Raw genomic sequence first — 72,089 nt, 5'->3', positions numbered from 1 at the left:
GCGCTACCATTACACCAAAACCCGCAGGTGTTAGTGAATGCGCAACTTTATTTCCTTAAACTAGCGCAGGGGCCCATAGCGCCACGAGTCGACTCCGACCAAGCCTCGCCCAACTCCGGACTCCGACAGGGCCTCGCCAGTGGGTTTAGGGACCCCCTAGTGGTATAACCCACCCTACTCCTCCAGCGCATCCACGTTGGCAGGCGGCGGGACTGCTCGGCCCTCCAGGCCTCTGCCAACGTTGACTCGGCCCCTCAAGCCTCCGCCAACAAGATATCAAAATGTTATTATCGCAAATATGAAGGCTTTAGGGATGGCATGTTCTTGTTGCTAATTGGTTATTGATTTTGGTAATGATGCTAGAATCGTTGCCATAGGTATGTTTTTGTATGAAAAAAAAAATCTAACATTTTTTATTGATGAATTAGTTTCACTACAAATGTTTTTTTTGTAATATTACATGATAAAAACCATTTTCATAGTAATCAGATTTTAATTTTGGCAAATTAATTTTTCATCCTCTAAAAGACCCTCGTATAACAAAAAGTTTCCATTGACTGGTCTTAAAATCTTCAATCCAATAACTTCACCGAGTTCAATTCTCGATCCGTGATTGCCCCTTTTATTTTTAAAAAAATGCCAAAAATGCCCCCGCCTCTTTGATCTCCCATTCCTCGAAGAAGAAGAACAAGAAAAAGGCCAAACCGGGCCGCCGCCGACCACGGCTTGCCCCCGCCCGAGCTCCCTTCCGCGGCCGTCGCAGGCCCCGGCCCGTCCTCTCCCGCGGCCGCGCCCTCGGAAACGTCCCTACCCCCACGGTGGGGACGTGCCGAAGAAGAGGAAGAAGGGCACCCTCCCGTGTCCTACGACCGTCGCCGGCCATGGCCCACCCTCCTCCCGTGTCCGCCGCAGTCCGGACCCTTTTCAGCACCGCCAGCCTCGCGGGAGGGCACCCTTCTCTGCTGGCCTGCCGGCGGCGGTGGCCCGGCTCCCTCCCGCGGCCCCCTCCTACGGACACCACAGCCCGGTCCCCTTCCGGCGCCGGTGGCCTCGCGAGAGGAGAAGAAAGAAGAAGGGAAGAAGAGAAAAAGAAAAAAAAAAGAAGAAAAGGGAAGAAAATTAAATAAATAAATAAATGCATAAATATATATATGAATAAATGAATAAATAAATAAATAATATATCGTAATGAAACAAAATAATTATAAATAAATAAATAAAGCCGCTACGGCCGTCGCTAGCCGCGGCCGGGCTCGCTCCCACGGCCGCCATGGCCTGCCCCTTTCCGGTGCCACTGGCCTCAAGGGAGGAGAAAATAGAAGAAAAGAAAAAAAAGAAGAAAAGAAAAGAAAAAAGAAGAAAAAAGGAAAGAAAAAGAAGAAAATAAAAAAAAGAAAGAACAAATAAATAAATAAATAAATAAATACATATATATATATGAATGAACGAATAAATAAATAAGATAATAAATAAATATATTAAAACTAAATAAAATAATAAATAAATAAATAATATATTGTAATGAAATAAAATAATTATAAAAAAATAAATAAAGCCGCCGTGGCCGTCCTTTGCCACAGTCGGGCCCCCTTCCACTGCCGCCACGGCCCGGCCCCCTTCTAGTGCCACCAGCCTCACTAGAGAAGAAAATAGAAGGAAAGAAAAAGAAGAAAGGAAAAGAAAATAAAAAAGAAAAGAAGAAAAAAGAATATATATATATATATGAATGAAAGAATAAATAAACAGATTAATTAATAAGATAATAAATAAATATATTGTAATGAAATAAAATATTAAATAAATAAAGTCGCGGCTGCCATTGGGCCCTCTCCTGCGGACGCCATGGCCCGACCCCTCTTTTGGCACCGCCGGCCTCACTAGAGAGGAAAATATAAGAAAAAAAAAGAAAAAATAATAATGAATGAGCGGCAAATATTCTGATCTTTATGATATTGATAGGTACAGTGGATTTGTCACCATTGCAATTAGTTAAGTAAGCTTGGAACTCAATTCATATAGCCTCGAATACAGTTAACTCGCCTTTGCAATTAAGTTAGTAAGCTTGGTACACAGGTAATATAGCATAGCACACATTAAAGTAAGCTTGGCATGCAGTTAATCAATATTTGAACACTTAATCTAATCTGGCACACAGTTAAATAAACTTGAAACACACTTAATCTAGCATGGCATACAGTTAAATCATTTTGGAATACAGTTAAATATTTTCTGCAGACAAATGTCTAATATTTGTATTGATGAATTTGTTTCACTACAAATGTTTTTTTATAATATTACATGATAAAAACCATTTTCATAGTAAACAGATTTTAAATTTTGGCTGGAATAGTATATTGCTACTAAATATTCTTTCTATCGGTAATTTTTTAAGTTTTTTCACAAAATATACGCTATTTAATGATGCACATGGCTTAGTTGCACCTTTTATTTATTTTGTAAATTTATGATGAAATAGTTTTCCTTGCTAATTATTTATAATTTTTATTGACAGCAAAAAAATTTTGTTTCTAATTTTATTTTAAGATAAAATAATTTTCACTGCAACTTGGATATAATATCTACTTTTAGGATAAAAGAATTTTATCTATTAATTACTTATGGGTTTTTTTTGGGAGCGCGTGAACCTATGATGATGGGAGCACATATATCTATGTGTGAGCATTTGCCTCTCCAACGAAGTCTTCTTCTTATGATAATCTATTTTGATATTTAACCATATTGCTTGATACCTTTTTTTCTTCTAAGAAAATGCAAAATGTTGGGCTCAAAAGTATTAGTAGCGCATGAAATAAATAATGTGATGGGATCCAAAACTTAAAAGCTTTAGCCCCATTTAGAAGAGCTGTTAGCAATAACTTTTTTGGAAGTAGAGTTTTTTAAAGTAGAACTTTTATAAAAAGCTATTTGCTATTTGATAACTATATTTTTAAAGTAGTGTGCCACTTTAACATGTGTTTGGTAAACCAACTAAAAAAGTACATGACAAAATAACCATAAAGGACATTGCATAGTATTATACAATATAGCACAATAAAATATAATATATATTAATATATAAATATATGATATGGTATAATATTATTGTAATATAATATTATATTATTATATTATAGTAATATAACATAATAATTTGATAATATTATATACTATAACATAATAATTTGATATAATATTAAATTATTTAACATAACATATCAATGTATTATGATATAAATTATAATATAATATAATATTATATTTATAGTATAATATAATAATAAATGTATAAAATATTATAATTATTAGCGTAAATTAATTTCTAATAAAATAACAAATTTTCTAGCTAGATGATAAAATTGGTTAAATAATTATTAAAAGGACATTTTGTGTAATTGTAATATTTTATCATGGGTATTTTGGTCAAGAAAATAGCTTTTCGATCGGGCCTAAAAGTGATTTTTCGAAAAGCTCCAAAATGGAACTTCTCCCTAAAAGCTGTTTTTAGCTTTCTGAAAAAACTAAAATAGTTTTCTGAAATTTTTATCGAACATCTATATTTCATCTAAAAATACTTTTAGAAGGTCAGAAAGTACTTTTTGCCCTCCAAAAGCTCTTTCAAATGGGGCCTTAAGTTCGAAACCAATATGTACATCGTAGCCTCCTATACTCTCCATATTCTATGAAATACATTTGATAGTTTGCGCTTGCACCTTAGCCAATATGAGGTGCTTTCTGAGTGCAGATGCTGGGTAAAATATTTCACATAAGCTTTTGTTGCTGGTGGTCCAAACCGAGAACGATTGACACGACGGTGTGAACGGGGTTCCGCCTGAGTTGTCTTGGTTGGTGCTGGTTGCGCTCCACCTTCCGCCAAGGAACCTGCAAACAAGCCTTGCACCACCACCAGGGTGGTGATGGCCCTCCGACGGTCAAGTCAGAGGAGATTGGAGGAGGAGAGATGATAATCACTAGTGGGAGAGAGTGCTCTGGGAGGTATTGCTTACCCCCCCTTCTCCCCCCAGCCGCATATATACCTGGCTGGGAGGTCTCTCAGGGGGGTTTGTCGTCGTGGGGCACGATAGAATGGCCACTGACAAGGCCGTTACGGGGCGTCGTGGAGCAGCGCCGGGTACGGTCATGGCAGGGCGTAGTGGAGCTCCGCTTTGTACGGTTGATACAGGAGATCGTGGGCAGCATCGGGTACAGCCGTTGCAGGGAGTAGTGGAGCAGGAGGCCGCGGCGTGCCTCTGGAGAATAGCCTGTCGTTATCAAAAGATCTCCGACTCGGGGTCGGAATGCTGGATCATAGGGCAGCCGACCCGGGGTCGGGCTGCGAAGCCGGGGAGGTCCGACTCGGGGTCGGAGTGCTGGATCATAGGGCAGCCGACCCGGGGTCGGGCTGCGGAGCCGAGGAGGTCCGACTCGGGGTCGGAGTGCTGGATCATAGGGCAGCCGACCCGGGGTCGGGCTGCGGAGCCGAGGAGGTCCGACTCGGGGTCGGAGTGCTGGATCATAGGGCAGCTGTAGCTTTCCTGGATACGCGTGCCGATCACGTGGGGCATGGCGGCTCAATTCCCCCATAACAGTAGCCCCCCGCTTCCGAGCCTGGAACCAGAAGGGGAACAGGTGAAGGGAGTGATGTTTCGAGATTGCCGCCATCCTTCGGAGAGGCGCGCGCGCTTCAAGCTTCCCGCCTTCTTTATGGCGTATGGCGGTTGCTGCTGACCTGGCAACCTGAGGATTTCGGCGGACATCCTTCCTTAATGGTGTCGATTCGCCTTTGGGGTGCGAGCGACCCTTCGGCGGCCAGGCGTCTTCTGGCGTCATCGAGGTGTCACTTGCCCTTTCGCCTATTTAATCGGGGGCCCTCCCCCGTCCGTCTTCTTCTTTACGGACATTTTCGAGTTTCTCCTTTGCGCTACCATTGTTGCCGCCGAAACGTTCGCTTGCTTTTCCTTTGACGCTCTCGGAGCCGTTCTTCCTCCTCTTCAAGTGAGTTTCCCACTCTTCTACTTTGAGCTCTTCATACTTTTTCTTTTTGTACTAGTGCACCCCAGTCGTTCCGGCCTTTCCCTCCTTCTTGACCCCGTCCTGACCGTAGATTGGCCATTAGGGATGGGCGAAGTGGGAGCAGATAGCATCAAGTCAAAACTGGTCGCCGAGGACTTAGACGGATTTGTGGCTCGGTACCACCTTCCCGAGGCCTGCAATGTCACGCTCCCAGGGCCTGAGGAGAGGATGTCTCATCCTCCTCGAGGGAAGATCGCCATCAATGAGGGCATCCTCCAGGCCGGGTTCCGCTTTCCCCCTTCAGACCTAGTCTTACAGGTGCTCCGGGGTTTAGGAATGGCACCGACACAACTGGTGCCGAACTCGTGGCGTGCTCTGACGGTCTTCCAGGTTCTCTGTCGCTTGCATGCGATTCCCGCCACCTTGAACGTTTTCTGGGAGCTCTACGGCCTGAGCGGCCACCCCCAGGACAAAGGGTGGTGGTGCTTCGCAGCGCGGCGAGGGTGCGGCCTTGTCAAGGAGGGTCCTACCTCCATTCACCACTGGAAGGAGCGCTTCTTTTTCGTTGATGCAGACCCCTCCTGAGAAATCAGGGCAATCTGGGGGACGCCGGTGAAGTCCCCAATTGGCCTGTCGAAGTTGTCGAGGGAGGAATCCGAGGGCGTCGCCGCCTTGAAGGAGTTGGTCGCCGAGGGCCAGCTTCCCCCGGTGGGCCGCCTTATTTCTGAGGATACCTTGGTGAACGTCGGTTTGAGCTCGGTGCCCACCGACCGTGAGTCCGCCATCGTTTCTTTAGCTCTTTTCTTCTCTTTCGTTCCTTCTTCCTTTCGGTTTCTCAGTCCCTGACCATCCCGTCCTTCTTGCAGAGGTCGACGACGTCATGCGGTCGGTGAAGTCGAAGGCTGTTGGTAGGGCGTCCCTGCTGGAAGCAGTCCGGAGGAGGAAACGAGCTCCTCCGAGCGGGGCCCCACCGGCGAAGAAGTCCCGTAAGGAGATACCTCCGATGCCGACCGACGAGTCCGGGCCCACCGGTCAGGGAGATGTCGTGGGCACCGACCGGCAGCTGACGCTGTATCAGCCCTCCGGTGGTAAGGTTGCCGCTACTCCGGAGGTGCCATCTGAGCCTGCTCAAGACGGACGGGTCGGACGTGATCGGTCCCCAACCCGGCCTTCGACTCGGTCGGCTCCTGATGACTCGAGGAGGGACGCGCCGAGGCCCCGGCCGAGCGGGACCCTATCAATTCCTGGGGCGACCCCCGCCCCGAGCGCGATCAGCCGGACTCTTCCCCAGGCGATGGATAAGGGTAAGGCTGCAGAACCACCATCCGGCTTCGGGGAGAAATCGGGGTCTGCCTTCACTACCGATGGCGCCCGAAATCTCATCGAAACAGTGTTGCTGGAGAAGGACCGTCGGCGGGTCCGGGAGTTGGATGTCTCTGACGTTGGGGCCGCCAGCTGCGTCTGTCTCATGTCGGTGAGTGTTCTTCTGGCCGTCTTTCACCATTTATTGGCTCTGTTGTTCTCCGCCTGACTCCCTTATTTTTCCTATTTCTTAGCTCGCCCAGTACATGATCCGTCTGGAGGAGTGCTACAAGGAACAGGCGGGGCTTTTGGCGAAGGCCGAGGACCGGCTGAAAGCAATGGAAGAGGGAGGCCGGGCTGCGGCAGGCAGGACGACTGGGGACCTCGAGGCGAGGCTCCGGGAGGCCGAAGAGCGGGCACTCGGCTTCGCCGCCCTGGAGGAGCAACTGTCAGAGGCTCGGGAGCAACTCAAAGCCGCCTCGGGCCTCGAAAGCAGGGTCAAGAAGGCGGAGGAACGGGCTGAAAAGCAGTCCCGGAAGATCGCGGACTATCGAGAGCGGTGGGAGAAGGCCCAGCGGTCTGCCGACAACGCCTGCGACCGAATCCGCTCTTTTGAAGCCAAACTAGGCGAACTGGAGTCGGCCCTGGAGAAGTCATGCACGGACGTCCAAGAGCTCCGTTCGCGCCTGAAGGAAGCCGAGGCCGCTCGGGTTGCTACCGAGGCGAAGCATAAAGAGGCTCAGGCTGATCTGCTGAGGGTCTCCTCTGAGGCCGAAGGCCGGATTGTGGCGAAGGTCTTGGAGGCCAAGGCTCAGATTATGGAGCGAGCTGAGGCGGAGCTGGCCGAGAAGAGGGCGGAAATCGGGCGTCAGGCGGTAGAGGCTTATCGCCAGTCCGCCGAGTTCGCCCATGATATGTCGGAGGCAGTGCGGACCTATCGCCAGTCTGACGAGTTTGTCCATGACGCGTCGGACGCGGGGGCCGAAGCCTTCACCTTGGGCTTCGAGGAGGGCCTGGCAAGGGTGTCGGCTAAGTATCCCGAAGTTGACCTGAGCGAGATCTCCCTCCTGGACTCCTCTCCGGCGCCATCGCCTGCTGGTTCTCCTGCTGCTTCCCTACCTCCCGCGGACGAGCCCGGCGTTCCCGACCCGGGAGTTCCTCCAAGCTGACCTCTTGTACCTTTCATTGTCTTTTTTATTTTTGTATGTCGGCGTTTTGCCCAATTGTATGGGCCTCGGCCCTGAAAATTAATGCACGTTGAATATTTCTTCATCTCGCCCTCGTCCTCTTTTTTTTTTTTTTTTAGCTCTTGGTTGCTTCTTGTGACTTTTGATTCCCGAAGTTCTTCCGGCGCTAGGCCAGGCATCCGAGGGTTAAACCTCAGGAAACTCTTCCGGCGCTAAGCCAGGCATCCGAGGGTTAGGCCTCAGGAAATTCTTCCGGCGCTAAGCCAGGCATCCGAGGGTTAGGCCTCAGGAAATTCTTCCGGCGCTAAGCCAGGCATCCGAGGGTTAGGCCTCAGGAAATTCTTCCGGCGCTAAGCCAGGCATCCGAGGGTTAGGCCTCAGGAAACTCTTCCGGCGCTGAGCCAGGCATCCGAGGGTTAGGCCTCAGGAAACTCTTCCGGCGCTAGGCCAGGCATCCGAGGGTTAGGCCTCAGGAAACTCTTCCGGCGCTAAGCCAGGCATCCGAGGGTTAGGCCTCAGGAAATTCTTCCGGCGCTAAGCCAGGCATCCGAGGGTTAGGCCTCAGGAAATTCTTCCGGCGCTAAGCCAGGCATCCGAGGGTTAGGCCTCAGGAAACTCTTCCGGCGCTGAGCCAGGCATCCGAGGGTTAGGCCTCAGGCAACTCTTCCGGCGCTAGGCCAGGCATCCGAGGGTTAGTCCTCAGGAAATTCTTCCGGCGCTAAGCCAGGCATCCGAGGGTTAGGCCTCAGGAAACTCTTCCGCTCGCTGGTCGGCCAAGGCTGGCGCAAGCCGAAGCGACCGGTCGGGGCTTCCGGCTAGTCTGCTCCCGGGATGATCATCGGGTTAGCCAGGCATCTGAGGGCCGAGCCTCGGGAGATTCCATTCGTTGGTCGGCCTAGGCTGGCGCAAGCCGAGGCGACCGGTCGGGGCTTCCGGCTAGTCTGTTCCCGGGATGATCATCGGGTTAGCCAGGCATCTGAGGGTTGTCAAGCCTCAGGAAAATTCCACTCGTTGGTCGGCCTAGGCTGGCGCAAGCCGAGGTGACCGGTCGGGGCTTCCGGCTAGTCTGCTCCCGGGATGATCATCGGGTTAGCCAGGCATCTGAGGGTTGTCAAGCCTCAGGGAAATTCCGCTCGTTGGTCGGCCAAGGCTGGCGCAAGCCGAGGCGACCGGTCGGGGCTTCCGGCTAGTCTGCTCCCGGGATGATCATCGGGTTAGCCAGGCATCTGAGGGTTGTCAAGCCTCAGGGAAATTCCGCTCGTTGGTCGGCCAAGGCTGGCGCAAGCCGAGGCGACCGGTCGGGGCTTCCGGCTAGTCTGCTCCCGGGATGATCATCGGGTTAGCCAGGCATCTGAGGGTTGTCAAGCCTCAGGGAAATTCCGCTCGTTGGTCGGCCAAGGCTGGCGCAAGCCGAGGCGACCGGTCGGGGCTTCCGGCTAGTCTGCTCCCGGGATGATCATCGGGTTAGCCAGGCATCCGAGGGCCGAGCCTCAGGGAAATTCCGCTCGTTGGTCGGCCAAGGCTGGCGCAAGCCGAGGCGACCGGTCGGGGCTTCCGGCTAGTCTGCTCCCGGGATGATCATCGGGTTAGCCAGGCATCTGAGGGTTGTCAAGCCTCAGGGAAATTCCGCTCGTTGGTCGGCCAAGGCTGGCGCAAGCCGAGGCGACCGGTCGGGGCTTCCGGCTAGTCTGCTCCCGGGATGATCATCGGGTTAGCCAGGCATCTGAGGGTTGTCAAGCCTCAGGGAAATTCCGCTCGTTGGTCGGCCAAGGCTGGCGCAAGCCGAGGCGACCGGTCGGGGCTTCCGGCTAGTCTGCTCCCGGGATGATCATCGGGTTAGCCAGGCATCCGAGGGCCGAGCCTCGGGACATTCCACTCGTTGGTCGGCCACTTGTCGCTCGCCGCCCATCGGGGTTTCTCTGTGCCCAGCCGCGACCGTGTTTCTCCTCTCCTCCAAGCGTTGCCTGGGGGGAACACGAGAAGGGTATTAAACGCTAATTAATGCGTTACCTGGGAAATCGGATCGCCAGTTGCTGCTGGTGAGGAGTGTTAGTTGAGCGGCCGCGATACGCGGGTTCTTCGAGGAGGATGCGGCCTGGGCGCGAGCGGAGACACGTGGACCTAGGGGTATACGTCACCCGGATCGTCCTGCACAAAGAATGCGATTTAAGGAGAATGACGCTTAGGAAATCGCGGGGAGATACGCCTCGGGAGCCGGAACGGCTCCGGATTCAGTGCGCCTGCATTTATTGGAGCCACCCGTATCGGAACTACCAGGGGGCCGCAGCTTGGCTATAAATACAGGTGCAGGTACGATGGAATTTGCCAAGCCGGAGCTGCAGGTTGCCATGGATCGCGGACCTCCTCCTTGGCATATGACTGAGAGACTCCTGTCGAAGGAAAGGGGAGGCGCTCCCCTTACAACTTCAGCCAACTAGCCGTTTCATCTGGGATCAACAAGGAGGGTCTCCCCGGCGGAACTCCGCTCTAGGCGTTTCATCCGGGATCACATCTCCCCTCCTTGAAGTTCAGCCTCTGGGTTGAGTTCTGCGCCGGACGCTCAATCCGGGACCGCGCCTCCATATACTCTTCCCCCTCGAATCCCTTCTCTTCCCTACCACTGGGGAAGATGGGAATATCCTTTGGAGGCGGCGTTCCCCTGGGGGCAGCGGGAGCTTCTTCTGCGGCGGCTCCTCCTCTTTTTGGTGAGGTGCTGGATGGCGCCTCCGGTTAGAAGCACCCACTTCTGGTGGGACTGCAGCCGCCCTGGGTTGAGGGTTTGGGTCCCCACCTCTTCTTTACTTTCTTTACTCCCTAATTCCCCTCTGGGAATTCCTTGTAATCACACGAGCACGCCACTGTAACCAGAAATTATTGAAATGAAAAGTATTGCACCTTTTTAAATTGTCTTTCTGGCCTTGTTGTTCTACTGGTAATACATCCGCAGGTTAGCGGAATTCCAGCCCCTTGGAATTTCTCGGCCATCTAGGGCTTCCAACTGGTAGGAGCCAGGTCGGTTTACCCAACGAACTTTATACGGGCCTTCCCAATTTGGCGCTAGCTTCCCACCTTCCGTAGGTTGAGATGCCTTAGCTCGCCTCAGCACCAGATCTCCAATTCTGAAAAGCTTCGGTCGGACTTTGGAGTTGTAATATCGGGCCACCCTCTGCTGATACATTGCCATCCGTACCTGAGCCATTTCCCTTGCCTCTTCCAAGAGATCCAAGTTCCCTCGGAGTTGCTCTGAATTGGCCTCGGGTCGGTGCGCGGCCACCCGAGGCGAGGGGAGTCCGAGCTCCACGGGGGCAACGGCTTCCGTGCCATAGGTTAGGCTGAAAGGCGTCTCACCAGTAGGAGTCCGTTGTGTGGTCCGATACGCCCAAAGGACATTCTCGAGTTCCTCGACCCAAGCTTGCCCCGTCCGGCCGATCCGCGCTTTGATACCTTGGAGGATTGTCCGATTTGTGACCTCGGCCTCGCCGTTGGTTTGGGGATGCGACACGGATGTGAACCGATGCTCGATCCCGAATTCCTCGCAGAAGTCCCGGAAGTGCTTGTTATCAAACTGTCGACCGTTATCCGAGATGAGGACCCGAGGTACTCCAAATCGGACAATGATGTTCTTCTTCACGAACTTCCGGACTTGTGCCTCCGTGATGGTGGCCAGTGGCTCTGCCTCCACCCACTTGGTGAAGTTGTCGATGGCGATAATCAAAAATTTCCGCTGGGCCGAAGCGACGGGGAATGGTCCGAGGATATCCATTCCCCATTGTGCGAAGGGCCAGGGCGCGGTGATTGGCGCCAAGGGGACAGAGGGGACTCTCTGGACGTTGGCGTGGCGCTGGCAGGCGTCGCATTTCCGCACGTGGTCCTTCGAGTCCTCCATCAAGGTCGGCCAATAGTAGCCTTGCCTCATGATCTTATGCGCCAAGGACCTAGCCCCCAAGTGCGATCCGCAGATGCCTTCGTGGACTTCGCCGAGGGCGTAGGCCGCTTCCGCGGGGCGGAGGCACCTTAAGAGGGGGGCGGTAAACGAGGTCCGATACAGCCTCCCTTCATAAAGTACGTAGTGGGCGGACTTCTTTACAAGCCGCCGGGCCTGATCTTCGTCTTCAGGGAGGATTCCTTCGGCGAGGTAGGCGACGAGCGGGTCCATCCAAGACGGCTCCGGATCAATTGCCATCACCGCTCCAGCCCCGTCAATGCTCGGGGCATCCAGGGTCTCCAGGTAGATTGCCCTCGACAAGTTGTGCGTGTCTGCGTCCACTAGGCGGGACAACCTGTCGGCCCTGGCATTTTCGCTCCTCGGGACCTGCTGAATGTCAACACTGCCGAGGTCGGGAATGAGTGTTTGCACCTTCCGGACGTAGCTCTGCATGGTCGGGCTCCGCGCCTCGAACTCCCCTCGAACCTGCCCGACCACCAGCTGGGAGTCGGTGAAGACTTTCAGACGCCGGATGCCGAGCTCCTTGGCGAGTTTGAGTCCCGCGACTAGGGCCTCGTACTCCGCCTCATTGTTGGTCACTGGAAATCCGAACCTCAAGGCATACTCGGCTATCACTCCATCGGGATTGGTGAGGACCAACCCAGCCCCTCCACCTTCAGGGTTCGACGACCCGTCAATGTGGAGCGTCCAGATCGGGAGATCGAGGCTGGGTGTCTCCGGCGGCTTAGGTTCCGCCTCCTGCACAGTGCACTCAGCGAGAAAGTCCGCGAGTACCTGGGCCTTGATGGCTGGTCGGGGCTGGTAGCGGATGTCGAACTCACCAAGTTCTACTGCCCACTTCACCAGCCGTCCCGCATTCTCTGGATTGCTGAGAATCTGCCGCAGTGGTTGATCGGTCAAAAGGGTGACAGAATGAGCCTGGAAATAGGGGCGAAGCCTCCTGGTCGCAGTCAGCAGCGCGAAGGCGATCTTCTCAGCCTTCGTGTACCGCGTCTCGGCATCCCGGAGGACTCGGCTGATGTAGTATACAGGCTTCTGAAGTCTTGCCTCTTCCCGAACCAGTACTGCGCTGACTGCGGTTGGGGAGACCGCCAGGTAAAGGTAGAGCATCTCCCCCTCTTGCGGCTTGGACAGCAGGGGAGGAGACGCCATGTACTCCTTGAGCTGGTCGAACGCCGCATGGCATTCGGCCGTCCAGAGGAAGTCTTTTGGGCGCTTCAACACCTTGAAGAATGGTTGGCAGCGTTCGGCCGACTTTGCCACAAATCGTCCGAGCGCGGCGACCCTTCCAGCGAGCTCCTGAACCTCCTTCACTTTGGTCGGAGGGGACATATCTTGGATGGCTTTGATCTTGTCCGGGTTGGCCTCGATCCCGCGCTGGTTGACAATGAAACCGAGGAACCTCCCGGCCGAAGCACCAAAAGCGCACTTCGCTGGGTTTAGCTTCATGCGAAACTTTCGCAAGGTGGTGAAAGTCTCCTCCAGATCTGCAATGTGCTGGTCTGCATGGCGGCTTTTTACCAGCATATCGTCCACGTACACCTCCATATTCCGGTCGATCTGCTCCTTGAAGATTTTATTGACGAGGCGCTGGTAAGTGGCGCCAGCGTTCTTCAGACCGAAGGGCATTACCTTGTAACAGTACAGCCCCCGGTCTGTTATGAAGGCAGTTTTCTCCTCGTCCTGTGGAGCCATCATTATTTGGTTGTAGCCGGAGAAGGCGTCCATAAAAGACAGTAGCTGATATCCGGAAGTCGCGTCGACCAGTTGGTCTATCCGTGGAAGCGGAAAGCTATCCTTGGGGCACGCCTTGTTCAGGTCGGTGTAGTCGACGCACATCCTCCACTTCCCGCTCGCCTTCCGGACAAGTACGACGTTTGCCAGCCACTCGGGGTAGCTCACCTCTCTTATGAAACCTGCCTCCAAGAGTTTGTCTACCTCCTGGTCGACCACCCGGATCCGATCCGGGGCACAGTGTCTCTTCTTTTGCTTTACTGGTCGGTGGGTCGGGTCGACGTTGAGGGCGTGAGACACGACCTCCGGGTCGATCCCAGGTACATCGGCCGCCGACCAGGCAAACACATCTGCATTGGCTCGGAGGAATTCCACTAACCGGAGCCGAGCTTCCAAGTCGAGGTTGGCACCGACCCGGACCGTGCGGTCCGGGCGGCCTTCTTCGAGGGGAACTTCGATTACGCCCTCGGCCGGCTCCCCGTGCCGCAAGGCCACTTCGTCTCTGGCGTCAAGTGACTCGACGCTTAGGGCCTCCATGGGCTTCTTCCCTTTGAGAGTTGCTAGGAAACACTGCCGTGCGGTCGGCTGGTCACCTCGGACCTCTCCAATCCCGGCCGCTGTGGGGAACCGCATGAGCAAATGGTAGGTAGAAACCACCGCGCGAAGGGCGTTCAGTCCGGGTCGTCCGAGGATAGCGTTGTAGGCCGAGGGGACACGGACGACCAAGAACCCGAGCCGCACCGTGGCTTCTGCGGGTGCAATGCCCGCGGTCACAGGCAGCTCGATGACACCTTCGGCCGAGATAGCGTCTCCAGTGAATCCTATGAGGGGGGTGGATGTTTTGTGCAACAATTGTCGGGAAAAGCCCATCTTTTGGAAGGCCTCGTAATACAAAATATCAGCTGAGCTTCCACTATCCACAAGAACACGCCTTACATCATAGTCCGCCATAGTGAGAGAAATCACCATGGCGTCATCGTGGGGAGTCTGAACCCCCTTTACATCTTCATCACAAAAAGTGATTACATTTCCGACCCGCTGCCTCTTCGCGACGGCCACTCCTGATACTTCCGCCGAGCCCCCTGCGTTCCTCACGGTCCGAGAGCAGCCCCCAGTGATGGTGTGGATCACTCCCGCAACGGGTCGATTCTGCTCCCGAGGCTCCTGAGGGGTCGGGTCGGCTGGACGCGGGTCTGCGGGGGGACGTCGGTCGTTTACATATCGACCGAGACGCCCTCGGCGAATGAGAGCCTCGATCTCGTCCCGAAGCTGGAAGCAGTCTTCGGTATCGTGGCCGTGGTCTCGGTGGTACTCACAGTACGCCCGAGAAGGCTTCCTCCCAGGGATCTTCTTCATCTGCCTCGGGACCGGGAGGTCCTCCCGCCCCTTGACCTCCATGAGGATCTGGGCCCGGGGGGCCAGGAGTGGGGTGTACCGGTTGAAGCGTCGGTGCGGAGAACGAGGGCGTGTGGCGCCGTGGTTCCTTGCTGGTGACGGGCTTCTGCGCCGGCGTTGAGGCGTCGGGCTCCTCCTCTGGGGTGCCTCTTTTCGCCTTTTCTTCCCGGGCTTTAGAGGGGCTTCGGCGGCCTCCTTGTTCCGGTGGGAGGCTGCCTCCTCGGCGTCTGCATACTGGTTTGCCCGAGACAACAGCTCCGGGAAGCTCCGCGGCAGACGTTTGTCCAGGGAGAAGGTGAGTCTGCCCTTCCGGAAGCCTCGCTTCAGGGCTGAGAGAGCCACCTCCTGGCTCAAATTCCGGACCTCCAGTGTTGCCTTGTTGAAGCGGGTGAGATAATCCCGCAGGCTCTCTCCCTCGTTCTGCCGGACATCGAAGAGGGAGTCGGAGACCAGTCTTCGCCGGCTACTGACGGCGAAATGGCTGATGAAGAGACGGGTGAACTGGTGGAAGGACTGGATGGAATTAGCCTCCAGACCGGCGAACCACGCCCTTGCCGGGCCGCGGAGGGTCGCCGGGAAGGCCTTGCAGAGGAGAGGATCCGATGCTCCATGGAGGAGCATAAGAGTCCTGAAACTCTCCACGTGGTCCCGTGGGTCCGCCGCCCCGTCGTAGGGTTCGATCGCCGGCATTTTGAACCCCGGCGGGTTTAGGGTTCGCAGGATCCTTGAGGCAAGCGCCGGCTGGGAGGAGATTTCCAAGTCGGCGAAGGGATCTTTGGAGTGGCCCTTCAGGACCTGGAGCTGTCTGTGGAGATCGTCCACCCGCCGGTCCAGGGAGCGCGACCGGTGGGTGGGAGACAAGGAGCGGCGCGAGGGGGACCGACTGGAGTGCGGGCCCCTCGAGGACTGGGGTGTCTGAGAACGCGCCCGGGTCCGCCTCTCGTACCCCGCGCAGCTCCGATGAGAAGGTCCTGGCAGAATGGACCGCACTCGAGAATCCTCCCCGCGCCGGCGCTCCTCTCCATGGGAGAGGAAGGAGCGCGGGTTGTGAGGAAGAGGCGAGTGCTCGGGGAGCAGCGGCTCCTGAGCCCGCTGCGGCACCCGAGAGATCACACCCTGCAGATTCTGCACTGCCTCCGCGAGGGTGCGAACCTGCTGGGCTAGCTGGTCGAACTGAGCAGGTTCGACCGTCTGAATGGGAGGAGAAGCGGTGGAATGCTGCTGAGAGTGTGTTGGGGACGCAGCAGCCTCCCGGCCAGAGGCGCGAGAGGCTCCGCGACCGGAAGCATTGGAAGCTCCGCGACCACCTCGCCGTGCCATTACGATCGTTCTGAGATTCGTCCCTTCCTCTAGCGCCAACTGTTGCTGGTGGTCCAAACCGAGAACGATTGACACGACGGTGTGAACGGGGTTCCGCCTGAGTTGTCTTGGTTGGTGCTGGTTGCGCTCCACCTTCCGCCAAGGAACCTGCAAACAAGCCTTGCACCACCACCAGGGTGGTGATGGCCCTCCGACGGTCAAGTCAGAGGAGATTGGAGGAGGAGAGATGATAATCACAAGTGGGAGAGAGTGCTCTGGGAGGTATTGCTTACCCCCCCTTCTCCCCCCAGCCGCATATATACCTGGCTGGGAGGTCTCTCAGGGGGGTTTGTCGTCGTGGGGCACGATAGAATGGCCACTGACATGGCCGTTACGGGGCGTCGTGGAGCAGCGCCGGGTACGGTCATGGCAGGGCGTAGTGGAGCTCCGCTTTGTACGGTTGATACAGGAGATCGTGGGCAGCATCGGGTACAGCCGTTGCAGGGAGTAGTGGAGCAGGAGGCCGCGGCGTGCCTCTGGAGAATAGCCTGTCGTTATCAAAAGATCTCCGACTCGGGGTCGGAATGCTGGATCATAGGGCAGCCGACCCGGGGTCGGGCTGCGAAGCCGGGGAGGTCCGACTCGGGGTCGGAGTGCTGGATCATAGGGCAGCCGACCCGGGGTCGGGCTGCAGAGCCGAGGAGGTCCGACTCGGGGTCGGAGTGCTGGATCATAGGGCAGCCGACCCGGGGTCGGGCTGCGGAGCCGAGGAGGTCCGACTCGGGGTCGGAGTGCTGGATCATAGGGCAGCTGTAGCTTTCCTGGATACGCGTGCCGATCACGTGGGGCATGGCGGCTCAATTCCCCCATAACAGCTTTTTTTCCTCAAATCCAGTCCGAGTGCCAAGCTCCTTTATAAGCAAAGAGTTGCACGCCTAACAACAAGAAACCTGTTAGTAATCCAGGATTACCATGCATCGCTTGATGGGAAACTTGTGTTAATCTTCCCACTCCAGAACAGGTTATCCTAAAAGCTCATTAATAAGAGGCACTTAAGATCATTTTGCAACTCAAAAAGAGGTAAGCAAATGGAAGATCTAGTTGTGCCTAATAACTATAATTGAGGAACTAATATATATATATATATATATATATATATATATATATATATATATATATATATATATATATATATATATATATATATATATATATTAAAAAATTGAGAGATAAAACGCCAAGAAAAAGTTTCGAGCACTAATAAGCTGGAAAATCGAGAAAAAAAAACATTTGTAACAGATAGAGAAGAAGCTCTAAAGCTATCAAAACGGTCAATCTGAGGGAACGAATATAAGAGAGATCCCTTTTGCTCCTATCCACTTAGAGCGGGGAATGAATTCGAACCTCTCCAACGGTCGAGTTTGACCCGGGTTTGGCTAGTTGGCCATTGGGAGGCGCTCCACTTTCGAGCTCCAACGGTCGGATAATCCGATTGGTTCATTGAAAGGGGTCCAATGGACCAACCGTGGTCCCTCGAATATAACGGTCGGCCTTTTTGATTTCGGAGGTAGCTTTCGGGTGGGACAAAAGCAGTAACTACGTGAAACCACCTCAGATTCTCGGTCATTTCATTTAAATTGCTTATAGGCCAGATACCACGGCGGGTTACTTCTATTAAAGAATTATTAGGCAGACTGGCTTGCGTGGACCGGGAAACTAATTAGCCAGTTAAGAGGGGCAAAAATTCAAAGAAAACCTAGTGAGGCTATAATGGCCTGGGCATGTAACTTCATCTTAATCTAAAATGGAGTCGGATCTGGATCAATCTGTGATTTCAGGTGAAATGAGGTCTTTCCTTCAGGACTGGAAACATGTTAGAATCATATCGAGTTTGAATATTTAAATTTTTCGACAGTCATAGCTCTCCCTGCAAAAATTCTAAAGCCGAGTCATAGTTAAGTTAGGTTCAAATTTGGACAATTTGGTTTGTTATTGTAGTGCTTTAAAATCATGTCAAGATTGGATACCGTCTTCGAACTTTGATCAAATTGAAAAAAAAAGCTGTTTTACATCCCCTTAATCTATTGTTTGGAACATTCATTGTTTTGGTTAAACTCTAGTCCTCCTTGTGGCATATATTATTGCCCAAAATTTGGGTCCTGACCAAGTCGGATAGAAAAGCATCTACCACCCCATGCCCGGATTTTTACCACTCCAGTAGGCGGCAAACGCCTGTACTACTATTATGGGTTGGCTGGTCTCTATAGTCCATGGTCCATAATTTGGGCCGGGTTGCCCGGGATGTTTGGATCCAGTGTCAACTCACACCTAGTGTTCGGCCTTTAATTGTCATTTTCGTGGACAAAGCCCAGAATGTTATTTTTTTTGGATTTTCTGAGCACTACAAGGTAGGCCAAGACTCTTAGCACTGGAGGACGAGCATGACAGAACAACTCGGTTTTCTTGATTTTAATCGAAAAATGATTCTAGGGATGAGCTAGAAATTCATTAGACAGTAGATTGGCCCACTGAGGACTGGCTGTACAGTTTTGCAGGTTGCATTTTCTGCTGAGAGAGACCTCAGAAGCCTTGGGCTCCATCACTTGTTTTCTGAGCTGGTTTGTTAACGTGGTTGTCCTTATTTGTCTTTATGATCATTTATGTTGCTCATGAATTGGTGATGGCAAAAATCACTTCTGATTTTTTTTTCTTTATTTTTGTTTTTATAGTCCAGGAGGATCACACTGTTCTAGCATGACTACATCCAAAAAAGTCGAAAAAAAAAAGATAGAGAAAAGGCAATGGAATAGTCTCATAACTCTCCCAGAGGATATCACCCGAATGTTGGGCAATAAAAGAGGTGACCTACTCAGCAGCCCTGCTTATCTCATGATATACATGAGTGGCCCAAATAGCACCTCAGTCCATCATCTACTTGCGGATGTCCTGCAGAAGTGGATGTCTATTGCTAGATTTGTGTTGGCCCTAGATCCACTCGATCATTGTAACCAAATCTCCTTCAAGGTGAATACAATCCACTCCCAACATGAACCTTGGATAGATGATATCCTCCCAGGCAGCCCTCAGCACCGCACAAGAATTGGAGATATCATAAATGCACCACCCTCCGAATGCGACAAGTCTAGAGTTGGGGTCCCTAATCACAAATCCCGCTCTACTCCTGTTGCCTCCATCAGTCGCACTCCCATCAAAGTTCATCTTGAAAAAACTCAGAGGTAGGGGATCCCAAAAAATAAAGACCACCTAGGTCATCGCAAAATATGAACGGAAGTCCCAACTATCTCTTGCAATCCCAGATGCGCCATATATAGGAGTGAGCCTAGATGATTTTGGCCTCATGGAGTAAAGCTCCATCGACCACAGTCCTTAGATGTTGCCTACTACTCTTGAAGACTATGTGATAGGCCACATAGGCCGGCCTGACTCCCTATAATGCAGTAGCAGGGCTCCTCATGGATCCCTTTAGGTAAACAAGAAAGCTCTCAACCGGGGTCATGGACTACATGAAGCTCCAAGTAGCCCTGGCCAATCTCCACATCCGAACCGCCCTCGGACACCTAAACAAAACGTGGGAAATGACTTCTCGATATTTGGACATCCATCATAGGCAAAATTGAGCCTCAACCTCCGTCTAGCTAAAACATCCCTAGTCGGTAAGCAGCCCCACGCAACCTTTTAAAGGAACAGAGCAACATGGGGGTGAATGCGGAGCTTCCAGATCCAACCTCCATCCATCATCCGAGTAGCCTCAGCTCTAAACATGTCGCAGACGTCACTAGATCTCACTTTTGACCTACAGGTTGATCTTCAGGACCTTTTATCAGTGACCCCCTAAGTAGGAATCGGAAGAGCCACTGAGCCACAAAGATATGCTGGACAACTATTTCGTTCCATCTTCTCTCCCTTGAGATAATCAGGTCGCAGACTTTGAGGTCGTTCGCGCTCTCTAGGTCAACCATAGTGGGCCAAAGACATAATGGTAGCTCATCCATTCAACTATCATCCATCACAATAATTACTCGACCATCCCCAATCGACCATCTCATGCTAGGTAACACCAGTGGGATGCGAGCACACATCTCCCGTCAGATGAAGGAGCTATGCTGACCGGTCTGAAAGTCCATCATCATAGTCCATGTGCCATGCTTAGCCCTCATCATAGTACTCCACAGGCTCTTTGGCTCAAGCAGATACCTAACAACATGTCTAGTTGCTAGAATCTCTCCTCGTCAGCAAAGACTGAATACCCGATCCCCACTGCAGAAGGGCTAACAAACAACCTCCTAGGCCACCAAATGCACTCCAGCTCCGCCCTCACGCCTCCCCCAAATGATGTTATTGAACATCTGCGCCAATCTCATCAGCAGGGCTTTTGGCATAATGGTATTGGATAACAGGTAAATCGATACCGAGCTGAGGGCAATTCTCACCAGAGTGACTCTGCCCATCATGGGGAGTGTTTTCGACTGCCACCCTTCAAGCCTCTGCATAATGCTATGCTCAATATTGCTACAATCCACCCTCCGAAGCTGCCTTCTGGTGATTGGCACACCCAGATACCTCAAGAGTCCCTTCTGCTCTCCCACTCCCAAGGTTTCCTTAATGGTGGACTTGAGACGAGGCTTGATTTCGAACTGAAACAGATGATTGACTTGGTCAGATTAACCTACTGTCTAGATTTAGAGCAGTAAGCCTCCATGATGCTCCGTATCGCCCGAGCATTCTATCTCATAGCCCAAACAAGAAGCATACAATCATTAGCAAAAATAAAGTGCGAAATTTGGATAGATGACAAGTCCACTTGAGGCCTCTAGCTCTATATCTATCCATATCTCATATTTCACCCTTCTATACATCCCTCTGTTTGAGGCCTGTCACCTTCTCTTCCATCACCCATAGTCCCGAACTCTTGAAGAAGAAGATCTCCGATCCCTTACATTGTTGGTATAAGTTTTCACCCGTTCTCTTTAGACCACATAATTGAAAGAGGCTATGTGGGGTTTATTATGACTGCAATTTTGCTCCAGAAGCTTGAAAACTTTTCCCTTTTTTTTTTTTTGATATATTTCATGAAGTTGTATAGCTTGTTGTTTGGTTTACACTTTTTCCATTAGTTCTGTCCCTCGTCCAAATTTGCACAAATATACGAGTTACTGTTATTTCACCGGTTTTTTTATTGTGTTACATGTTTACTCAGTACAAGAAAATACACTTTCAGCAACTACTTTTGGCAACTAAATGAATAGTGGTCGCTGCAAATAAGGCTATCTGCGACCAACATCCTTGTTAGTTACTGAATAATTGTCCTACACCGACTAAATGTATATTTGGTCGCGGAAAATCAAAACCAAGTTGGCGGGGTGGAGGTAAAACGTTTGGCGACTCAAGTTTGGTCGCTGAAAATAAGGCTATCTGCGACCAACATTCTTGTTAGTTACTGAATAATTATTCTACACCGACTAAATGCATATTTGGTCACGGAAAAGTAATACCAAGTTGGCACGAGTCCAATATTTCGCGTTGGCTGGAGGTAAAACTTTTGGCGACTAAATTTTGGTCCTTAAAGGTTCACCTCCAGTGACTAAAAAAAATTTAGTCTGAAAAATTTTTTACGAATGGCGCCTTTTTCCGATGAAAAAATTGGGCAGAAAATTTGAGTTTTTTAGTGACCAAAATTTTGGTAGTGGAAGGTTTCCCATAAAACCGAACGATGTTGTACTAGCCCCTGTAAGATGCTAATTTCTAAGTTAAAAAAAAAAACTGCTTATTTTCAAACGGTGCCATTTGACATCTTAATTCACTTAGGCACAGGGGCGGCCCAAGCCTTAGGCGACCTAGGCGGTCGCCCAAGGCCCCGGCTCGAGAGAAGGCCCCCGCAGCCCCGCGCGACGGCCTCGTAGGCTACTAGGCTCCTAGCCTTTCAGCTCGGCCTCCCGCTCCTAGCTAGCTACAGTGTCACTGTCTGTAGAGTAGAGGCAAGGCCGCAGGAGCCAACGGCTACCTCGACAAGACGCGGGTGCTCCACTCCCATCGGCCATCGCCCATCATTCCTCTCTGGCTCTCTTTAAAATCCTCATCGTCTCCACTTCTCCTCCACTCCTCAGTCCTCAATCCTCTTCTGTTCTGTACTTCTGTAACTCTGTTCGACTGGGTCTCTGGCTCTCTTTAAAATCCTCATCGTGCTCCCGCGCCTCCGTTAGTCCGCCTCCCAGTCCCCGCCTCCCCGGGCCCCGGCATCCCGCGACGGTCCCCGCCAGCCCGCCTCCCCGGCATCCAGGCGGTCCCACCGCCCGCGACCTCCTCGGCTCCTCGCCTCCCTCCCGGGCCCCCGGCTCCCGTGAGGCCGTGTCGCCGTGACCCCGTCGGCCCGTCCGGCTCAATCCAGCGAGCCGGCGAGGTCGTCTCCTCCACGGCTCCGCCTGAGCGCCTCCCAGTCCCCGGCAGCATCCCGGCGATCCTGCGAGGCTACGACCTCCTCGCCTCCCTCCCGGGCCTCCGGCCCCGGCTCCCGCCTCCCGTGACCAGTGAGGCAGAGGCAGTGCCGCAGGCCGCAGCCCGCAGGCCGCAGTGACCTCCACCGCTCCACGGCTCCACCTCCTTGCCAGTCGCCTCCCTCCCCGGCCCCGGCTCCTGTGACCATGTCTGGCCGTCACTCCCGTCTCCCGTGAGCTGTGACCTCCTTCGCTCCTCGCTCGCCCCCGGCCCCGGCTCCCGTGAGGCGTGAGGCCGTGACGGCAGACGGCGTGAGGCTCCCTCCCCGGCCCCGGCTCCCGTAGTCCCGTGAGGCCGTGACCCCGGCGGGCCCGTCCGTCCCCTCAGTCCCTCCCTCACGTCTGACGGTCTGACTTCTGAGACTGAGCCTGTCACTGCTGTCAGTCTGACACTGTGACAGTGACTCAGTGGGCATACACGGTGTGATTCTTCTAATCCCCTTTTGATTGTTATTCTTCTAATCCCCTTTTAATTATATTTTCAAATTTCAACATCCAGCGTTTAATTCCCCTAATTTTGTTGCAATTTCTATAATTTTGTTACAATTTTTCACTTCTATTTTATACTTATTAAAAATTTATTATTATTATTATTATTATTTTAAAAAAGGCCTCATTTAGTGAGTTCGCCCTAGGCCCCCAAATGTATTGGGCCGCCCCTGCTTAGGCATGCATATCCTCGTCTCTTCGGCTAAATCTCAATCCCACAACTTTTCTTCATACTTAAATTCTTTTTTATTTTTATTATTATAATATAAATTTAAAAGCTTGAGCTCGGTGCTTGACTCCTTGTCAAATAAATATATGGATCGACAGGATACGCGGCATGCGGACGTGGGAATGAGAACTGAAAAAGCAAAGAAATTAATGCTCATCTCAATTGATCGGTCTTCCATCAGAACCATCTATCTTTCCTCTGCAAAATAGTTCATTTAGAGCATTTTAGATCAATATATTCTTCTATGAGTCGTGTACAACAGCAGCAATATTACGCCAACAGGAATTCGATCCTCGATCCAAGTCCATGCTAGCTTCTTTTTTTTTTTTTTTTGCTAAAAAAAGGGAGCAGGGGGGAGGAAGGGACAAGCCCAATCCCGCGTAGCAGCCCCCACTGGGCCCCCCACCCCGCCAGGAGAATGTTCGATGCGGGCAAACCGGGTCGTGTGTTGGGCACGCCGACCTATTTTACTTATACCCTCCCCACCCGTGAGCCGGCTTGGTTACCCGACCCGACCCTCCGTGTGAGTACGTCACACCTGGCACCACCCAGGCTATCAGCCGACCAGTAGCACTTCCAGACCCCGTGTCCAGGCGTGGAGCATTCGGTCCCCAAATTTAATCGACGCCCGCGCGTTTCGAACCTGGAACCACTTGGTTGGAAGTAAACGCCCCGTTCCAACTGAGCTACCACCTTGGTGGTCCATGCTAGCTTCTTCACCACATGGTTCTATGCAACCCTGCAGCATTGTCCCAACAACCATCAGCTGGCAAGGTCTCTATTATTGTAGCTAATGGAACTCTTGGATAAATTATTCTAGTCTAACAAGGAACTTCAAAGGAAGATTTATCGTTTGAAAGAAGGAGCTTCAAGGGGGGAGAGAGAGAGAGAGTTGGGCTGGTCTCTATTTCTTTCTTTCCAACCTGCATTGTTGGAAGAGCATAAGAAACTAAGGAGCTCTCTCACCCACCTAGTTCCTGAAGGGTCCCAATAAGAGCATTAATCTCCTTCCTCCTGTAAATACTCTCCTGTTTTCACTCCTTAATAAAATTAGGGTAAATCCCTTCATTTTTTTTACCAAAAAAAAAAAAGGAAAGAAGGATAAATGGGAATCCTAATTGTTGCACCCTTTTTACTAGTGACTGAAAAATTTGAGTTCGAGTCTTGAGTGGTGCATCCAAGTATTTGAATCAGGGTAATTATAAACATATGGATCTCCTAATCCTCACCCTCTCTTCGTCTCTCTCTCCCGACATCATGGCCTCCTGCGCTCAGAAGCTACCCTTGGGCGATGTCTAGCTCTTTTTTTTAAGACAATTAGCTCAAGAAATAGGAGATGATGGAAGGGTGATCAATGGGATAATGAGACGGCAGAGATGGCGAATGTCACGGGGTTGTTTTAGCCATCTTTCCACAGCCGGCTAGCTAAGATTTTTAGCGCCATCTGATTCCATCTTACGAGGCGGCGATGGTCCCTGTACTAGGAGAAATTATACCCCGCACCATAATTATGCTAGGGTCCATTCGCAAAACGAGCTCCATGGAGAATTGAACCTTGGTCAAAAAGGACTCACGTTGTATCCTCTCCTCTTTTGCGATGTTAACTAATGGATCACACAATGATTGCTCTAAGATCTAATGCAAGTAAATAAAAGAGAAAAATTAGAATGCTTTGAAATTATACAAAATGCGATCCAACGGTTGACATGGTGAAAAAAAAAATTATATTTTTGCGGGCGAAAGATACAATCCAAAACGGGTCAAAAACTATGAAGCGGAGCCAGCATGAAACCTTAGAACCTTCCAATGAAAACTATTGTCGATTATCCAAGTTCCGGAATGGGACTTTGGTTTGCTTAGCGGAGCAGCCACGAAAGCTTAAATTTTTGGCACAAGGGCTGCAATGTATTATGTAGGAGAAACATCGGTAACCAAAAGAAACGCGTTGAGTACTGTAGTGGTCGTTGGACGATTCAATCGTGCTATACCCTCATCCCTCTCGTCGTTGTGAACTCGAAGACGCGACGGCCATGTGAAACGTTCGAGGCCTGGTCCCACGCTCATGCAAGGTTCCCAGAGAAAGCCTCCGTTTGGCCGCCGCTCCATTTGTTGGGCGGTGATATTTCTACCTTTTGTTTCCTTCTTTTAATTTCTACGTGTCAGACCCTGCCTCTTTCTTTTTGTGTTTTTTTTTCTGAAAACAAAGAGCGCGAAATAACAACGTATATGACGATTGACGAGAATCACGGAGCCAACCACGTGACCCCCTCTTCCGCATGCTCGCGGACAACAGCTTACGATTCAACGAACAGGCTTATAACTCTACGATTCCGGTGTAGTTTAGCTAGTATGAACAACGTACTCTTTGCAAATAAAAAGATATGTATTAGGATAATAAATAATCAAGGTGATATAGGGCGATCAGATTAATCCAACTCATCGTCCATACGGTGATCTACGTATCCTTAAAAACTCTCCAGAGCATTCTAATTAGAATTTCGAGCCAACTTGAAAGTCAAGACGAGCTGATCTCCAAAGCCAAAGTCCATCAGCTCAGTTCAACAATCCGGACGACTAATCCAAGCTAAGCAGAGTCTATGCCTCAAATGCGTACGAGATTTTGGATGGTTACAACACGTAATCGGTTATTGCGCCACATCAGCAAATTGTTACGGCACAATTCGAAATTTGTTCGGATATGATTCATCGAAGATATAGGGTTTCAGCTATACAAAAGTCCGAAAAATCATCCACAAAAGTAAGAAGAGGAAGAACGCTCCACTATCTTCTAATATAGGCATCATTATTCTTTTTTTTTTCTTACTTGCCTGCAAAAACAAATCCTTTCTAAAATAAGACTAGAGGCTCCAGCTAGAACCAATTTAGTGAGCTCTTTAATTTTGCATATGTTGTCTTACAGGTTCATAAAGATGGTCCCGCATCGGCATTTTAGAATCGGCGGCAAGAGATTGTCGGCACAAACGATATCAATAATTATAAGATATAATCTAGTATTGGATGACCTATTTTTATTCTCCCCTATTGTTCAAAATGATTAGAATTTGGATTTAAATCTTCTCAGCCGCTTTCCGAAAATGAAGTTAGGTGTATTTGATTTCCTTGGTTGACAAATGTTAGGCCAGCTTTTGACTAACATTATGCCCTTTTCGTGCAAAGAGTATTCTTGGACAATGCCCGTTGATTTACTTGTCCCATATATTTATATTTCAACAAAAATGTTTCCAATCTAAAAAATTTTCTATATTTTCTGTAATTTGTTCATCTTGCAGCACCAAAATTTTAAATATTTCGATATACAAGAGAGCAAAATGGGTCATAGACATTTTCAAATGCAAGAGAGAGCGATGGCACAGAGCTAAGGAGAAGTTTATTTTTGGAATGGAAGAGTAGATGAAAATTGTACATAGGCAAGTTTATTACTTACAAACAAAAATTGAGACTATATTATGAATCACGCGGACTGTACTTGTGCAGGAGTTGGATTGCCGGGGTCTCATAGAAAAACTAATTAGGCTAGAGAATTAAGTTTAGCAATGCGTGCCCAAGCCAAAATATTGGTTGCCTTTCGTTGCCGATGCGGAGGGGAGGTCTAGTGTTTCATTCCCTGCGGTTTCTTGCAAGTATTCTTTCTTCATCATTCGTTAGCATGGTTTAATTTCTGGCGCTCGACGGTCGGGCACAATCCAAGCATGGCCCGAGAGCCAGTCGACATAAGTTGGCGCAGTATCAAGTTGACGAGGTCTTGGAATCCCACTTTTTTTAAGTTTAATTTTACCAACGCACGGACGAAAAAGGGAGGAGAGCCACATGGAGAGGCATGAACATTGGCAATGCCAGCTTCCACCAACTTGCTCGCTTTCTTACGCTGTGTTTGAATAGACCGGCGCATAACCTGGAAAACGATGGGGCCCACACGGATGTCTTCCCTAACCAGCGTTTCCGTTGCTTTCTTGACATTTCAAAACTGAAAGGAAAAGATAAAATAATTAAAACAAAATAACAACTGACAGCCTCAGCTTGTTATCATATTTTAGCTTAATCTAGTGAGGATCCAACACCTCCCTGTCTCTCTCTCTCTCTCTCTCTCTCTCTCTCTCTCTCTCTCTCTCTCTCTCTATATATATATATATATATGTATATTCTATTACAATTAGCAATAATGATATAGGAGGCTATTTTACATGCTTAAGTAACAGTGGAAATCTCCTACCGTCTCTCCCCTCTCCTCGCGTCCATACCGTCTCTCTCTCCGGTCACGACGCTCCAAAGACCCGTGTCCAGAACCTTAAAAAACATATCCAAATGTACGCATCCATCGGACCCCAACTCCTCTAAGCCCTTCCCCTCTTTCCCACTCCCAGCCGGCATCCTTCCCTCCCATTAAAAAACCAAAACAAAAAAAGCCCCAGGAGACACCCATTCAACCCCTCCCAGCCTCCTCCCCCCAGCTGTTTTCCCTGTCCACCCCACGCGGTTTCCTCCTCCAGCTTCTAATCCCCTCTAAAAATCTAGTCCAAATCCTCCCCATTGTCCCTAGAAAGAGCAAAACATAGACAGAGAGAGTTGGGGAGACCGATGGGTTCTCTCAGATCCTCTTTCCATCTCTGTCTCTTTCTGGCTTTCGTTTCCTTTGTCCTTCTGTTCCGCCCATCGCGATCACAGCGGGTGGCTGATGCCCCCGCGCCGGCGCCTTCGGCTTTCGACTGCAACGGCGTCCTCCTCACCTACGACTTCCAGCGGGGGCAGCGGCTCCGGCCCTTCGTCCGCGACCCCAACGAGCAGGCCTGGGCCTTCAACGCCACCGCTACCATCCTCAACTCCGGCACCACCAACCTCAAGGCCTGGGAGTTCCTCATCGGCTTCCGCCACCGCGAGATCCTCGTCTCCGCCTCCTCGGCCATCCTCACCGACGGCTCCTCCTTCCCCTACTCCACCCCCAACGACTCCGCCACCTCCTTCTCCGGCTCCCCCAACCCCGACCTCAAGTACCCCATCGAGGTCGCCGGCGATCCCTCCCAGATCCGCGCCCAGATCTCCATCGGCGGCACCTTCTTCGGCTCCCCTCCCCCCGCCGCCCCCCTCCCCTCCTCCCTCTCCCTGGCCGACCCTGCCTTCTCCTGCCCCTCCCCCGCTGCCCCCTCCAACACCTCCCTCGCCACCTGCTGCCTTCCCAACCCCGACTTCACCCCCAACACCACCACCAACTCCTCCGATGTCGACGTCTCCGACTCCTACCTCCCCCGCCGCTCCGGCGACCTCACCATCTCCTACGACGTCATCCAGGCCTTCGACTCCAGCTACCTCGCCCTCGTCACCATCGACAACCACAGCCCCCTCGGCCGCCTCGACAACTGGCACCTCTCCTGGGAGTGGATGCGCGACGAGTTCATCTACTCCATGAAGGGCGCCTACCCCCTCCTCGTCGACGCCACCGACTGCATCTACGGCCGCCAGGGCGAGTACTTCAAGGACTTAGACTTCTCCAAGGTCCTCAATTGCGAGGCCAAGCCCACCATCCTCGACCTCCCGCCGACCAGATTCAACGACACCGACCTCGGCCGCATCCCGTCTTGCTGCCGGAACGGTACCATCCTTCCGGCCTCCATGGACCCGTCGCAGTCCTCCTCGGCTTTCCAGGTCCAGGTCTTCAAGATGCCGCCCGACCTCAACCGCACCGATCTCTTCCCTCCCCAGAACTGGAGGATCTCCGGCAGCAAGCTCAATCCCGACTACAGCTGCCGCCAGCCGATCCGCGTCAGCCCGACGCTGTTCCCCGACCCCAGTGGGCTCGAGTCGGACACCTCCGCCATCGCGAGCTGGCAGGTCGTCTGCAACATCACCACTCCCAAGGGGGCCAGCCCCAAGTGCTGCGTCTCCTTCTCCGCGTACTACAACGACTCCGTCGTCCCCTGCAAGACCTGCGCCTGCGGTTGCCCCGCCAGCCGCGGCGGCCGCACCTGCAATGCCACCGCCCCCGCCCTCCTCCTCCCGCCGGAGGCCCTTCTCGTTCCGTTCGACAACCGGACCGACAAGGCCCGGGCTTGGGCCGAGATCAAGCACTTGAACGTCCCAAGCCCGATGCCCTGCGGGGATAACTGCGGTGTTAGCATCAATTGGCACATCAACACCGACTACAGCCGGGGTTGGAGTGCGAGGGTGACGCTGTTTAATTGGGAAGATGTGCCCTTCGCCAACTGGTTTCTTGCCGTGGAGATGGACAAGGCCTATGATGGCTACGACGATACGTATTCGTTCAATGGGACGAAGATGGGGAACAACACGATCTTCATGCAGGGCCTGGAGGGGTTGAATTATCTTGTGGGGGAGACAAATGGAGCCAACCCAGCGACCGATCCCAGAGTGCCAGGGAAGCAGCAGTCTGTGATCTCCTTTACGAAGAGGGCAACGCCTGGGATCAATGTGGTTGCAGGGGATGGTTTCCCGTCAAAGGTCGTCTTCAATGGGGAGGAGTGCTCGTTGCCCGATACCATTCCAACGAGCCAAGGTTTCAGGAATGGTGGTGCTGTTGGTGTCTTTACCTTGGTACTGCTTCTTGTTGCTTCAACTCTTTTACTGCTCCACCAATAGCTCTGAAGCATGCCTCCTGCTGCTGCTGCTGATTCTTTGATTCTTGCGATGGCTGATCAACGAACATGGACCAAACTGATGAGTATTTGGCATTTTGAAATGATTGGCAAAAGTTGTTGCGGTAACCAAGCATCGTTACGAAGTTGTAGAAAAGTTGGGAGTCTGCTCACATTCCCTGTTGTTTGGGAGAAACTCATAGCTGCATATTGGTTGGGCTCATTCGGGATGAAGAACAGATTTAGTGTATTTCAGAATTACTCGAGTCAATAATGTTTGATCTGTTCCTTTGTTTTTGTTGTCTTTTGTACTCATAGGAAATACGATAATATTCAGCATAATCTGTTGTCCTCCATTATATTCTCACCACATCGGCTTCATTTAACTTCAGAAGACTGTCTGTAAATTCTTATCTTGATCTCCTTCGACTTTATACTTTTCCAGTAATGATTGGATGCCAGCAGGTAAACAATGCACATTTTTGTCTATTAGCTTTTGGTTACAAACATCTGGCATCTCATTGTGCTAAGCTTAATGCTGTGCTTGATGACCCGTGAAAATAGATGAATAAGAATCTAATTTGTTCAAAAATTCCACTGATTTCTTATCAGCTCTTCAATAAATGCCTGCCAAATGTTAGAATTTGCAGCAGATCATGCCAAAATAATGGTACCTAACAGTTAGTTTGGCTTTTTGATCAGCATGAGCTTTTTCTTGTTAGAATGTCTGAACAGACTGTAAGGGTTGGGTTCTTTGGTAATATTTAAGCTGGCTGGAATCAGTGAGCTTTGGAGATGAGTCTTCCACAGTTTAATTGGAGTCATTAATGTTAAATCTGCTCCACTTTTTTCATTGTCATGTATAAGTATGTGATCATCTATATAAAGTTCTTTTTCTCCATTAAAACCTCGGAGAATCACCTTCCCTCCATTTCAGAAGGCTTTTCTGTTTAATTGTTTAAAAGTTTCATCTCTGCTTCGTTCCTAAATATCTTCCTTCTTAAACCTAATTTACTCGTCAGCTTCCAATAAAATATGCCTGTTAGAGCTTCTGTTAGAATTAAGCATGTTATTTTGCCTGATTAACTCTGAAAATCTACCAATAAGTTTTTATTTAATCAGATGCTGTGAAGTTTCATTATGTAGTAAGGAGACTCGTTCATCACTTTCCTGTCACTACATACCAGACCTCTAGGCTCTAGTAGATCTCTCTGAAGGCAACGAGACTCGGTAGTAGGTGGTCTCATCTGCAAAAGCTTTATGGTTTTCCTCTCAGCTCAACCTTTGAATGTTTGATGGAAGGCCACCAACCAGAGTTTGATTAGATCAACTTCATACCAGAACTTATATATATATATATATATATATATATATATATATATATATATATATATATATATATATGAAACTGTTCGTTATACTGAGAGAAAGGTTCGAGTATCAGCAGTCCCCCTAAGGCACAATGAGAAAACCTAGGAAGTTGAATCTCTCAAACTCAGATGGAAGATTGAGCAAGTTCTGCGTTGTGCCAGTCTGATGGAGCAGTTAGCTTTTGATTCTGTCTTAAACCAACCTGAGCCTGAACTGCGTTTTACCTAAACCGTAGTACGAAAAGTATACTAGGATCATTTCAAGAAATTAGCGCTAGTCAGAGATCAGCATCAGGAATTTTCAACTAGCTGAACTGCTGATGTCTTGTTTGGGAAAAATCGCATGCAAAAAAATTAAAATTGCAAAAATTTGGTTTGGCAATGAGTAGCCTTCAGAGTTCACAAATTAAAATTGCAAAAATTTGGTTTGGCAATGAGTAGCCTTCAGAGTTCACAAATTAAAATTGCTCAAAGGTGAGCAAGGGGGAGCCCTTAAATTTTTTTTTTTATATATATATATAAATATATATATTGTATTTGCATTTTGGAACTGAGATGTCACTAGTGATATCCTTTGATAGATTAGTTTTTATTGTTCAAGATCAAAGCAACAAGGGAACAGCATGACCATGGTATTAGTTACAGAGAGGGAGAGGATCCTGATGCAATTTTAGCAAGCAATCTATCATCTTAATAAGGATCAAACCCCGCTATACTCTTCGACTCAGATCTGTTTCTCTTCACACATTATTTATTTTTTCCCTTCTTTTCCATGGATCCGATATCTACAAAAGTAGTCATCAATAAATTCAAGATCAAGCTGTAAGGGTACGAAGCCCTCATCCTACACTATTTATTTATTGGAACCAGCATAGAACTTTAGAACCTACAAGTTTTGAAATGCCGTGCACGTGGCAGTTCGTCTTGACTTTTTCTTAAGTGGCCAACATCATTGATAGCTACCCAGTTTTCTGGTCTTAGAATATTTCCAAAATTTGAATACTTCTCTGCTACCATTATCGGATTGGACGACAATTTCTGATAGGGAGCTATTGCCCTATCATTCAATCTCATAGGAGACTAGGTTGATGTGTCCATTGTTGAATGCAGTTTCAAGAAAATACTGATTTAGCTAAAGCTGCAAATGGGCTAGGTTGATATGCGACCCAACCGAACTTGGTTAGACCCAACCCAACCTACCCTTGAAAACTTGTGGAGTCTGGCCTGGTTCAATATTAGACCTATTCCACATTTCAGGCCAGATCTAGATTTGATAAACTTTGACCTCATCCGACCCAACTCGACCCAATTCACACATTATATGGGTCTATTTTTGGACTTTCTTCTTTTCTTTATTTATAAATGAAAAGCACTCAAACTAACCGTACTACATTAAAAGAGGCTAACTGTTGAGATTATTAATTTTTTGAAGAATATTGCTGTTCTAGATAAACATTAGTTCATAGAATTTTGAAATGTTAGCGATGGTCAAAATTTAGTTTGATTTAGAAGTACAAAATTTAAATCATGTCAATAAATAAGTGTAGACCTGGACACAATTCGAACCCTATCTATATCCAAATATTTTGGATTGAGTCTGAATCATACATGATTCTTATCAGAATGACCCGCTGGGTCTAAAATATTTTCCATCAGTCGGATCCATCCAAATCACCTAACGGATTGGACAACCCTCAAGTCCAATATTAAGACCCAATCTCTTGGCACCACTAGGTTTATCACGATGTTGCGACCGTGACCACCACTATTGAGTATTGAACCATCTATATCGCTATCCATTGTGATGACAATGGTTGCACGTACGTCGGATATCACACCCATTCCATGTATCCATTCACAGTAACAATGAAACCTTAAACTCAATTTTGGAGATTTCAAAATTTGTGAAGCATTGGATTTGGCAAGAACAGTGATGCAGCAAAAGATGATGGGAAGTAGTAAGCAATCTCTCAGCAAGTAGCTGTTTGATTGAAAGTAAAGAAATAATTTTTAGTTTTGTGGCATTGGAGAATTTGAATTGAAAATCACAGACTACAGAACAATTGAATATAAATATCATAATGCTCTATCACTCTCCGTAACTTCTGGAAAAGAAACAAATTATTAGATTGCTTCTTTATTAAACTTCTAAAAATTCTAACATGAATCAAACAGAGACATGTCGCTTCTCACTTTATGATCTCCTTGTGACTCCTTCATAAATCGTCCATGGTAGGCATAATTTTCGAAATAAAATTGAAGTTTTTGACACAAAACTGGAGGTGATTTTGGAAATAAGACAGCATTGATAGAATTTTAACCATTAGATGATATGGGAAAACAGATGCAATCCTTGATGCCCTTCAAATACTGGCCATAAGATGATGTGGATATGAGGTGTGGATGAATCATATGATGGGCGGCATCCCATGATGGAGATAATAATGAATCTCATTATTAGAAAACTGTGCTTTGCTCACCATCACACATGTACTGGACTCTAAGAGCTCTTGTTCAAAAACCTATTCCGATCTCGGATCGTGTCGTCCTCTTCATTATAGTCTTTCTAGAATCCAACGCATTTTGTGGGGCTTATGCGAGAGATTGAGAGTCATATTTTTTTTTTATAATCAGTGATCAGATTTAAATTTAGTTAAAAAAATATTAACAAATCTAATCTATCTATTCTCCAATAGTTCAGAAATTATGGCTGTTAACTACAAAAATCAAAAATTCAAAACCTTTCATTAATATTAATTTATTTTATTAAATAAAAAAGATATACACCATATGAATAATATTTTAGCTTCCATTTTATTTTTTTATTAAATATGGCTGTTAAATCTTGCTTGCCGTGATATCCATCTTATTTTAACTCCTTACATGTCATCACATGTGACAAATGAACGGATGAGGAACACGGACAATACACTAGTCTTTATATTTAGCAAAGATTTTTAATGTCATTTTGTACTTCAAGTGCCATTACAAGGACTGCTTAAATGAGGCCTTATCACTGTACACCCACCACAATATTATTCAACTGAATTGATGCCTCTTGAGAACCTTATTGCCATGCGGCATATTGATTTATTTACTCTGCAGGAGAAAGCACAAATTCATGTCCTACATAAATACACAGATGAAAAAAGCATGAAATTGAAAAAAATTTATAATGTTTCATTAGAAGGCCTGTAAATGTCTCAATCGACAACACTATTTAGTAGTTTACGCTAATGATTTGCTATACGTTTTTTATAATATTGCATTTCGTTGTTTCCTGCGGTATTTTTTTAAAAAAAATTTTGTTAGACATCTGATGGACAGAAATGACAACAATATACGACATTAAAAGACAATCTGAAAGCACCGATGGACAGCATATGATCTACCCAACGAAAACTGGAGAAACAAGGTGTAAGATATAGAATGTTAGCAGTCCTCTTCAAGGAAAAAGAAAAAAAAAGAGTGTCAGCAGCAGCAGCAGGAATCAATGGAAAGGAGATGATGCAACCTTACAAATAAAAAAATAAATAAAAGCACCACATCTTCACAAATCAGTAGAAAGCTGTACATGAAAATTGTAATTCTAAAAGAAACAAGATTAGTTATTGAAGCTAGGAGATACTCCCCTCAAATATTGAAGAGAGTATTTAAAGGCTCCTATTGCCCAACTACCAAACTCGATCACACCACAACCACACAATTCACAACCTCCATTAAACCGGGTCTATCTTGTTAGAGCAAGCAAAAGTTCAAAACTTTTCAGGTATGCCTTTGCATACTGGCCGTCATCTTTGCACAATCCTGTCTTTGTGATTGATGCCACTCTCCAGAACTTTTATCTGGACTCTCTTTTCTGGACATGGTTTCCAAACAGTCGCCGAAGTGACAGAATGAGGGAAAGAGGACGGCCATGAGACAAAAGTTCTGGATTTTTTCTATATCCTGACAGCGACAGCAGTTTATGGAATTTATTGTGGAAGCGCATAGGTGGCGGCATCATTTGGAGGAAGCCAGTGAGCTACGATGGAATGTTATCCAAGGAATAGCCATCAAAATTAAGCTCAGGATCAACCTGCACAACCCCTTCTTGCTGCTGAAATTTAACCAAAACCTCAATGTGAGACAGAAATATCTAAAACAATACATGTACATATTAAATAAAGAAAAGATGAAGAGAAAATACATCCCGAGATATTTATGCAATGAACATCTTCCACAAGCAATTAAAGGCTCCAGAGCTACTAAAGTTTTTTTCCTCCCAAATTAATGATACGCCAAGGAATCGAAGATAACTTTTTGATGTATCAAACAAGAAATCTAAGATAATTCATATGAGGAAAAAAACATGTGGAGAAGCAAAGCTTTATGGTTCATGGTGTTCAATAATTAAACCAATAGTTACAGAAAAAACCACCAAAGACAAAATATGAAATGGATGATTTATTCAACATATTTATATAAAGATGATGTAAAAGAATACTAACCTTCTTTCCAACAACATTCATTAGCTCATTTTGTATAATATTGTCATCAAAAAGCACATCTTGATACCTAGGATCTGACATGCCTTCAGACTTTAGTCTGACAGAATTTTCAACAAGAATGGTTCTATTGCGCTGAGCAATGCGCTCTCCTTTCTCATGTCCAATTTCTGTTCTTACTGAAAATATCTCCTTCCTAACAGTGCGCGTATTCCTGCTACTCCCATCTTTTACAGTAGCACTTGAATCTTGATGAGCCAATGATGGAGAACCAAAGGCAATATTGCTTTGCTTGGAGCCAAGGTGTTGGTCTGAGGGGTAAGAAACATTTATATTCTGTAGCTTCCAGTCTTGACTTTTACTTTGATGAAGTTCACTAAATAGATCATAATTTGGAACAAAGTCCTTCGCCCCTCTTAGGCCAGTGGAATTACCTAATGCTTCGACATCTCCCACTGGAGGCATAGCAGTTGAAGTGAGACTGGTTGCTCCTACACTACGTGCAAGAGGATAGCAACTTCCTGTTGATTCATTCATGCAGCTATTAGGAAAATCGGCATACAAAGCATGAGAAACTGCACCATATGAAGAAGCATTCATGTAGCCTCCAGGCAATGAAGTGTCCACATTCATATTACTCCCACTTCTTCCTGAGATATGACTTGAAACCTCATTTGAAAGAATTTGTCCGATGGTTGTCGGGAGCCTTGAATCATGTTCACCTGCAATTCCATTTAGTATCAGTCCCCTTGTTTGTGGCAGTTGTGGCATACTAGCATGTATTTGATTCCGTTGCTGAGATAGAGAAAATTGCTGTCCTCGATGAGTCATTTGCATAACTGAAGAATTACTCAGGTTTGCATTAATGGAGCCTCCAGGGAATGAGGTGCTTGTTCTTAGTAAAGATGGTAGGTTCAAAAGAACTGATGCTCCTTCACTGGCTTGCAGTCCCATATTTCCATATGATTGGATCAGTTGTTGTGACTGACCAAGCTGCCTTGACTCCATGCTGGTGGAGGGTCCAGAAGGGAAGTTCATTTGCTGCTTGTTAATTTGTTGCATCAACGGAGGCCTTATGTTTGAAGCATTAGATATTTGTGCACTAGAATTGAAGAAACCCATTTGATCAACGGAAGACATGCCTATGCTAGTATTTGTAACTCTTCTAGGCGCTGAATGTAGAGTAGTAAGACTTTGTGGTGAAAGCTGACTCGAAACAGCAAGAGAATGAAGATCAAACCCATCAAATGAATCAACTGAACGAAATGTTGCTTCTGAACTCCCTGTATATGGTGTATCAAGTCTGCCCTGATGTTGCGGTACACTTACTCTCCTCATATATAATCGGTACTTCTGTTGTGCATCATTAGATTTGTCAATGTACTATCGCTGAATGATTTTTCGTATAATGACACAAAAAAGGGAACTTTGTACATCAAGAAGATGCCATTAACTAAATAGACATGCTGAATATCAAGAATTGGTAACAAATGTATAAAAACGCTCATGCAGAATGAAATGATCATAAGTGAAGCATGTGACTCAACGTGCTCCGGATAGAGAACATCAAAGAGAGATTTTTTTAATAAAAAAAGCAACAATTTCGCACAAACAACACCAACCATCTATATAAATAATTAGCACAAATATTCTTGCAGTTCTATGGAGTTATCTTGATTGACCTAATAAAACAATTCAGTGTATATGATATTATCACTAGAATTCCGCCCTTGATACCATGATATGACAGGTTTCACTGCAAATATGAAGATAAAAATGAGAAATACACATCCAAATACATGATTGGAGAAAGAGTTCATGCTAAAGATTTTTTTAAAAAAATTGTCTTTATTCATATATTGGCGGCTAAAAGACAAGCATTCAACTACTGGTTGGATAGACCAAATGTACAATGGTAGCATGCTTTGCATATCTATATTTAGAAAGATGAATTATGAAGGAGGGGATTTGGGAGGTAAATAAACTTTTTATCTTCGATTACATCTACAGGGTCTAGGATACCAGAAATTGAAGGTGGGGAGTTAATGGTTTATGTTTTCTTATTCTTTATGAAGGCTCTTAGCATAAGAGGGGTCTCGATGTTCCTCACAGAAAAAGTTGGATTTCAATGGTATTGCGTAAGATCCAACTCAACTATTCTGGAAAGGATAATCCAAGCAGAAAACCTTCCAAGATGATGGTTGATCGAGAGTACGCCATTTGTCTTATCAAGGAACAAACAGAAAATCACTGATCTCTTTTAGAAGTCCACATAAACATTTAGGGTTTGTAAAATCTCTGACCAACTATGTATGGAGATATATGCGTGACTTTTTTCCTCAACCACCCCCCTCAAAGAAAAAACGAAAAATAGTCTAAATCATTGCAGCGCCTTTTCCAGATGCAAGCTATAAAATGTTTGGAAACAGATTAAATTATTTTTTTAGGGAATCTTAATGAATCAAAGTTTTTGGATATTCATCAGAAGAAGCACTAGTCTTACAGTTAATGGGTGTCCTCTGTATTCTCATTGGGATCCTTTCGCTACATTTGAAATTCTTTCTTGTCTTTCATTTTGTTCCTTGCACTTCTCTGTGGGTTTAAAGCGACTCTTTCTCTCCTCATCACATTAATAAGGTGTTTACCAAGTTTCCTTGATCTTAAATGTGCATATGCACTGCATCTCAAAAATATCAGAAAATCAATTGATCCACACCTATTTTCTTTTGATGTATCTAGAGAAACTCTTAAGATAATTACTAAACCAACCAAAATACCATTATAAGATGGTGAAAATTTTGCCAAACGGTCATATGAGCAATACCTATGGTCTCCTATAAACCTTTTGAGATTATTAAACAAATTTGATATAACAAGTAGCTTAGCACTATTTTTATGATGAGATTGTTCGGTGTCCAGGAGTGGAAGAAAATTCCTATATATCTTCATCAGAGAAATTAGTAAACCAATGTTGTTTCATGAACTAGAAATTGCTGATGGTATCTCTGCTATGCCTTCATTAAATGGCAAAAGATAGAACAGTTTATATTTTATGGGACAATAGCAGCTGGATTTTTCAATAAGTTCAGTTACAAACAGTCATGCAACATGCAAGAGCATTAAGTAGACGAATCTAGTTGCATCCAATTCAATCCATATGCCAGATGTTTAAAGTCATTTTTATGCAGACGACATTTGGCCCTTTTTTCATTAACTCTGTAATACTCTCTTATCAAATATCAGAAAAAAAAATATTGAATTTATACTGAATAGCAAAACATTACATCCACTGAATTCATAAAATTAGTTTACTGAAGGCACTTTGATGATTTTAGTAATCTTAAAATTGACCATATATGCAAATCAATATCTGCAAGTCAGAACATAAGCATCTGAAGTCCTACATGCTAGTCCATGAGAGAGATGCAAGTAAAGTCGAGCTTAAAAACAGGTAAAATATATGTGAAGAAGTTTGACTATCACATACAAAATGTATTAGTTCAAGCTTCTGAACTAGCTACTGTACCTGCAGGTGGCTCGCAACATTTTCTCTAGTAAGTCCATGAACATGCATCAACTCAAGGATTTTTTTGGGAACAGCCTCTGCATGATACCGGGCATGATAAAAAAGAATGTAGAACAATGAAGCCGGAAAAATTAGGAAGACTGAACAGTCACATGGTAAGAAGGGAAGCTTTTTAAGCATCTGAATACACTAATTAAACTGAAACTTGGAAAAGAATCTCTTTTCATCTTCACGAAGGTCTCCTCCCTATAAGTGCATTTAAGAGAACTTCTATTGTAGATTCTTTTCAAAGTTTCAGCTGAATTAGTGTATTTAAGAGAACTTCTCATTCTAGAATCCATAATTACCCTAATTAATTTCCAATGATGAAATCTAATATCACGGATAATTTAATAATTTTCACTATCTAAAATTGGATTGACCCGTAGAAAGGAAAACCAATTAGTACATCAAATGTCAAATAGGAACAAAGAAAAAAAATTCTCTTACTGTCGACGCCCAATTGGTTCACGGCAGCGACAAACTGTCGGTGGAGGTCGACAGACCAAACCACCCTTGGTTTCTTCAATGTCGAAGGATCTTCGCGCTCCTCGACCTCCTCCTGCACCACCACTTCCCCCTCCTCGTCCCTCCTCCTCTTCACGTTCTTCCAACTCCCCTCGTTCCCCGAGGATGCATTGTCCCCTTCTTCCGGAGCTCTTTTCTTCCTGTCATTCTCCTCTGCACTTCCCGAGTGCTCCAACTCCTTCAACTCGTTCCTCCTCTTCCTCACCACGTGCTGCCATATATTCTTCAGCGCCTCCATACTCAGCGGCTTTATAAGGTAATCGCAGGCGCCGTGAGTAACTCCCTTCATGACCGCATCCTTCCCGTCATCAGCCGACATCACTGGGCATCGATGAAAACAAGAAAGACCAATCAAAAACCCGCCTGCGACTTCGCAAAAAACCTCGAGCTAATCCGCATACAAGGCTACTTACTGATAACGGGAAGGTCCATCTCCAAGCCTATGTGCTCGAGCAGCTTGAAACCATCCATGTCCGGCATGTACACATCGCTCAGAACCAGATCGAACTCTCCCTTCTTCTCCCGCAGCATCGCCAGCGCCGCCGCCGCCCCCGAGCAAACTGTCACTGCATCAAATCACTTCGAATCATAAAGAGAGCACAAACCATGTCGGCGCATAAAGTACCGAATCAGAGAATTAGATTGATATCGATGAACAAAAAGAGCCGGTAGCGATACCGTCGTAGAGGCATTTGCGAAGCATTCTGTCGATGATTTTTAGACAGGTAAGATCGTCGTCGACGACCAGCACCCGGAGGCCAGCCGGGAAGTCAGACAGAGGCCTGAGGGCGTTCCTCGGCCTCCCCGAGCTCGCCGTGGATGCGGCTGCTCTGCTGGGTTCCATCGTTCCGAATCCAGCATCCGAGAAACCCAGATTCCAGAGGATATCCGTGAGAGAATACTACGAAGAAGACTTTGGAGGTGGATTTAAGATCCAAGGAGAGAGAGAGAGAGAGAGAGAGAGAGAGAGAGAGAGAAAAGAGGGGCGCTTGTTGGACTGATTGCTCCGCTCGGTTGGACTTGTTCTGTTTGATTGCTCTCTCTCTCTCTCTCTCTCAGCTTTTTTTTTTTATCGACTCTCTCTCTCTTCTAGACTCCAACCTCTATCCCCGATAAGAGGGGAGGAGCCAGCTCGCTTCTCTCAACCGGCCAACCGTATTCGCTCTTCTCTCTCCCTTCTCTCTCCAATTTGTGAAACGAAACGCCGTTACTTTAGATAAGAATGGTTCCACCAAAAAAAAAAAGAAAGATAAGAATGGCTTAATATTTCCAATCCTACGGGTCGTCAGAGGTGGGAATTATTCGTTTCCATTTGCTCCCTACTCTACGTCTAAAAATGTGCTTTTTACATTTAACTCCTTTATCTTGGAGGTGCCGTCTCCACTCGGATTCAAGCCTGAGCTCAGCTATTATCGGGCTCGAGTTCAAAACAAATAATTTTGATAATTTTTCAAGTCTAGCTCAAGCAACCAAATACTTAATTCGAAGGCTTCCAAACCTAATCAAATATATATATATATATATATATATATATATGTATATATATATATATATATATATATATATATGTATATATATATATATATATATATATATATTTTATTTTATATTATAATATTAATTTAATATTTTAAATATAATATTTTGTTATATTTTGTTTTAGCTGTATTTTTAATTATGGCCAAGAATCAAATTCGAGCAGCTTGGTTCGAGTCAAATCAAATCGATCTAGAGTATTATTTTTTTTTATCGAGTCGAGTCGAGTTAAGTATTAAAGCTTGATCGATCTCGTGTTAAATTTTGAGCTCGAGTATTTTGAATTAAGTCAAATTTAAGCCTCTAGCTCATTTCAATTACATCCCTACCCTCGTGCACCATTTATAGCATGTGGTGAATTGACCATATCAGCAAATTTCTTGGCATCTTGGAGAATTGGCACATGCAGCCCCCTTCATAAATAATCAAATTTGTTATGAGCAAATGAATGCGAAAGAAATTAATAGTCATAAGAAAGTGTACCCATTGGTGATATCGTAAAAGCAAGTGAATCATGATGCATAGAAGGATGATATACTTAAATATTCTAATATTTTATTATTTATCTTTATTTTATAATTTTTATAGTGATATATATTTTTTATAGGGGATGCATGTGAAAACTGCGATAACATAAAGTTCCATGGTGCGTGCACATTTGGTAACTGATGCAGATTTTTTTTTAAAAAAAAGAGAGAAACTAATGCAAGTTTAAATATTGTAATTTCTAAGAGTTGGCTTATTGAGACTTTACATAAGAGCAAATTTCAATGGTCCTTGACATCAATTTAGGCAATGAGTTGACAATTAATGATTCTCTAAATGGTAATTTGCTGCTCAATTTACTTGTGGGTTGATAATTGATTTGGTCTTCATAAGACAAATTCTAGAACGCCCTTTCCCTTTGAACACCTCCAAGATAATTTTATAAGCACGAAGACAACTTTGTTTTATAAAACGATCTGTCAATATATGTTATTATAGGAAGATTGATAAAAATCAAAGGAATGCAGTAGTGGCTAAAATACTTAGCCCCATTTTTCCTTTTCAAATTGGCATAAATTAAGGAGGCATTTGGTAATCTCAACAGGATCACCACGATCATCTAAGTTCTCAAGTGATCTGAATGCTGGAGTGATTTGATCCCCAGTGATCTAAGATCAATGTGTTTGATAGGCCATAGTCATGTGATTAAAAATCTCCGAATATCCATAAGTAACTTATTTAGCATGGTACGGAAATCTAAGATCACCGACCATATAATATCACAAATACCCCTGATATATCTTAGATGGATTTTTTATGTGTTTTTAATTCTCATAAATCAAAAATATAAGTCAATATGCTAATTCCGCTTCATAGTTTTGTCACATATTCTACTTTTAGTATCCCTTATCATATGTTTATTAATCATATAAAATATATTATAATAAAATATTAATATATTTATCAATATATTAATTATTAATATATTCTATAACAATATATTTATTACTCCTATAAATTATTAATCTTATAAAAATATGTTATTTTTATTATAGAATTAATATTTTTATTTATACTTATAATAGATTTTTTTAATACTAATAATTATTTTGACTAGAAAAATAAAATAAATAGGAGTAATATATTAGATATTTTCATTATATAAATATAAAATATAATAATATATTTCTACTATAATTTAGAATTATCCTTCAATAATAATAGGATAATAATATGATTAGTAATATATTATAATATATATAACATTGACATAATATATTGATGGTATATTGATATATCAATTTTTTTGCTAAATTGAGGAGTATTTTTGTCTTTAATTTTCAACCTAGGATTATTGCCCTAGGATGATCTTGGATTTCTGACCTCAAGGACGGATATCCCATCACCGAGTTGAGCGGTGATTTGAGGAGTGAAGATGATTTAGGGTCGCCGCTGCATAAGATCACCATGGTGCAACCAAACGGGGTGATCTTATCACCTCCACCCATATCATCCTTGATTCTAGGACAATCACCCTATACCAAACGTCTCCTAATTGATGAGGCTTTCACTATGAGCTTCCATCTTAGGTTTGACATAAACAAACTACTATATAGTTTAACAAATGAATATGATATAAGTGAAAAAAAAATGCAATGCCAATGGGTTACGGCGGGCCAACTAAGTCTATTTTTTTTAAAAAAACTTGAATTCTGCTCCAAATCCGGTGTCCAACTCTCCCCTCAATGTCATGTTGATATAGTAATCCTTCCCTTAATATCATGATTAATCAATCTATTTTCCAAAATTTGAGTCCTCCATATATTTATTTACTTTCTAGAAAATACTTGCTTATAGTTTTAAACCATACAGGTTAGTCAATGGCAGCAATCACAAACTCGCTTTAGCTTTAGGAAACTAATTTAGCTTGTAAGCGTGGTAAAAGTGAAAGGAAGGTAAAAATTTTAAAATAAGAAAAAGTTATTACCGTGACCGCCCACGGTGTCAACGGAACTGACCATATCCAGGTCCAGATATCCGCTCTCCGTTTTACGCCCCTCTCCACTTACCGCGGCGCACTCTAACGAACGACTCCGAACCTCAATCGCCGGCCTTGCGAGGGCTCGAACGCACCCGCGGCGACTCTAAGTTGGACACGTGGCACCTCCAGGGTTCCTCAACCCGAGACCAACGATTCGCCGCGGTACATCATACTGGGAGCAGTATATTCTCTCTTTTTCCTCCCGGCTCGCTCTCCGTGGGTTCTTGCGGAAAGCGCTCGCCATTTACACGTGCCAACATCTGACGCGCTTCATTTCCGTAAACTTTCCGTATATTTTCTGTTAGTTTGATAAGACGAACAGATCATTTATTTCTAATATAAATATATCCAATATATTGAAAAAAATAAAGTACCATAAAGCACAATAAAAATTCTAACAATTGGGTCTAAAGTATCCTTCCAAAATACTCCATCATAAAAATAAAAATAAAAATCACTTAATAGTACTATTCATTTTACAATAGACATACCAAGTCATCCAAAAATTATATTTTTTTAAATTTTTCGAAACATCAAACAAGAACAGAAATCTATTAGCACCTAGTTAACTCTAAATCTAACCGATCATTATTACTGGATCTCTTTCAATGATAATATAGTCGACCTTCAAAGCTTAATATTCTATCAGAGATAATATGATCACGGTGTTTGGTATATTTGCTCAACTTATTTCGCGCACAAACCTCCCTATGGAGATTGTAGTAGATTTAGTTTTTTAAAGGAAAAAAAAAAAGAAGGAATGTTTGGAATGCATATTTTGGTGTAGAAGTGGGGGTGTTTTATGGTGTTCGTTATATTTTGTTACTTTTTTACTGGTGCGGTGCAGGGGTGAACCTAAGGGAATCGAATATGTGCGAGTGTGCGCATTGATTCACGCGTGTACTGAATGATGGCTAAAAAACTGGGAGTACGAACTGACAAGGCTATCCAAGTGGGAACTGACGTCCAGTCGCAGGACCGTATATTGGGCTACTACGGGTGGGACCGAATTGGTTGGGAGGAGCCGATCCATTGAAGGATTGAATGAGTATGAGGGTGACCTTGGACAAAATCATGAGACATATGTGAAGGACATAGAAGAAAAATTTGTTCAGTTTGTTACTAATAAACTTTTTAAACCACTTAGGCTGCATTTAGTTTATAATTAAAAGCATAAAAATGGTAAAAGTCATGCTTGTGAAAATGGGTGTACATTGAACTATGCCATTGTTTGTTTGATTACACTTTCGAATAGCAAAAAAAAAAATCATCTTTTGAAAATAACACTTTGTGTCCATGAAAAAAAAAAAGAAGTAAAAGTATGCATATAAAATGCCTTTGTACCGACGAATGGCTTATGACAGCTACCTTCTACGATGGTTATGCCTGTCGTAAGCAAGTTTAGACGGTATAGTTATTCTTTGGTTATGCTTTCTTGAATACTGTTTCATAGACGCAAGAGTTATTCCAAGCTTCATACCTATTCACACTTGATTGAAGATTTCTATAAGGTGTTTGGAGTGAGCTTGGATTGGTAAAATCAATAGAAGTTGATCATGGCGCTAGCTACCTCCACTGGAAGGTCACTATTATGAGTACCTCTAGGGGGCGTTTGGTAACCCCAACAGGATCACCATGGTGATCTAAGATTCCTGATGATTTGATCCCCGGTGATCTAAGATTAATATGTTTGGTAGGCCATGATCCAGTGATTAAAAATTCTCAGATATCCATGAGTAACTTAGTTGGTATGATATAGAGATTCAAGATCACTGACCACATAATACCACAAATACCTTTGATATATCTTAGATGAATTTTTTATATATTTTTAAGTCTCATGAATTAAAAATGTAAGTCAATATACTAATTCCTATAATAGCTCCATAATTATGTCACATATTCTACTTTTAGTAGCCCTTATCATATATTTATTAATCATATAAAATATATTATAATATAGATATTAATATATTTATCAATATATTAATTATTAATATATTCTATAAAAATATATTTATTACTCCTTTAAATTATTAATCTTACAAACATATGTTATTTTTCATTATAGAATTAATATTTTTATTTATACTTATAATAGATTTTTTTAATACTAATAATTATTTTGATTAGAAAAATAAGGTGAATAGAAGTAATATAGTAATATATTAAATATTTTCATTATATAAATATAAAATATAATAATATATTTCTACTAGAATTTAAAATTATCCTTCAATAATAATAGGATAATAATATGATTAGTAATATATTATAATATAATATATATCGTTAATATAATATATAACATCAACATAATATATATATATAACATTGACATAATATATTGATGGTATATTGATATATCAATTTTTCTACTACTTGAGGGGTATTTTTGTCTTTAACCTTTAACCCAGTATCACTGCTCTGGGGTGATCTTGGATTTTCGACCTCAAGGATGGGTATCCTATTACCAAGTTGGAGGGTGATTTGAGAAGTGGAGGTGATTTAAGATCACCGCCACGTAGGATCACCATGGTGCAACCAAACGCGGTGATCTCATCACCTCCATCCACATCACCCTTGATCCTAGGACGATCACCCCATACCATATATATATATATATCATGAAAAATCTGATTTCTTTGTCCAAATTGAATAAACTATGAGTGCCCGGGAATGTTGTATAAATATGAGGATCTTTTTAGGCATTTGTTATTGAGCTCCAAGGCCAGTTATAGAGACCGTAGCCATGTCAACCAGACAAAATTTAGTAAACCATTTAGGTAGCTAGAGTAGGTTGCTCTCAATGAAATCTAAGGACTCTCTTAATTCGTGAAAAAAAAATTCTCATTAGAATATTTTTAAAAAAAATTAATTTGAGAAAATATGATGCATGAAAAAATAATTTTGGCGTGTTTAGTTGACCATGAAAAAATGGTACATTTCAAAGTAGCATAGCATAGTTTGGTTGGGCATTTACTTTCGTAGAAAGTTGTCTAAAATATCTATTATACCCTCAATAAAGAAAAAGATCTTATTCATGATTTTGATGGCTAAATAGTAGTTTTGGAAAAAGAATCCTAATTCCTATCTGATGGAAAAGTAACTTTTCCATATCCCTTATGAGTTTTTTTTTTTTCATGGAACATGAGAATCTTATTTCTTGAGGAATACTACTTTTCCATCCCTCTTATTTTAAAACTTCAACCAAATAAGAAGCCTTTCTTTATTTTTTCATTGACCACACTTTTTTTCCTTCTTTGTCTGCGAACCAAACGAGTCCTAAATGTCACATATGGAACCAAGCAAACTCCAGTTGGCAATGGATGGCTAACCCAAACATTTAGGCTTAGTGGCTTGTTCCTTGGAATCATCCATTCTTATTTATCTCACCCTTGATAGACGGAGGGTTCCACTGGTGCTAGTGCTAGTATCCAATTAATACAATAGAGCAATAGATTATTTTGAATGGTTTCAACCTAAAGACTAGCATCATTTGAACAAAACAAAGCTTGTCCAAAGTACTTGCATAGTATGTGATGCCTTGCTTGATTAGAGTGACTCTTAGGTTGCTTCCCCGGAAGAGACAGGAAGCAGACCCTCCATCTCCCAAGTTCGAAGAACCTCATATAACACCCTGCTCCCAAAAAATTAAAACAAAATTTAAAAACCAAAGATCTTTTAGTAAATTGCATAAGCTCCGAGTAGTGCAGCAAATAAAAATCTGTTACTTACCTTGTTTGCAGAAAGTTTGGTAATTTATTTTAGAAACATAAAAATTTCTATAACTGATGAGATTGATGACAATAACTCTCCAAAAGTTGGACAAGGCGTGCTGCAAAGTCATTGATTATGGAATGAGTGGAACATGCGTATTAAATTATGGTGATAATTAACAATTTTAAATAGATAAACGAAAAATAACATGTTAAAAAGACTTTACTAATTAAAGTATTTGACACATTTGAAAGGATTGGTGTTTCCACAGTTTTTTGGGCAATACTACGGAAACCTCATGAATTGTTTAAAAAAATAATTTTTAAATATTGAAAGTGAAAAGGGTTTCATCTCTCATAGCATTCTTTCTATGGTCATTAACTATCAGACATACTTTTGTGTAGCATCTAAAGATTTTTTTTTACTTTTTCTGAATAAATCAATCAATGACAAATGTGATAACCATCAAAATACTTCACTAATTATACTCTCTAAAAACTGCCAATGTGTAAAAATTGTGCAACGGAGCAATCATACTCTAGCTAAATGATGAGAAATGATTTGGGAACATATTCCTAGTTAATCAATATCTTTCAACAAAAGAATTTAGAAGATAAAAATTAGCCATTCAAACTTGTTTAGTAAATATATAAATTTTAGTATACACACACACACATAACATATCTATATTTATCTATCTATATATATGTGTGTATGTATATGCATGTATATATATACGTATGTATGTATATATGTATGTATGTATGCATGTTTATATTTCTCATTTACTGCATAGTTCGATAAGACTTTAAATAAATGATTAGATATCTATTAGTTAGGATCCAAACGGACGTGTGTTTAGTCCCACATCGATTATTCACCGAGAAGATCTTGGATACTAATATAAGACAAATAAACCTAAAAAAATAATTTCTAGGTAGCCTTTTTAGGTAAGATCCTGGGTTATTACAAGTTTTCTCTTATATATTGATGATTTGATGGTAATTACAATATGGTAGTCAAATGAATTAAAAAAGGAATATTATCTTTTAGAAAGCAAAAGATACTAGGGATGGGAAATTATCATTTAAGTTTCTTTGTAGATAAAATATCCTTAAATTAGATGATTTAGGAATATCTAATCCATCTCGTGAAAAAGTATCTCAGCTACGCAATTTACACCAAAAGTAGTCCATAAAAAAACGTGAGTGGTATTTAATTTTTAGCTCTTGTTTTTACATTTGAGTGCGCTAGCATACCATTAGCTTAGCGCCTTAGTTATATGACCCCAATAAATAGATAATATTGTAAATGATGAAATAATTAACTTATTGATTGAGGTGTTATAGGCGTATGACATAGACTCTAGAAGTGCTTTTATCAGCATTTTGAAAAATTGAACGGTCAAATAGTTTATAGTAGATCGACAAATAATTATTTATAAATAACCATAATTTAAGATTTTGGCAAGAAAAAAAATGTAAAAAAGTAATCAAATTTAATTACAAGAAGCACATATCAATATATATTATAGTCCGCCACACATAACCTCTATATACAAAGCAAAAGACACAACAATTAGATTGTATGATATGACTGGTCGCATGACAAGAATGGACATCTTTGGCAAAAATTCAGAAGACTTTTTTCTAATTATTTTTTGGAGTTCTTTATAAATGGGTTCAAAAAAAGAAGGTCGTTTTCCGGGAGAACCAAAGGAACTTATGCTTCCATTTCCCAAATTGTAAAAAAACAAAAGAAAAAATTTAAGGAAAATGTCTTTGAGAAGAGACTGCACCAAAATTTGCTCAGCCTTATAATGGTTATGTAGGATACGCTCAACATGCCACATTTTCACACTCCTGTTAGGAGAACATAATCAATTGCTGCTAAAATTCTTATAACAAATGTTCATACAAAAGTTGTCAATCCCAATCAACACATGCAGTTTTACTCCCACCCTTTTGTCCATGAAGTTGACGCGTCTTTAGGTGCATGTATTGTAACAGAAGAAAAAAAAAAAAAAAGAGAAGCAAGTGCATGCATGATCTTTATATAAAGCTATACTTTTAAAAATAACATACATGAATCCTTCAGCGTGTTCTAAGGGAGAAAACTAAGAAACACCCTTCCAAATTACTAAAAAGAGAGTAAGTTAAAGAAAAAGGACAGAGAAAGGAACCTAGTCACATCCGAAAACAATGCTATCTTGAGTAATTTAGCACAACTCTTCCTTGGAATTATCTATGGTCGTACAATCGAGATCTATTAATTTACGGTACTTAGTTGACATTCATAAAAAGTATCAAGTAAATTATGTATTCAATAGATTCTATTTAGCAGAAAAATAGATATTGCTTGATCATTATCAAATAATTATTTATTCATAAACACCTTATACGGTGACAGTAGAAAAGTCTTTTTCCTTCTTTTTTTAGCCCTATCCTTTTATAGAAATATTTTAGTTATAAATTTTATAGAAACTTGACGGCTGTGTTTGGACAAATACATAATGACAAAATTCTATGTTTCTTCCAATATGGTATTTATAGACAAGTTTCTAGATGATAAATCTAATATACATATATGCCTGCATACATACATACATACACACACACACACACACACACACACACATATATATATATATATATATATATATATATATATATATATATTCATGCATACTTATATATCTATATATATATATATATATATACATGCATGCATGTATGCATCCATACTTGTATATGCGCGCGCGTGCGTGCGTGTGTGACGTTGTCACTCAACGCCCACGCGGTGCCCGCCAGTACGTCGCCTCGAGGGCGGGCCAACCACTGGGTTGGTGGGTGCCCCACGAACGGGCTTCGAAGCCAGTAGGGTTGCTCCACGCGACCATGCAGGCCGGCATGTCTTGAATGGACGAAAAGTAGGTGCTAATTAGGTTAGAGTGGACAAGTAAATGCAGGTCCCATGGGTTGGTGTCGACCTTCTCTCCAGTTCTCTCACTTGATTAGTTAGTGTTTTGAACTAGTCTGGATTAGGCAAGGATAAGAACTGCCCACCTAGAAATTAGTCAAGATTTTCGGAAACTAGAGGTATCAGTTATCTGGGTGGGTGATCCAAGACCGAGATGGATTGAAATTTTGGTTTACCAAGTTGAGAAGGAAAGCGAGGATTTTTTACAAAGGATCAAGAATTTTTAAGATCTCTGCCTATATGATGAACCCAAATATCAAAATCTAGGCCGATATGACATTAATGATCACTGTTAGCCATCAATATTAAATTATGTATTCAAAAAAGTAGAAAGGGATGATCGAAGAATGGTATCCAAATATCCAATGCATTCATATTGTATTAGTTGATATCTCAGGATGTATTTATATACATCAATTGAGATAATATATCTTTACATATGAGTGTGATACGAATACAAATAGAGATCTTGAGATTCATTCAAACTATATAATTTGGTTGGACTCATGTTTGCAAGCACCAGATATGTATATATTTAAAAAAATATGATATAGTATCATCATTCTGTGCTCACCTAATGCCATAAAATAGGGCTATTTGTTTGCTTGTCTTTTTTTTATTTTTTTAAAATAATTTTTTTGATAAATAGAAGATTTGTTTTCCTTTCATGAAACTTTTTTTTTTTCCTCTAAGTTACCAGAATTAGCAAAACATATTTCCGAGAAATAACTAAGATACTTTTCATAAATTTATTTAGCTAATGTATAATCTTTTTAAAACCCCTTTTTTTTAAAAAAAATAATTTTACATTGAACCGATATATAATTTAAGACTTTTTAAATTATTATAATTAAATTTAAAAGATTGGCTGGCCCGTATAGACTCTGGAAATCATGTCATGAACGGCCCCAGCAGCCGTCACCTGCCATTCTAAGTCTTCGGAACATTGAATTTGAGAACATTATGATAGGTTTCAACTAATAAATTATTTTATATAAAGGGAAGCTTCTAACTTCTTGCATGAAAGCTCCATATAACTAGCCATTATTTTAAGCAACTAGTTACAATGCACGTATAGATCAACGTGACTGCTCAAAATTTTAAATTTAGAATAATTTTATTAAATCTAAATTCTTAAAACCTAAAGTAGTTAATTTATGATTATTTTACATTTTCTTTCACCTACCGTTCAAAAACTAGCATGCAATGAGTGATTCTTTTCCCTACAATTAGTCTCTACTTTTTCTTTTCTTATTCTATTAGAATCTTTCATTTATAGAAGTGTAGCACGTCTCAAATATTTTAAGAAAGAAATCTAATTAGAACTATCATTATTCATAAAGTTTAACCGTATTAGAATCCATATCTTTTATAGCAGTCGAGCATATTTTAAATATTTTTTTAAAAAAATCTAATAGAAGTTATCAGAGAAAGATTATTTTTGAAAATTAAATTGTGTTTTGTAGTTTGAGAATGATAATGATAATAGTGATAATAATAATGATAATGATAATAGCAGCAGCTACGTGGGCGAAATATAATTTCTAGTTTTTTGTCTTATCCAATTTGTGGAAGAAGATTTGCTTCTTTGCTCTAATTATTTTTTCTAACATTATATAGTGTATTGGTAATGGTATATCTATTGATGTGCTTCATGATTTATGGTAAAAGAACTTATAATTACCAGAGAAAGGAGATGGAATCTGCCATTTATCTTTCAGCTATTTGCAAAAGGATTAGAAGATAAAATCTTGTCTATTGCAATCTCAGGCAACAATAGTAGTGACAGATTGGGATGGGGTCTATATTCTATTATGTCAAAGTTTCTGATTTTTATAGACTCTTTTTATTTAAACTCCAACTAAATCATAGCAATGTTTGAATGTGCATGATAGGTGGGATCGCTCTATTTATATAAAAAATTGCTTGAGATATTTTACATCAGTATGAGTTTCAAATACCGAGCTATTGTGATTTATACCTTGGTGTGGAGGAGTGTGCTCCTCATGTCATACTTCAATGTAGAATAGCAGCCTAGAAATGGAAGCAAGCTCCTCTCTAGGATCTTCTACCTTCCCAAATCTCTCATTGGATGCCAAACTATTAGAAAAAAAATTTCTAGTAATAATAGTAAAAATGAAGCAATTTTGATTTATTACATTGCTTATCATATCTAGGTGGCTAGAGATGACCATATTTTCCAAAGTATAAGACAGAGTGGTAAATTGATTATGTTAAAAGCTTCTACCTAAGATCTAGGTTCGCAAGTTTCTCCGGCTAACTATTTCAAAGAGTGTGTTGATAATAAGGGCAACCTGCAATTCTTTTTATGCAATTTCTGCATCTTTATAGATGACTTATGTTTTTGAGAGCCACTACCTTTCTGCTTCTTCAAGGTCAATTTTAATGGCAGCGTACAAGCAAAAGGTGCATTTAGTGGTGCATGCTTTATTATTAGGAGTGCTAATAGTGCCTTATTACATAGGTGATGTCAGAATCTTTGATATGACAATTCTAATAATGTAATGACGTGCGAAATGGGAGAGGTTAACTTTCACAAACATTGAGAGCTTTCCACCTTTGGTTGGAGGGAGACTTCCCGATAGTGATTAGATAGCTTTCAAATCCTCTTCTAGAAGCTTGCTAGCTAATGATGTGCACATTACTTTCTACCAAGACCTTATATGTATATATATATAAGCTAATAGTATAATCAATTAGATGACGTCTTATGTGGCTAACCACATTGGAACTGAACTATGGGATATGTCCACAAATCTTCCCATTCAATTGTCAAATGTTTTATTTTCTGATTTTCATGTATGCATCTATACTCCAATGATTTAATCTATCTATTTTACCAAAAAAAAAGAAAATAAAAAATCAAGGCAGAATGAAGCCAAATAAGCCCACACGCTCAGCAGCCGAATTGGTTCAGTATTTTTTTTTCCAACACTGGTGGCACCAAAACCTGTCCCCTTGATGAGGTTCTTCGCGGAAGCAAGCTGTTAGAAGCCGGAAGTGGGCTTGCTGCTCCCTCCCATCCGACCTCCCATATTACAAAAAAAAAAAGGCCCCACGCTCCTAAGGACGGTGAGGCACGGAACTTGTGATGTAGTACTTGGAATTGGCTTATTTTAATTGCTTCGGGTGACGTTATCTCTTAAGTGCACACGGAGCCTATCTTGTCGTCGGCCCTCTGTCTATACTTTAGAACTGACGTGGATACATGGATGGAAGCCCACATGAGTTACCTCATCACTGATCTAATTGGAGCTCTTCTATTTGACTCCTTCCAACCGAGGGTTCTATCACGCAAGGGTAGATGGAAACATCAAATGAAAGCAAACCAAGTGTTAGGTTAACTTGGGATGTCGTAGAACTTTGATGTTTCTATAATATTAAATCAAAATAAAAGGAGCAATGCTGAACCCATGCACTTGGTTGTGATTTGAAAGAGGGCTTAAGCATATACCACAAAACGTAAGTTTAAGTTCTTTAAAAACTCTTGGACCCTTGAGCAGCATCTTTAGGTAAATTATAGTTTCTCATGTGCATCATGGCCTCGTCAAGCCCTTGTCAGGATAAGGTGTGAGAATGTATACGAGTGTGTGTTTAGTTTTACATCGACTATGCATTAGGTAGATTTTAGGTACTTATATAAGACCAAAAGATTTAAATAATACCTTTTGATTAACTTTTTTGAATAAAATTCTGAGTTGTGACAAATAGTATTAGAATGTATCCAGCCTATGACTTATGCGGACTAAGAGTACTACAACACAGGTTCATTAGGGATAGCCATTGGCCGATTATAGCGCTTGTAATTAGATTGAATGGATTTGAACCATTTGCATGGCAAGGATGCCAGAGCTTAAACGAAAGAAGTATGTAAGGATCTATATAATCATATATTTAGTCTTATATCAATTATATATAGGTAGATATTGGGTATTTATATAGGACCAAAAAATACAAATAATACCTTTTGACAAGTTTTTGGATGAGGCCTTGAAGACACAATGCTTGGCCCATGAAATAGAGCCTCCCGTTGCTTGTAAAATTAATTGCATCTTCTTGCTAGGTGGCAAGGGGGGATTTTTGTGGAGGTCACCTATTTGATGCCAAACACATACCAGCATGCCACTCCCACTTATCTGAAAGTTGGATCCAAGAACTATGAGCATTAGTCAGCTTCACATAATAGATATGTAGGGCTTTTCCCATTTGGTTCTGGAAAAAGAAAAAGAGAGGCGAAATAGGGCCAAGCATTGAAATATGCAATCTTCCTTGCATGAAAATATCATAAACTTTCTGGAGAAGAAAGATGCAACAAATCAAACAACAGAAGCAATCGACAATAATATAAAGATTGTCAATGCTCTACATGGATGAGTATCGCAAAGACTACTATTTTTCAGTAAATTAAAAAAAAAAAATAGAGCATTACTTAAGAATTGTTCATGTCATTAAATTTGTTAGATGTTGGATGCCAATGGTTTAGCTTTAAACCCAACCTCATCTAATTCAAAGATCTCAAAAGAGCATGTCCTCCCCTCGCCCTCGTAGGAACCGCTCTAAACTTCTCTACATCATTCCAATCAAAGATCTCAAATTTACTTTAGGACCTAAAAAGGAAATCTCAGTAAGGGAGTGTTTGGGTCATCCCGCCCTACAGGAAGATCTTCTAGGATGGCCCCCAATCAGGGAGACGAGCAAAATTTAGGATTCGTACATAGGCCGGGGCCCATTGGGTTTTGGACCATGCCTGAAGCTAACCGATTCAAATGTTATAAGATTTCCATGTAGCAGGCTCCAAAATTTGTCATAATATCAAGTTATGGCTTAATGTGATTCCTATTGCAACTAAATGTATGTTAATAACTGAATTAATTGTGGCAGTAATCTCACTCGACTTTGCTCCAGAAAAAATATACTTCATTCTAGAATACGCTTTTAGTCTTCTTTGGAATTTCAAGTCAAGGATTTTCATTTAGTCGCTGTGATTACGGTTGTCAGAAGAAATATATACTCTAGACCAATGTTATACCTAAAACTTACGCAATGCTCCATGACGAAGCATCCTCTACCTAGTGGCCCATTTACCAAGTCTCAGCATTTATCATGAATAGGTAGGATTAAGAGAGAAAATTGTTCGTTATTTTTTAAACATAAATTTTTATAGGTCTTTTTCTTTTTTTGTCACTATCCACAAGAAAGCTTTAAAGTAAATAGCTGTTGCCTTAATAATCCTAAGTTGCAGCATTTGAATAATAGAAATAGGTGACCATATTTGGCCATCACAAGCATCTAAGCTTTAGTCTGATATTTTTCAACTTCCACATTTTAACTTTTCTAAGTTCCTAGCTCATTTTTCATCAGAAAGACAAAAAAAGGTGCCTAATTAATCAGAGTTGCAGGGACCCATCACTCGATATAGAGGAAGTTGAGGCTATAGGAGGCACGAGCCCCAATAGCACAAGCCATGTATCCAAAGTTCAACTTGCTGGAAAACAAAACTCTAAATTTATTTGTCAAGCTAAGAGATAATAGCTATGAAGCCAGGAATTCAAGTTAAGTAATGGATTGGCGCATCACCTCTACTGCTATGTGAACACTCACAACTAAACCTGAGCAACAGTGGAAAGGTACACAGCCCAATTAGAGATCAGGTCAGGCCCAGGCTCAAGGATGCAAGAGCTGAATACATTGGACCTTGAGGAGCCACCACACAAGTTGTTCTGACTGAAAATAAAGCCATGTAATCTAGAAGTTTACTTGAAATGAAAAGTATAAGCATCTATTTCATGCACGACACAGTTAACTAATTTACCGCACAAAGCAAAGGCAATTTTTTGTGTTGTTTCGTAGAGGCAGCGTGGCAGAATCAACTTCTTTCAATGAAACCTGAATAAAAATCACTAGTATGGCTTCCAGTTATTTCCTCACAAAATTATTGAGCCATGATTGCATTGTCTTTCATTTTTTAGCCATTGTTTAGTCATTCCACCAAACATAAGAATTTCAGACAAAATATATATGGTGTTTGAACAAGAGTTGTAACCTGCCAAAAACAGGTCTTCACTAGGAACTTTAAACAAGTTTCGCGAAAGACCAAATGTATTCCTTATTCCATCTCTAAATCAAATGAACCTTCTCTGCACAGATAGCCTACAAGGAAGGGAGCCCAGGGGACTCAAAAGAACCAGTGGAACCAAAAAGAACAACTTAAGATAGCAACATTTCCACGTATCTTATTGCATTACTTTCTACCTAATCAATATTCCAGCCAAAGACAAAAGCTCCAAGATAAAGGCCACAGTGAAAAAGATTATGTATGGTATGATAAATACCTTTCCTCATCTTGTCTGAGTTGGAGAACATAACAGACCAGATGCGTCAGCTCACACCACTGCTAGTTCGCAGACAGCTCAAATTTGCCCTTCAGTGGCTGGAACAAATCGTGCCCCACAGTAAAGGCAGGACACATCCTTCTGCCCTCGGTAAATTGGAAAAAAAATTGCCCCACAAACAATACAAGGATTCCTAAAATCATAATTCAGCTGGCTTGTATCTTTCCTATCACCACATGCCTGCAGCACTTGTCTAGCCTTTTTTGCATGAGTTTCGGTTGGGCTGCTCTCCAGAAGCATCCTTGCAAAGTTGGCTGCAGTCCTGTAGTTCCCTCCCTTGAAGCAGGTGGTCATGGCACTGGTTAGCATAGCCTCATACGAATTTTCTGAAGTTTGCAGTTGGTGAAAGAGGCCACCAACTCCTGCAGCCGAACCGAGTTGTCCTTCATTTCTTTTCTTTTTACCTCCATCTTCAAGCCCAACACATACTCTTTGGCTATTTCGATCAGCACTTTGACTTCATCAACCTCTCTCCTGGAGTCCACAACAATAAGTGGGATAGTATGCAAGATGTTGAGAAAGAACCATAAAGCTTCTGATAACTTCCCCTCTGCTGTGGCCCAATATGCTGTTTTAAATTTCTCATCCAGCCGAGATAATTTATACACAAGTCCAGGAGGCCCTCACATTCAGGCTAGCAGACTCACCCCAACCCTTCTCAACAGCAATCGATATAACAGGAGCTGAAGTAAAAGCATTTAAGTCCGTATGACTTCTGATATCTAGATCCACGAACAATGGCTTCAAGGGAGCAAAGTTTTTGATGCCTAATTGTCAGCTAAGCAAGGTATCAAAATTTCCAACTGCTGCATGCTCCCTAGAGAGAGATGATTTTTGAATCCAGATCTGGCTCACAGGCATGCCTGGAGTAGGGGCAACAAATAAGGAGATGTGAGCATTACCCGTAGAATTTGGAGTATCAACATCGGGTGGTAATGCCAAATCTTCAAGGTCCCATCGACCTTCCTCATCATTCCTTTCATGTGCCTCACCATCCTCAACTTCCAAAACTCCATTCTGCATCACAACCACTACATCAACCAGTTCCAAGTCATCATCACCCCAATCAGCCCCAGTAGCTTCCTCTTCTTCCTCCTGTCCTGTTCTTCTTCCACTATCTAAACCACCTTCAAATATTCCTCTCATGACCCTCAACAATAGCCAATCACCACTGCACATGAGGGGACTAGGTGGCACTAGAAAAGAATGGCCTCTACCTTCAGGTAGAGAGGGAAGAGTGAACATTATCTCCAAACTCAGTTGCAAGCCTATCTGCAACCCCGTAAGACCATGAACAGTAGCCATGACATATGCTAGAGGCAAATGACCTGCATTCTCCAAGATTTTGACACATTCCTCTATATCACCCAGATGGCATTGTGGAACTGAACCATCACAGCATTTTTAATCTTGACAATCCTGGCATTTTGGAAAGCTTTTCTATACTTACTGTTACAAGATACAAGAAAGATAGTCTTTCAAAGTTCTTTGTTCTCGCGTATGCATATTCCACAACACTGGTATTTCCCTACAGAAGGGCCTCGATGCCTAGCCTATGCCAGTAGTCTTTCTCATCTATCTCATTTGCAGAAGCAACAGCTATCTCGATGTTTCCACTTTCAAGAGCCAGACTGAACCATGTCTTCTCATCTTCGACAGAATGGAGAGCAGCTTCTGGAAACCCTTTCTGTTGCAAATAAGCAATCACAGCCTGTCCACACAGTGTTGAACATATACTCTGTTTCATCAATTGGTATGACCCTGTTCTTCCCATCACGATCCAAACAATAGATATTGTTCCCAGAAACCTTGGTTAAGTATATTGGGACATCAAATGTTCTGATGATTCCATTGTCCCCATTTGGAAGGCAATTCTTGATGTGGTTCAGGGTTTTATATCTGAATACACCATTCTCATCCCACGCAAAAATGTTCACACGGATAGTCTCATGCAAAGTACATCGATGCACAAGTTTCTTACTAGCAATAACGATCACATGCTTGCTAAGCAATGCAACATTCTCCATGTCACCCGACCAAATGACATACTTAACAAAAGGAGTCTGAAGTTCTCCAAGAATAATCCTCTGCTGGAGATTGATAATGACGACCCTATCCTCAGCCCTGCAGAATATATTGCCTATCCCAGCATAATAGATAGCATCAGTGACAATACGAAGAAGACACTTCTTCACAGTTTCATTCTTAAGATTTATTGCTACTCCTATCGAGGACTGCAAATCTATTGTGAGCAACAAAAACTGCTGATCCACCACTACCCTTTTTTGCTTCGATAAAATCACCTTTTCCAACTATATAATTTGGAATCATATAGAGCTCATAAGACCCACCATAAGCATCAGACAGAATAATACAGCATTTTCTGTGGGACTAAATGACAGTGTTCTGGGTCCCTGATTCAAGATAACAGAACCAGGTATTCTTATAGGACACACTTGATTTTCCTTCTGTGATAAAAACTCATAAAACCGCAAAAACCAGTCTTTGATGTAGTAAAGAATATCTCCGCTCACAGAAAAGGCAGGACGTTCTCTCTCCAATTTGAACAAAATCATACCACTGTCATGACCTGCTGCAAGAAAGTTCATCTCAGGATGTACGGCGAGAATCTAGAAACTGTCATGCTCACGCCGAATTGTCTGAAGAGCAGTACACTTTGCACTTCCCAAATACGAGTGCTTTTTGTCCTCAGAGTTAGACACAATGATGTCCTGTCTGGCATGGAACATAACACAAGATACATTACTCATGTGCCTCTTAATGTGCCTACTTCCCAAGCCTTTGCATCTACGGAGTAAAAGAGCAGATCAGGTTAGATCCCTTGTATGTGTTATTCCTTCAATTGAAAATGCTTCTAAGTTTCAAGAACCAAACTTCTTCATGCAGTTATTTATTTAGGTAGAAAAAGTGTAGAAGATGCTGATTGCTAACATGCACAGAAGCATACAACAAATGAATATGACAATTCTAGTTCTATGATCTTTCAAGCAATTTTTGATTCACTTAAACCTAACCAAACAGAATTGGTAAGGCCATAAGTTATCCAGCCATTGCCATGCAAAATAACAAATGATATTAAATTTTTGGTACATCCAAAAGCTCATACCAGTTGTTTTAGAGCTGAAATTCCACTTCTATTTTTTTTAAAAAAAGGTTGAGCAGTCTTCTTTTACTTTACTCATTTTAAATACGAATTATCAAAATCATCATATTGACACGGTAAAGGCAGAAAGATAGTCATAGAGGACTTTAGAATTACCATTCATCCGCCACAACTTCACTTGCCCATCATCAGCTCCAGAAACAATAAGAGGAAGGATTGGATGGACGATCACGACCTTCCAACACATACTTGACTATAACTTCAACTCCCCCAAACAAATCTGTGTTCATCTTGCTCAGACGCAAGACATCATCGACTGGAGCCACCATCTTCTTCCTCAGTGCACTGATATCCCAAACTCAGATGATCTGATCCAAGGAAGCTGATACAACCAAGTCCCCCATTGGATGGAATGATGCACACATGTCATAGTGGTTGTGCCCAGTTAGCACTAAAATGCAAGTCCTTGACAGTCAGTTCCAGATCCTAATTATCTGGTCATCACTCGCACTAATGATCCAAGGGTATTCATCATGGTATTCAACCGTACGGATGTAATCAAGGTGTCCGAAAAGAGTAAACAGGCACCGGTGTGTCTTATAATTCCAAACCTTGATCTTGCAGTCAGCTCCTGAAAATTGCAGCTTGAAAAATTACATAGGACTAAAACAAGAAAAAACCAAAGTTTGGATTCCATTATTTATGATATATGACTAATCAATCCAGTCAGATCCAGTACAGATACAGAAAATTATTTCACAAAGAATGAGAGATGCCAACCACGTATGCATGCATGCATGAATGTAATTAACCGCATACTGACCCATTAAATCAGTCACATCAAATGTAATATGCTGAAAAAATATAATTGTCGAGAACCACCACATTAAAAAAAAAAAAAAACTTTATAGCAATTTTCTTAAGGCCGTGTCATCTAAAGCCATTTTTTATGCACACATGCAAAATCTGATCAAGTACTGACCAAAAGTTTCAAACTTTAAAAAAAAAAAAAAAAAAAAAAAAAGTACCGGCAAGAAATGCAAAGCATCACATCGCCAATTGTTATGATATTTCCTAAGGGACGCATGGAGATCTAAAGCCAATATTTTAAGAAAATGAAAACTAAAATGTAGTGCAATAAAGAAGAAAAAAACATACAGATCTGAAAAGCCAATCATTTTCAGGCAGAATTACAAAATTCTACCCAACACTGACCAAAAGGCTTTAAACCTTAAAAAAAAAAAAAAAAAAAAAAAAAAAAAAAAAGAAAAAAAAAAAAAGACAACTAAAACAAGAAGCAATGCATCGCCAATTGGTATGATATTTCCTAAAAGATGCTCATAGATCTAAAACAATCTCCTAAGAAAACCAAACTTAGAAAAGATGAAGTGAAAATCGGAAGAGAGAATCGCTATAAAAGAAGGAATAACTTCCGGCGCTTTTTTTTGTCTCTACCGACGCGTTTAAGCGTCGGCGAATTCCCAGCCCACGCGTCCCAAAGCGTGGGTCAGACGTCGGGCAGGTGGGCGTGGGTCCGGTTTTTGCCGACGCTAAGAGAAAGCGTCGGCAAAAACAGGGATTTGCCGACGCTAATGAAAGCGTCGGCAAAAACCGCTTTCCCGACGCTTTAAAGCATCGATAAAGACCAATCCAGTTTTGCGTTTTCGCCGACGCTTTAAAGCGTCGGCAAATGTATTTTGGCCGACGCTTTAAAGCGTCGGGATTGCTATTTTTTTTAAAAAAATAAAAATACGAATGTAAATTATAAAAGTCAAAAAAGTTTAATTTTTTAGTTTACTTCAGCATTAACATAAGCGAAAGGTAATATTTTAGTTTACTTTTAAAGTAAACTAGTAATAAAAGTTACTATCCTATAATAAACCAATAAGCTCTACAATCAACTTCCGAGAAAATGTGCAACTGGGGATAATGTATTGAAGACACAACCTTCTGGATGATATTGAATTCCATCTTCTGTTTATCACAAGGAAGAGTTAGGTAATTCAGAAAATATTAGTGGACATGGAAAAGTTTTATTGCATCTGAGATGTGACAAGCTTAGAACAAATCGGCATGGTCTGAGCATGAATTGGCATCCAGTTAATAGCCAAAGCTTTTTACATTACCATGCATTAAAATAACCTCTAAACATAGAGACATCCACAAATCTAAATAGCCACTAATCATAGGCAGCAGATTATCTGCACAAAGATGGCAATTAGGTTTCACTTTGTTTTGCAAGCACAGAAAATGATCACTGTAACCATGTTGTGGAATCCTATTACTCAAAGGAAGATTTTTCTTGATCAATGTGGTCTGTAATATTTGATCCCAAACACTCCAATAAACCAAATACCCTTGCAAATGCATATAGGCAGATGTTAATCATGCCAATCGCATACTTTTGTTGCTTTTGGCAAAATAAAGCTCATGAGTATAGCAACCTAACATAATAAACAGTCAAGTAATCAAACTCCAAGAACCTTGTTGTATGTTATGTGCCAGCAATCAAGCAATTTGTGATTCATGATAATACATGAGTTAGATTACTCATAGAAAATTAAACTACTATTCGAGGAAAGAACTCACATGCTAGCATGGACAGGCAGAGTTGGAAGTTGACATTTTTCCTTGAGATGATAGTTATCAGCAGCACAGAAATGTGGAACAGTAGTAAGCATATCAACCAAGGTTCCTACAGATGCATCAAACTATAAGGCTCAATGGCCACAAATAATTTAATAAGATCATATTGGATATTTGATCAGTGATAAAACATTTTCATAAGCAGAAAAAAGATGAAATGACATTTTGAACATAAGATATGCACATCATTCAGAGGAACATCGGGAAATATGGAGATGAATTTTTCACTGATGGACAGTATTGGAACAGGTCCTGCATTATTATACTAGGAGTTGGGATTGGGCAGTGAAAAGATCATTTCGGCATTCATCTATGCATAACATTACAAGTGATGCAGTATTTTCAGTAACACAATTTTGAATATAACATTACAAGCAACAATCCTCAATTGAGAGCATAAGAAGAGACGTACGTACTTACTAAGAATAAAAACAATGTGATTAATTCCTCTTATCTTCTCTTCCTTTTAATTAAACTGGGGCAAACTAATAAATATAATCCAACATAAGCAATTCTGTTTTCTTATTTTTCTTATGTAATACGACACATATCACCTCAATATGTTGGAAATCAATGTGTTTGAAGAATAGACAGAGGTCCTACTCCTAGTTGGAACATTGAAAAAAGAAGAAGAACAGCTAATGCTAATTTATTGAGTAAATTGCTAATGCCAGACTAGACAAGCATCAACAAATAAAACCATCCAAGCATTTTAAATTAGTTTCCAGTCATCCGAACCCACTTAACACACTTGACGATCCCAAATATGCCTGCTCAAAGAAGATTCATATACAAAGAACCACCAAGTCTAATGAGTAAAACATGACCATATTAATGAATATACAAAGCCGGTAACCGAGCCTATTAGCTGTGACACAGAAAATTTCCTGAAGCTCAGTCGGATGCATTACCACGATGTGATAAAATCAGAAGACATCAATGAGCACCAACCAGGAATGGGTGCTGGCGCACACCACATTCTATTGTTTCAGACCCCGAGGCTGGAACTTGAACCTGCAAAACAACTTGTATCATATAATTCGGGCCAAACAGCATGCGGAAACAGTGCGCAAAATAATCAAGAGAATGAGAGAAGGGGAAGAGAAAGGGGCGGGGACATGCAACTTCCCTAGGTGCCTGACCTGAAGATGGACTGTGCAGGTGGGACATGCAACTTCCCTCATCTGCCTTGCAGAACCATCAGAGGACTTCGAACCTACAAAATAACTTACTGTTAAATTTGGTGCAAAATGTACAATATGATTCATCAGAGGACTTCCAATATCTCATGCATACGGGCAAACAACATGTGATCATACCATAAGTGAGGGAATTTTATAGATAAATACAGTCACACATAGCAAGAAAAAAAGGTCTCTATTAGGACACGTTAGCCACTTACATTCAGAAGGGATCTACCGGCTTGAACCCTGCATGGATCTCCACCACCACATCGTCTTCTTCTCTCCCAGCATCACTATGGACATCGATTTCATTGGTCCCGGCTTTCTCTGCAACCTGCCCTTCCTTCTTGTCCTAAAACTCACAACAAACCCAAAGCAGACTAAGAAAACCCATTTCTATCACTACAAATCCACTAGGAAAAACATCAAATGACAAGATAATAGAAGTCAACAACCCCAAAAGGGATCTCTTACTAAACCATCCTCACACGGATGCCCCATCTACACAAGCTACCAGCTTCATCAAAGCTCAAAGAAGTGAGAAGGGAAAGCACCATTTCTGTGCAGAGAACTGATCAGAACATTGGAGCTCTACGTCTGCACCATTTCTGTGCTTATTAACTTGTGAGATTTGTTCTTTAACCAAACAAGCAAAAATTAGGAAGAGCAATTGCTGAATGCTGGATTGTTTTCCTAGATGCAGCATGTAATTGTTTTCTAAATATGCTTACCATTCTCTTCCACCAAACATGCCTAATTTTCATGTAAATGTTATTCCATCCGAAACACCATCTTTTTACCATACAAACACCATCTTCTCTCAAATCTGGAAGTAAAAACAGTGATAATAAATGTAATGCAATTATAAATAAATAAATGATGGGATAATGCAGGGGAGGGCCTCGGCGGAGGATGGCTGGGGTGCGGGCGGCGGCGAGGGCGCAGAGGCAGGGGAGGGCCTCGGCGATGCCGCCAGAGCCGTGCTCCATGTCGACGACCACGTAGTCGTAGCCGGCGAGGCCGGCGATCTCGGCGAGGGTCGGGGAGGAGCGCAGGAGGAAGAGGCCGTAGAGGGTCTCGCCGGCGACGAGGCGGGACTTGAGGATCCGCGGTTCGGGGGAGAGAGGGGCGAAGTCGGGATCCAAGGAGGCGGCGAAGAGGCGGGCGAAGACATCATCGCCGGAGCCTCTGTTTCTTGAATCCGGAGGGGGTTAGGGAGGGGGGTTGATGATGATGAGAAGGCACCGTTGATGGGTTAGAGAGAGAGAGAAGACGAGGAGGGCGAGAGAGATGTGGGTAATACTACTAGTTAAATAGAGAGAGGAGGGCGGTGGCCGGGAAATCGGAAACCCGGAGAGAGGAGGGAGGAGGGAGGAGGGAGGAGGGATGGTCAGAAGAGGGTTGGGATGTAGGTGCGTTGGCTTCCGACGACGCTTTTTAGCGTCGTCTTAGGTCCGAGACTGCACCGACGCTTATTAGCGTCGTCTTTTGCCGACGCTTTTTACAAGTGTCGGCAAATTTTGACAATAGACCGAAAATTGCCGACGCTTGTAAAAAGCGTCGGCAAAAATGCGTCGGTAAAACCAACTTTTCCTGTAGTGAATGAAGATAAAACCTCGGGAGACGAAGAGGGGTTGAGAGTTGGGGAAGTGGACACCGCGGACGGGGCCGTCGTGCTCGTCGAAGCGGTCGAGTAGGGTGCCCAACCGGCAGTCCCATAGCTGAATCACGCCGCTGTGAAGGCTGGCGGGGATCCACAACCGCTTGCTGTGGAAGCTCAGCCCCTTCAACCGATTGCTCTTGGTCTCGAACTTGGTCAGCATCTCTCCTCCCTTTCCCACCGACGGATCTCTCTCCCAACCCTAGGACGGTCTGGCGCTAGGGTTAGGGTTCAGATCTCGGAGGGAGAAATCACGAAGGGATTGGTGAAGAATAGTTTGGATCTCGGGGTCCCAGATATGGGGAGTGTTGCTGGAAATTGGACCCGGGGGCGATCTTCGGTCGAAGAGAGGGAGCAGTAGGTTCTCACAGGGGAGCGGCAATCCGTCGGCGGGCGGCGTCCTCCGTCCGAGTGCCTGCAGACAGACCGGTGGCCGGATTTTCCGGCGCCGGCCCTCCGACGCTCAAGTCAGAAGGGGGGCAAAATGTATGAGAAGAGGAAGAACAGTATTTGTAGAGTGCTGAATCTCCCCCCTGAGAAGCAAAGGCTTCCTTTTATAGGGGGTCGGTTTACCTGTGATGTGATGGGGCGAGGCCATAGTACGGCTCGGCATGTTGTTCGGATCGGCGTACGATCGGGTGAATTATTGTGCTGATGTCGGAGGTGAGGTCGTCGTACGACCCGAGCTGGCACGCGATCGGGCGAATTATTGCATCGGTGTCGGAGGTAAGGCCGAGATCAGAGACTTATCATAGTCGATTGGACTCTGCTGGGCTGACTTGCCGTGGAGAGCTAAGGGTCCGTAGATGACAGGAGCCATGCGTATTAATTGTGGAGTAAGCCGGAGATCCGCATTAATTGTGGAGTAAGCCGGAGATCCGCATTAATTGTGGAGTAAGCCGGAGATCCGCATTAATTGTGGAGTGAACTGGAGGTTTGCAGGGGTCATGCGCAATAAATGCTGGGGCAGTGGCAGGATATGGGCCTTGGCCGGACCTCGGAGGGGTACGGTCGTAGTAGGTGGCTGACAAGGATAGACCTCGGGTGTCAAAATTTTTTCAGGTCGGAGGTTCTGAGGTCGGATGTCTTGAGGTCGGACGCCGACTCCGACTATCCAAGGTCGGCGGTTGTGCGACTTCTTAGGGGTACTTGCGTCACTGAGGGAAAAACCTTATTTTCCCAACACTACCCCCCGACTTCCGAGTTCGAGCGGCTCGCAGGCTCGGACGTGGAAAGTAGAGACTATCATTAAAGTTGGAGGGAATCACGTCCGCACCCTTACGCTTCTCGGAGCCTTTATGACGGAACCTGCGCCCTTTGGTGCTTCGAGGTCGCTTTATTCAACGAACTTATGATGGGGCTTGTATCCTTACGTTTTTCGAAGCAGCTGTAACGGGGGTGGCGCCTCTTGGATCTCCGAGATCGCTTCGTGCGGCGAACCCATGATGAGGGTCCCTGGGCCTGACGAGGCGGCGCCTCGATTTCGTGGTCGAGGCTCCCTGCTCATCAATGAGTATGCCGTTCCGTGCTTCAAAATGGACGCGCGGCATGATCTGAGGTCGGACGTTTCCGATCTCGTATTAGCGGATCATTGATCTGGGGAGGTGGAGGCTACATCGGTGCTCCACGTGTCCCAGGGCCTTATTAAATGAGGGGAGCGGGGGTGACGTCCGCTCGTTCTTCAAGGTGATCTGATCCTGCGGACCCATGATGAGGCCCCGAGATCCGATGGGACAGCATTTCGATTTCGTACCTGATTCATTGATCCGGAGTGAATGTGGTGCCTCGGCTTCCGAGGTCGATACGTGGCGCAATCCGGTCGGGAGATGGAAACCGACCCTGTCGATCTGGGCCGTCAGGGGGGTCTATATAAACCCCACGAGTCTACCCTAAGAGTTCTATTTGGTTGCCTTGTTTTTTCGCCGTCTCCTTCCTTGCTCCACCCTTCGACCAAATTTTGCCGACGGTGCCCGGAGCAATTTCCGGCGATGTCCCGTAGGTTCCCACCCTATACTAGCTAGGGTTCCTTTTCCCCCTTCCTCCTTTATCTTTAGTTTCATTTCATTTTTCTGTAAGAATGGGTCTCGGTCCTGAGGAAGTTGGGTCGAGTCTGTCAGGGGAGGAGTTGGAGTTAATCCGCTCCCGGTTCTTCTTCCAGCCCAGGTTTCGTCTTGAAACGGCGGGACCGGAAGATAGGGCGACACGGCCGCCCCCAGGTCGGATCGCGGTTCACCGCGAGACGCTCTGGGCCGGCTTGCGGTTTCCTGTTCACGAGTTCGTGAACAACTTGCTGGTCGAGTACCAGCTCGTCCCGGCACAGTTGGCTCCGAACTCGTGGAGGACCATAATCGGGTTCCTGTCCCTGTGTCTCGGTCATGGGATCCCGATCTCCGTGAGCGTCTTCCGCCGGTGTTTTCTATTAAAGAAAAATCCGGCGGACGCAGGGTGGCTATACTTCGCCTTTCGGGGCGGTATGTCACTCTTCCAGGGTGCCCCTTCCTCTATTCATGAGTGGAAGGGGAAGTTTTTCTTTCTTGCGTCCGAGGCACCGTGGAGGTTCAACCCGAGGTGGGGGAACCCTCGGTTGAAGACTCTCAACAGGCTTTCCGAGCCCTCGGGGAGGGAGTTGAGGGTCTTGGACTCTTTACGGGCCCTCGGAAAGGGGTACGACCTGACCGAGCTCCTACGGGAGGACGCCCTGGCGAGCGTGGGTCTGAGTTCGGCGCGCCCCGAGGGTAAGAGTAGTTGCATTACCTTCTTTTTGTCTGTTTTTTCTTCTTACTAACGTTGATCTGACACTTAGGAGAATTTTTGATTTCAGATATTCCTCATATGCCGACCAGCAACGTGTCGCTCTTCTCCCGCCTGAAGAGGCGGGAGGCCGAGGCCGGGGGGGCCGTTCCCCAACCTCGAAAGAAGGCGAGGTCGGCCGGTGCTTCCACATCGGCCGGGACGAGAGGCCCAGAGGTGGGGGCCTCCGCAGCCGACCTGGGGCGGACACGGGCCGCCAGTGACGCGGGCCCAGCGGCCCCGCTTTGTCCTGCCCCCATCGCCCAGCGGGAGGAGCCGGCGGTGACCCGACTACGGCGCCCGGGGCCTAAGCCGACCCGAGGCCCTGAAGCGGGCGGCCCCGCAATCCCAAGCTCGGGTGAGCCAAGCTCTTCTAGGGCTTTCCGAGAGGAGTCGGCCGAGCCGGACTCCCCTATTCCCGAGGGGAGTTCGGCTATCCACGACGCCGAAGTCGCACGCCCCGTATTTCGTCGTGCGATGCTTCCAGCGGACCGGGCCGAGTTCCGGAACTTGCCGCTGGAAGAGGTCGTTGACGGTACTTACCGCAACATCGCCCGGGTAAGTCCTCTTCTTGATTTCCTTGAAGTTATTAGCGAACCTATATGTTTTTCAACTCACGATCATTTTGTTCCTTTCTTTGCAGCACATTCATGAACTTGACACCCTGGTATTCATCGCTCAGGGGTGTCAAGAGGAGGCTCGGCAGCTCGGCCAGCAATTGGAGCCGGCTAAGAGAAGAATTGCCGAGCTGGAGGCGGCTCTGGCCGAGGCCGAGGCACGGAGGGAGGCCACTGAGGCCGGGCGTCTAGCTACGGTCGAGGTGCTTGAGGAGGAAAGGGCCGCCCACGCCTTGACCAAGTCGGCTTTGCGCGCTTCGGAGGCGCGCCTGGGGGAGGCCCAATCCGAGGTCTCGGGCCTCAAGTACGAGTGCGGGGTCTTCCGCCTCAAGATTGAGCAGCTTGAGGCTCGGGAGAAGAAGGCACTCGAGCAGGCCGAGAATGCCGTGGATCTCTTCAAGGGGTCGGAGGAGTTCCGCGACATGTTGGAGGAGGAGACTGTGGACGGGTTTCTCCGGAGTTTCGATAACTTCCGAAAGCAGATGGCTCGGATCTGCCCCCAGTTCGATCTTTCCATAATTCGTCCGAGGATGAACCTGGGCTACGGGTCTGATACGGACGACATCCCCGCAATCCTGACATCCGAGGCGGGGTTGTATGAGTCGGACGCCGCCGAGCCTGCAACGGCGGTGGCCGAATCGGAAGCACCCGCCGAGGCCCCCGCTACAGACCCCGAGCCCGCGCCTGCCGAAGGTCCCCAGGTCATCACCGTGGACGACCCCGAGGGTGACGCGGATGCCGGTGCCGCCCCTTAGGACTTGGGTGTGTATATATTTTTTTTCTTTTTTATTGTAACCGAGGTCGGCACTTCCCAACTTTTGGAGGGCCGACCTTCAATTTTGTACTTAGCCTTTTGGCCTTTTACTAATGAAAAATTCCTTTTATCACATTGTGTTTATCTTTCCTTCTCTTGTCGTAAATGAAGCCGGAATCTTGATTTCTCCGACTTTTAACTTTATATCTTGGCTTTCTCAAGTTCTGGTCATACCAACTAGAGGGAGCTCCAAGCTTAGGCTTTTAGAAAATTTCTCTAAGTCCTATAGCTCGGATCTTAAAATCGCAGAAATTGCCATGTTTGGCTTTTAGGTTCGTAAGGCATCGAGGTCGGGCCTTAGTCTTTCGAGTAAGATCGCACTAGATTTGTATGTGCCGCTATTCGAGGGGTCTAGTCGGGTTTCCGAATTCGACCCCGGATCCTTCGTAGGGAGCGTGAGCTAATAATCGAGTTGTCGCCAAGGGTTTCCATAGTTATCGTTCTCGGACTTTGCCGAGGTTTCGGTAAGCAGGACCGGGACTTTTAAGGAATGCCTCGGCATCTTTGTGTTCGATCGGTACGCCCGCGGCCGAGGTCATTTTCACAGCTAGACATCGGAGTCCACGTACGGGGGCCGAGTTGGGCCTTAATTTATGAGGACTTGCATAAGTTGTGGAGATTTAACGGACGGAGTATGCATAATGTTGGTGGGAGATCGGTCTTAAGCCGACTCATAGGAGTAGTCCGACTTTGGGCGAAATAAGGTTCCGACTTTGACTGAGATTCTGCTAGCAGCGCGTAGATAAAATTTGACAAGGAGGACGTCGAGTTAGATGTACCTTTTGTATTCCCAGAATTGTGTCCTTCATAGCGGAACGGATTGCTTCGTTTCCTCGTCGGCTTTCGGAGTCATTCTTTGACTTGTCAGGGGGCTCGGGCTTCTCACGAACCCGATGACGCCCACCGAAGTTGAGAGGATCTGGGAAGGCTTCATTGATCTGCGGCCCTTCCCGAGGTCGAGGGAGTTTGGGACTCTACGGTCGAACCTCGGGGCATCCCAACCTCGGTCGAGGGATCTTACGCCAGGTCGGTAGTTCTGGGAACACTCTGCTGACCTGCGATACTTCCCGAGGTCGAGGGAGTTTGAGACTCTACGGTCGACCCTCGGGGCATCCCGACCTTAGTCGAGGAATCGTCCGTCAGGTCGGTGGGTCTGGGCACGCTCTATCGACCTGCGACGATTTCCGAGGTCGAGGGAGTTTGGGACTCTACGGTCGGCCCTCGGAGCATCCCGACCTTAGTCGAGGAATCGTTCGTCAGGTCGATGGGTCTCGGCACGCTCTATCGACCTGCGACGCTTTCCGAGGTCGATGGAGTTTGGGACTCTACGATCGGCCCTCAGGGCATCCCGACCTTAGTCGAGGAATCGTTCGTCAGGTCGATGGGTCTGGGCACGCTCTATCGACCTGCGACGCTTTCCGAGGTCGAGGGAGTTTGGGACTCTACGGTCGACCCTCGGGGCATCCCGACCTTAGTCGAGGAATCGTTCGTCAGGTCGATGGGTCTGGGCACGCTCTATCGACCTGCGATGCTTCCCGAGGTCGAGGGAGTTTGGGACTCTACGGTCGACCCTCGGGGCATCCCGACCTTAGTCGAGGAATCGTTCGTCAGGTCGATGGGTCTGGGCACGCTCTATCGACCTGCGACGCTTCCCGAGGTCGAGGGAGTTTGGAACTCTACGGTCGACCCTCGAGACATCCCGACCTTAGTCGAGGAATCGTTCGTCAGGTCGATGGGTCTGGGCACGCTCTATCGACCTGCGACGCTTTCCGAGGTCAGGGGAGTTTGGGACTCTACGGTCGAGCCTCGAGGCATCCCGATTTTAGTCGAAGAATCTGAGGATCACAGACGACCCAACATTAGAAGAGAGTTATAATCATTGAAATAGGCGAATCACTTGCAGAAAAGAGACTTGAGTCCATAATCCTGATTGTCTTGAACCCCTAGGGGTTTCCTTGGTAGTACATTCGTAAATTCTCGGAGTTCCAGCTTCGCAGAATCAGAGTCCCCTCTAGGGACTTCAATTTGTATGCTCCGGGTCGTTGTACTCGGGCGATTTGATACGGCCCTTCCCAATTTGGGGCGAGCTTTTCTTGCTCGGTCGGTTGAGAAGCCTCGGCTCTCCTGAGGACGAGGTCCCCTACTTTGAAGAGCTTGGGCTTGACTCTGGAGTTGTAGTATTGGGCCGTCCTCCGTTGATATCTCGCCATACGGACCCTAGCGACCTCTCGGGTCTCCTCAACAAGGTCCAAGTTGTTCCTGAGCCGGGAAGAATTAGTGTCGGGGTCGTAATGCTCCATCCTTGAAGAAGGGAGGCCAATTTCCAACGGGATGACAGCTTCAGTGCCGTACGCTAGGTTGAAGGGGGTCTCTTCCGTGGGCAATCGAAACGTAGTCCGGTACGCCCAGAGGACGTTGTAC

General features: G+C 44.5%; 2 protein-coding genes, 1 long non-coding RNA gene and 1 pseudogene across 4 annotated transcripts; 1 reads left to right on the top strand and 3 right to left on the bottom strand.

Annotated features, from left to right (window-relative positions):
- Nucleotides 1-27,328: 27,328 nt before the first annotated feature.
- LOC120105690 (COBRA-like protein 7) lies at nucleotides 27,329-30,185 on the top strand. The gene has a single exon (XM_039118365.1). It carries the CDS (start codon nucleotides 27,700-27,702, stop codon nucleotides 29,710-29,712), a length of 2,013 nt encoding a protein of 670 aa, XP_038974293.1. The 5' UTR covers nucleotides 27,329-27,699; the 3' UTR covers nucleotides 29,713-30,185.
- Nucleotides 30,186-34,608: 4,423 nt separating this feature from the next.
- Nucleotides 34,609-40,649, bottom strand: LOC120105689 (two-component response regulator ARR1-like). The gene is made up of 6 exons (XM_039118364.1): nucleotides 40,337-40,649; nucleotides 40,072-40,224; nucleotides 39,581-39,979; nucleotides 39,092-39,168; nucleotides 35,569-36,918; nucleotides 34,609-35,177 (listed from the first exon to the last, which is right to left on the bottom strand). Exons 1-6 carry the CDS (start codon nucleotides 40,500-40,502, stop codon nucleotides 35,103-35,105), a joined length of 2,220 nt encoding a protein of 739 aa, XP_038974292.1. The 5' UTR covers nucleotides 40,503-40,649; the 3' UTR covers nucleotides 34,609-35,102.
- A 15,717-nt stretch (nucleotides 40,650-56,366) lies between these two features.
- On the bottom strand, nucleotides 56,367-65,610 carry LOC103724282 (annotated as a pseudogene).
- Nucleotides 63,292-64,603, bottom strand: LOC120105688. 2 transcript variants are annotated; one of them, XR_005508022.1, is made up of 3 exons: nucleotides 64,023-64,603; nucleotides 63,746-63,819; nucleotides 63,292-63,617 (listed from the first exon to the last, which is right to left on the bottom strand). It is a non-coding gene; the product is annotated as an uncharacterized LOC120105688 (long non-coding RNA). The 2 variants fall into 2 exon arrangements; XR_005508021.1 differs by having other exon boundaries at nucleotides 64,006-64,602.
- Nucleotides 65,611-72,089: the final 6,479 nt, after the last annotated feature.

Source organism: Phoenix dactylifera, unplaced genomic scaffold (genome assembly GCF_009389715.1).
Source record: "Phoenix dactylifera cultivar Barhee BC4 unplaced genomic scaffold, palm_55x_up_171113_PBpolish2nd_filt_p 000343F, whole genome shotgun sequence".
Lineage (NCBI taxonomy): Eukaryota > Viridiplantae > Streptophyta > Magnoliopsida > Arecales > Arecaceae > Phoenix > Phoenix dactylifera.
Note: the sequence above shows the minus strand (reverse complement) of the source record. Positions and strands in the feature narration are given on the sequence as shown.

Excerpts from the sequence above, each read along its gene's own strand:
- LOC120105690 (XM_039118365.1), top strand. The coding sequence starts at position 27,700 with ATGGGTTCTCTCAGATCCTCTTTCCATCTCTGTCTCTTTCTGGCTTTC.
- LOC120105689 (XM_039118364.1), bottom strand. The coding sequence starts at position 40,502 with ATGGAACCCAGCAGAGCAGCCGCATCCACGGCGAGCTCGGGGAGGCCG. Across the intron at positions 39,980-40,071 it reads GATGGACCTTCCCGTTATCA|TGATGTCGGCTGATGACGGG; the intron begins GTAAGTAGCCTT and ends ATCGATGCCCAG. Across the intron at positions 36,919-39,091 it reads ATGTTGCGAGCCACCTGCAG|AAGTACCGATTATATATGAG; the intron begins GTACAGTAGCTA and ends GATGCACAACAG.